A 72,089-nucleotide genomic window follows, 5' to 3' on the forward strand; every position below is an offset into this window, starting at 1 on the left:
AAGTTGAATTCATGTGTGCATATTGGTAGTAACTAAAAGGAGAGTAACTTGTAGTATTTGAAGTCTATCTTTGGCTTCCCTGGTGGCTTAGGTGGTAAAGCGTCTACCTACAATGCGGGAGACCTGGGTTCGATCCCTGGGTCAGGAAGATCCCCTGGAGAAGGAAAGGGCAACCCACTCTAGTATTCTTGCCTGGAAAATCCCGTGGATGGAGGAGCCTGGTAGGCTACAGTCCATGGGGTCACAAAGAGTCAGACATGACTGAGCGACTTCACTTTCACATAGACAAGGACATGGAGAGGCAAGTACGGGGGGACAAACTGAGAGACTGGGACTGACATATGCACACTACTATGTGTAAAACAGATAGCTAGTGAGAACCTGGGCTTCCCTTGTGGTTCAGCTGGTCAAGAATCCGCCTGCAATGGGGGAGATCTGGGTTCGATCCCTGGATTGTGAAGATGCCCCAGAGAAGGGAACAGCTACCCACTCCAGTATCCTGGCCTGAAGAATTCCATGGCCTGTATGGTCCGTGGGGTCGCAAAGTGTCGGACACGACTGAGTGACTTTCACTTCCACTTTCACTCTCAGTGAGAGCCTGCTGTATAGCACAGGGTGCTCAGTTCGATTCTCTGTGAAGACCTAGAAGAGTGGGATGGGGGGAAGGAGGTCCTGAAGAGAGGGCATATATGTATACATACAGCTGATTCATGTTGTTGTACAGCAGAAACTACCACAATATGGTAAAACAGCTATACTCCAATTAAAAAAAAGAAAGAAAGAAAAAGCAAGCTGAGAATACAGAGTGACAGCCATGCTACTTTAAATTAGGGAAAGTTTCTTCTTTTTCCTGTAGATAAAGCCCTTCCATAAACTCACTAACCTTAACAGCAGAATGTTAGCTTAGATATTATTTCCACTTTTAGCAATGAGAAGACCTAGAGAAGTTAACAGGGTCACCCAGCATGGGGGTGGGCATTGGTAAGAAGGGGCTGCCAGGACACCCCAGAAGAAACACTGGTTGTACACCTGGATATCAAACACCCCTCTCAAGGTGCTTCACAAATGCATAGAGCCCTCATCTGACGTTTTTATCTATTTCTTCTTTCCTTAAAAAATCTCATCCTAAGGTTTGAAGTCATTGTACAAGGTGAAATATTAGTAAGTGGCTGCTGCTGCTGCTAAATCGCTTCAGTCGTGTCCGACTCTGTGACCCCATAGACAGCAGCCCACCAGGCTCCCGTCCCTGGGATTCTCCAGGCAAGAACACTGGAATGGGTTGCCATTTCATTCTCCAATGCGTGAAAGTGAAAAGTGAAAGTGAAGTTGCTCAGTCGTGTCCGACTCCTAGTGACCGCATGGACTGCAGCCCACCAGGCTCCTCCGTCCATGGGATTTTCCAGGCAAGAGTACTGGAGTCGGGTGCCATTGCCTTCTCCGACTAGTAAGTGGCAGACATACTCAAACATATTGTGGTGATTTCAAATCCTGTTTCCATCCTACTACACAGGGACTTCATCATGGGTCAGGATCTTTCTTTAAAAATGCAGACTGCTTATTCTTTCTCAGGGAAGGAAGAGATATGTTTATATGTACATTTATATATGAAGACTCATATTCTGAAAATTAAAAGTTATAATAAAACATTTTTTTAAAAAGACAGCTTTACAGGACAATAAAAAGGGCAACAGAATTTAACCAGCACTTCACAAAAAAGGATATCCAGGTGGCCTAAGCTGGTGATGGACAGGGAAGCCTGGTGGGCTGCAGTCCATGGGGTCTCAAACAGTCAGACACGACAGAGCAACTGAAATGAACTGAACTAAACTGAAATGGCCAATAAATATACAGAAAGGGCTCATATTTGTTTATTTTCTTTCTGTTTTTACAGCAGGTCCTTCAATTCAGTTCAATTTGGTCGCTCAGTCATATCTGACTTTTTGTGACCCCTTGGACTGCAGCACGCCAGGCCTCCCTGTCCATCACCAACTCCAGAAGTTTATTCAAACTCATGTCCATTGAGTCGGTGATGCCATCCAACCATCTCATCCTCCGTTGTCCCCTTCTCCTCCTGTCTACAATCATTCCCAGCATCAGGGTCTTTTCCAATGAGTCAGTTCTTTGCATCAAGTGGCCAAAGTATTGGAGTTTCAGCTTCAGCATCAGTCCTTCCAGTGAATATTCAGGATTGATTTCCTTTAGGATGGACTGGTTGGATCTCCTTGCAGACCAAGGGACTCTCAAGAGTCTTCTTCAACACCACAGTTCAAAAGTATCAATTCTTTGGCCCTCAGCTTTCTTTATAGTCCAACTCTCACATCCATATATGACTACTGGAAAAACCATAGATTTGACTAGACAGATCTTTGTTGGCAAAGTAATGTAATGACATTACATTAAAAGTAATGACATTACACTAAAAGTGAAGTAAGGACAGCAAGTCCTTATTAACTATATATTTTATGTATCAGTGTGTACATGTCAATCCCAAACTCCCACTGCCCCTCCCTCCCACTCTTACCCTTAGTAACCATAAGTTCATTCTCGAAATCTGTGAGTCTGTTTTTGTTTTTTAAATAAGTTCATTTGCATATTTTTTAGATTCCTCATATAAGCGATATCATATGGTATTTGTTTTTCTCTGTCCGACTTACTTCACTTAGTATGATAATTTCCAGGTGCATCCATTATTTCAAATGGCGTTATTTCATTTCTTAGAGCTGAGTAGTAATATGATTCTGTTTATATGTAGCATATCTTCTCTATCCATTTCTCTGTTGATGGACATTTAGGTTACTTCCATATCTTGGCTATTGTGAACAGTTCTGCTATAAACATTGGAGTGCTTGTATCCTTTCAAACCATGTTTTGCTCCAAGTGTATTGCCAGGAATGGGAATCCTGGATCATATAGTAGCTCTCTGTTTAGTTTTTTAAGGAACCTACATACTGTTCTCCACAGTGGCTGCACCAATTTATATTCCCACCAATAGTGTAGGAGGGTTCCCTTTTCTCCACACTGTCTCCAGCATTTATTGTTTAGAATTCTTGAAGATGGCCAGTCTGACTGGTGTGAAGTGATATCTCATTGTAGTTTTGATTTGCATTTCTCTGATAATTAGCAATATTGAGCATCTTTTCTTGTGCCTTTTGGCCCTCTCAATGTCTTATTTGGAGACATGTCTATTTAGGTCTTCTGAGCATTTTTGATTGGACTTTTTTTTAGATATTGAGTTGCATGAGCTGTTTGTAAATCTTGGAGATGAATCCCTTGTCAATTCCATCATTTGTGAATATTTTCTCCCATTCTGTAAACTGTCTTTTCATTTTGTTTGTGGCTTCAAAAAGGGCTCCTTTATTAAACATCAGTTCAGTTCAGTCACTCAGTCATGTCTGACTCTTTGTGTCCCCATGAATCACAGCATGCCAGGTCTCCCTGTCCATCACCAACTCTCAGAGTTCACTCAAACTCATGTCCATCGAGTCGGTGATGCCATCAGAGGACAGCCATCTCATCCTCTGTTGTTCCCTTTTCCTCCTGCCCCCAATCCCTCCCAGCATCAGGGTCTTTTCCAATGAGTCAACTCTTCACATAAGGTGGCCAAAGTACTGGAGTTTCAGCTTTAGTATCATTCCTTCCAAAGAACACTCAGGGCTGATCTCCTTTAGAATGGACTGGTTGGATCTCCTTGCAGTCCAAGGGACTCTCAAGAGTCTTCTCCAACACCACAGTTCAAAAGCATCAATTCTCCGGTGCTCAGCTTTCTTCACAGTCCAACTCTCGCATTCATACATGATCACTGGAAAAACCATAGCCTTGACTAGACGAACCTTTGTTGGCAAAGTAATGTCTCTGCTTTTCAATATGCTATCTAGGTTGGTCATAACTTTCCATCCAAGGAGTAAGCGTCTTTTAATTTCATGGCTGCAGTCACCATCTGCAGTGATTTTGGAGCCCCCTAAAATAAAGTCTGACACTGTTTCCACTGTTTCCCCATCTATTTCCTATGAAGTGATCAGGGAACACTAATTAAAACCACAAGGGGATGCTGTTTCATACATACCCAAATGACTAAAATGAAATAGAGACTGTACCAAGTGCTAACAATTATGTGAAGCACCAGGAACTTTCATATTCTGCTAATGGGATGACAAACAAAGCAATTAACTTTGGAAAATCTTTAGCAAGATATATTCAAGTCAGATACTCTAGAACCTAGAAATTCTGCTCCTTGGTATATACCCAACAGAAACGCATAGATAAATTCACTTACAGACACATACAAGAATGTTCATGCTTCTTTATTCATGACAGCAAAAAGCTGGAAACAACCAAAATGTGCATCAACAGTTGATGCATGGCAAAACCAATACAATATTGTAAAGTGAAAAAATAAAAATAAAATAAAAAACAGTAGAATGTTAAATAAACCAGGACATATTAATGCAATGGCATTCCATATGGCAATGAAAATGAACTACACACAACACTCAATTACACACTACCGCCCAGATGACATCCACAAACATGCCAAAGAGGAAACGAGAAGAAACAGACTCAGAGACATAGAAAACAAGCTCATGGTCACCAAAGTGGGAGGGGAAGGAATAAATTAGGAATTTGAGATTAACAGGTACACGCTACTGTCTATCTGTCTGTCTATCTAAATGTATGTCTTGTGTTAGTCACTCAGTCATGTCTGACTCTTCGTAACCCCATGGACTGTAGCTTGCCAGGCCCCTCTGTCCATGGAATTTCCCAGGCAAGAATATTGGAGTGGGTAGCCATTCCTTTCTCCAGGGGATGTTCCCAGTCCTGGGATTGAACCTGGGTCTCCCACTTTGCAGATAGATTCTTTACCATCTGAGCCACCAGGCCACACACCTACTGAACAGCACAGAGAACCACATGCAATATCTTATATGAGACCTTAATATCTCATAGATATCAGACTTGTGGTTGCCAAGGGAGGGGGCAGAGAGTGATGTATGGGGTTGGTAGATGCAAACTGTTACACTTAAAATAGATAAATAAGGTCCCACTGTATTGCAGAGGGAACTATATCCAATCTCCTGAGATAAACCATAATGGAAGAATATTTTTAAAAGGAATGTGTATATGTGTGTAACTGAGTCACTTTGCTGTAGAGCAGAGATTGACAGGCACAACACCGTAAATCAACTATACTTCAATAAAAAATCTTATAATAACCTATAATGGAAAAGAATCTGAAAAATTATATCTATGTTGATGTATGGCAAAACCAATACAATATTGTAAAGTAATTAGCCTCCAATTAAAATAAATAAATTTAAATTTAAAAAAGAAAATGCAAAAAAAATTATATCTATATATGTATATATAAAACTGAATCACTTTGTTATATACCCAAAACTTACACAGCATTGTAAATCAACTGTACTTCAATTAAAAACAAGGAAACCAGGCATAAAATAGTACTTACTGTGTGATTTCAATTATGCAAAGTTCAACAGAAAGCAAAACTAATCTTTTGTGCTAGAAGTCAGCCCAGTACATTTTGGGGTAGCAGCCAGCACAATTCTGGTCCCAGTAAACACTCTGCCTTGGTCTGGCTGTGGATTACTGGTGAGTTTATTAAAATGCATCATTTATTATATGTCAGTAAGAATTTAAAAAATCTTCAGGAAAACAAAAAAGAAATAAAAGTTGTAGAAAGAAAGGAAGGGGCACAGGCTGGATTCCACAAGAAGTGAAGCAAAGAGAAAGGGCCCACAGCATCGGGAAGACACGCAGGGACCTTGTGTGTTTCTCCTGCAGACTTCTGATCCACAGCCTCTCATGGTGGCTCTAACCCTGGGAGCTCCCAGCAGACAGCAGGGCAGGCTTTAAGCTCTTCATTAGAACTAAAGGATTTTAAGATCCATGTGTTTTCAAAGTAACACCTAATATTTTTATTTGATGCAGACAGAGTCTGTATGTTAAAAGCTACTTCCATGTTCTGTGCAGACTGAGATCTGTGACTCTATTGATACTGAAATGTGGTCTTTGCTTTGTCTGGCTCTTTTTTTTTTTTAATTTTTTTTTATTTTTTATTTTTTTTTTTTTTAATTTCAGGTATACACGTGCTCCCCATCCTGAACCCTCCTCCCTCCCCCTCCCCATACCATCCCCCTGGGCCGTCCCAGCGCACCAGCCCCAAGCATCCAGCATCGTGCACTGAACCTGGACTGGCATCTCGTTTCATACATGACATTTCACATGTTTCAATGCCATTCTCCCAAATCTTCCCACCCTCTCCCTCTCCCACAGAGTCCATAAGACTGTTCTATACATCAGTGTCTCTTTTGCTGTCTCGTATACAGGGTTATCGTTACCATCTTTCTAAATTCCATATATATGCGTTAGTATACTGTATTTATGTTTTTCCTTCTGGCTTACTTCACTCTGTATAATAGGCTCCAGTTTCATCCACCTCATTAGAACTGATTCAAATGTATTCTTTTTAATGGCTGAGTAATACTCCATTGTGTATATGTACCACTGCTTTCTTATCCATTCATCTGCTGATGGACATCTAGGTTGCTTCCATGTCCTGGCTATTATAAACAGTGCTGCGATGAACATTGGGGTACACGTGTCTCTTTCTCTTCTGGTTTCCTCAGTGTGTATGCCCAGCAGTGGGATTGCTGGATCATAAGGCAGTTCTATTTCCAGTTTTTTAAGGAATCTCCACACTGTTCTCCATAGTGGCTGTACTAGTTTGCATTCCCACCAACAGTGTAAGAGGGTTCCCTTTTCTCCACACCCTCTCCAGCATTTATTATTTGTAGACTTTTGGATCGCAGCCATTCTGACTGGTGTGAAATGGTACCTCATAGTGGTTTTGATTTGCATTTCTCTGATAATGAGTGATGTTGAGCATCTTTTCATGTGTTTGTTAGCCATCTGTATGTCTTCTTTGGAGAAATGTCTATTTAGATCTTGTCTGGCTCTTAAAGGAGATGTTTTGAATCACTCAGATACCAAATGGAAAACTTGATAGATTGAGTGGTTAAAGCTCTATTTGGAGTGAACCAAACAGACTGATTTTCTATTGCACATAGTTCTTCTCCAAAGCTGATTCTCCACCACATCGTTTTGTCTGTGTGTTGTTTTAGGCAAAACATTATATTGAAAGTTCTCACCGCAACTCTTTTGCTCCTTACAAAGGATCCTGACACAATCTGCTGGACTTTAGGTTCACCCCAAAACCACCACTAGCATAGATGAACTGCAGTATTTTACAGTTTTATGTGCTTATTCGGTGGACTTTTCTGGTGGCTCAGCAGTAAAGAATCCACCTGCAGTGCTGGAGCTGCAGGAGACTCAGGTTTGATCCCTCAGTTAGGAAGATCCCCTGGAGGAGGGCATGGCAACCCACTCCAGTATTCTTGCCTGGAGAATCCCATGGACAGAGGAGCCTGGCGGGCTATAGTCCACATGGTCACAAAGAGTTGGGCACAACTGAAGTGACTTAGCACGCACACACGTGCTTATTCACTACCTAAGCAAACATCAACTGAATGCCACATGCACTGGGTTATCTACCAGGAGCAAGGCCGAGGAAAGAATGGGTAGGTAACTCAAGGTCAGACAGTAGCAAGGCTACAGCACAGACATTGAAACCCACGGCTCTTGCCCCTCTCTGCCCTGCTATTTCCAGTCCCGTGAGCCTATCTCTTCCCCAACCTCTGAACTCTCAGGTAGCCTCTCGAGCTGCTTATAACTGTTAAAAACAAAGGAAAATATTCAGGGAAAGGTTTCTCACCTTGTTGCCAAATTGGTAAAGATTTAGACAAGATATACCCCCAGATGCTGGCATGAGGGTTTTTTTGTTTTTTGTTTTTTTTTCTTCTTTCACAATGGGAAGGTGAAAAAAAAAAAAAAAAAGCATGCTCACCATGCTTTACCTCCAAATTGGAGATCAGACTCAGATCATTGGTAGCAGAAGAAAATCAAACTGTGTAGCCCTTTCAAAGGCCAAACAAATAGGGAAGCTATTTGTGATAGTAAGTGTTTACTCTTTTAGACTGGAAATTTGTCCAAACAAGACAAGTTTATTTGCCAATCAAGAGTCAAGTTTCAGGAAGGCCTCCTCATCTATTACACTAGATCATTACAATGCAAAGGATGAACTTGACAGAAAAGACATGTGGACCTCTTGGAGGACACAAAACTCTAAAATACACTTCACAGGTGATCATGCCATTGTTGAGCAAAATTTCTGTTATAAAAATTCTCTGCTAAGTTAAGCCAAATTGTTACCTACCTGCAATTTTTGTCCTTATTCTGAATTTTGCCTTTGGAAGAAGCATATTACAAGCTTAATCCCTCTTCAGTATGACAGTTCTTTAAAGATTTAGAAACCACAGCATATTACTGACCCCAGGCTTTTTTTTTTTTTGGCCAAACCTAGAACCCATATCTTCTTTGATGACATTTAATTTTCCAGTCAGTATAATTTTTTTTCAAAGACCAGTCTAATGATAAGAGTTAATCTTTATTTTTGGATTACAAACTTAGTATATATTCACTATAAAAGTAATTTTAAATCCAGACAAAAAAGAAGACATAATAACTATCACCATTATTTCCATGACCCAGATAAAAGCTAATATTTTGCTATATATTTTATCAAACTCTTTTCTGCATATATTTATAAGCATAACTTGAATATTGTAAAATGAGTCCATACTTTACATACTGTTTCAAACTGTTAGAGTTTACTTAATACACAATTAACACTTTTTCCTTATCAAAAAGTACAAGTGGTTCGATAAAAAAATGACACGCTCACTTTTTTCTGTTCTAAGTTCAACTAAGTAGCCTGGAAATTACTTAGAAGACAAGGGTAATGGACTCTGAAAGCTGGAAAGGAGGTGAACAGGCTAGAAGAGGTAAGACTTGAGTAGCAACAATGTGGTGAATTTCCTGGGTTCAAGTCTAATCGCCCATGTATCCCAGACTGGGCTCTGGAGAGTCCTAGAAACCAGTAGACAACACCACCAAAGACAAAGGCATCATGGACAACGACAAAACACACAAAAAACAAATAAAGCCCTGTGGATAAAGGGCTGGAAAAGGGATGCTTGTCTCTCTCCACAACCAGGAAATGGTTCTATCCACCTACAGAAGAGCAAGTAATCCCAGGACAGCTCAATCCACAGTCTACAGCCAGGGCTGTGGTGACTTCTGACCCCTTGTACACACAGTAGGTGGACAGTAGAAACAGGGAACCTGAGGAAGTGCCTCTCACCCTGGCAGATGTCACCAATAAGGGCTGAATTAGGAGTCCCACCAACACCAGGAGAAAAAGTCAGACAGCATTGCAAAGGCTCTGAACACTAAAATGTCGTGGACATAAAGCTAAAAAGTAGGTTAGAATTTACACAATAAACCTAAGCAAAGCTACTGCTTGCTAAGATAGATTTAAGGATCAAGGTTACTAACATAGTAACCAAAGTGTTCAGGAGAACATTAAACATCATATATGCTAAGGAACCAAGAAAATCACAATTTGAATTAGAAAAGACAACCAATTTATGTCAACATTGAGATGTGTGAGATGTTAAAATTATCTGCTAAGGATTTTAGAACAGTCATCATGGAAAATGTTTCCACGATCAATTAAAAATCCTCCTGAAATTTTTGAAAGAAAAAAGCCAATCTCAGCAAAGAAATAGAAATTATAAAAAGGGACAAAATGAAAATAATAGACCTAAAAAGGTAACCAAAATTTAAAAGTGGCAGGATGATCTCAATAGTATAAAAATAACAGAGAATAGAATCAGTGAGCTTGAAACAGATCAATAGAATTTATTCAGTCTGCACAACAGAGAAAAAATAGACCGAAAAACATTCAGAGCTTCAGGGATCTGTAGAGCAATAGCAAAAGATCTAAAGCTTTTCTCATTGGAGTTTCAGACTGAGGAAGAGTGAGGGATTGAAAAAATACAAAGCAAATTCCTGAAAATGTTTCAAAATAGACAAAAATCATAAATCTACAGATTCATGAATCCAGATGAACTTCAGATAGGATAAAGCTAAAGAAATTCACGGACTTTCCTTGGTGGCAGTGAAGAGTCTGCCTGCCAGTGCAGAAGATGCAAGAGACTTGGATTTGATCCCTGGGTCAAAAGATTTCCCGGAAATGGGAACCTGCTCTGGTATTCTTGCCTGGGAAATCCCATGAACAGAGGAGCCTGGTGGGCTGCAGTCCTTGGAGTCCCCTTTGCATACACATGCATGCAAAGAAATTCACATGAAGATAGAACATAATGAAAGTTACATATTGTTCTTGAGAAACCTGTATTTTTTAAAACACCGCCAACATGGACTAAATGCTTTTTAAATTAATTTTTTTAATTGGAGTATAGTTGATTTACAATGTCGCGTTAGTTTCTGGTGTATAGAAAATGAGTCAGTTATGCATATACACGTACCACTCTTTTAAAAATTCTATTCCCATTGGGTCATTACAGAGTTCAGAGCTCCCTGTGCTGTACAGTACATTCATATTAAGTTCTCTGTTTTATATATAGTGGTGTGTATTTCAATCTCAATTGGCCGATTTAGCCCTCTCCCTGTCACTTTCGCTTTTAGTAACCATAAATTCGTTTTCTACATCTGTGACTCAATTTTTGTTTTGTTAATATGTTCATTAAACCTAAAGACAAAAGAAATCTTTAAAACAGTCATGAAAAAGATATATCACATATGGAGGAAAACCAATTCAAATGGCAACGGATTTCTCACCCAAAACTATGGAGGCCAGAGAATGTGGCACAAAATTCTTTCAGAAGGAACCGTAGACCCTGAATTCTGTATCTGGTGATACTATCTTTCAGGACTGGAAAGAGAATAAAAAAGTTCTCAGATGAAAGAAAACAAAGAGCATGTGTCATTGGCACACCTACCCTTAGAGAATGGCTAAATAGAAGTTCTCCAACAGAAAGATCATGATAACATAAGCAGACTGGGACCTTTCTAAATAAAAGAACAACAGAGTGGATAAGAATACAAATAAGCATAATAAACTATCCCGCACCTCAAGTGAAAGTGAAAGTCACTCAGTTGTGTCTGACTCTGCAATCCCTTCCTATAGAGTCCAAGGAATTCTCCAGGCCAGAGAGTGGGTAGCCTTTCCCTTTTCCAGGGGATCTATACTTCATATTTAAATTATTTATAACAACATGGGATGTTGTAACAACATGGAATGTGTGTTCAACATATGCAGAGAAAATAATACCTATGATAATTTTACTTGAAAAGTGGGGAAGTAAAGAAATATAACTGTGTGTACGTTTTTTAAATAGTTGAAATAGTAAAAAGATCACTATCAATAGGCTGTAATAAATAAATTATATTTTTGTTGGTTTAGTCGCTAAGTCGTGTCTGACTCCTATGTATGTGTTTGCATATATATAATACAAGTATACATATACATATACACATACATAAGGACTTCCCTGGTGGCTCAGGTGGTAAAGAATCTATCTGCAATGTGGAAGACCAGGTTCAATCCTTGGGTCTGGAAGATCCCTGGAGAAGGGAGTGGCTACCCACTCTAGTATTCTTGCCTGGAGAATTCCATGGACAATGAGGCTGCTGGGCTACAGTCCATGGGATCTCAGAGACTTGGACATGACTTAGCAGCTAGACTACCACCACATATGATAATACCTACAGCAATCACAAGATAAGCAATCGGACACGACTGAGTGACTTCACTTTCCCTTTTCACTTTCATGCATTGGAGAAGGAAATGGCAACCCACTCCAGTGTTCTTGCCTGGAGAACCCCAGGGACGGTGGAGCCTGGTGGGCTGCCGTCTATGGGGTCGCACAGAGTCGGACACGACTGACTCGACTTAGCAACAGCATGAAAAACAATGTGTTCAGAAATAGTATAAATAAATCAAAATAGGATTCTAAATCTTTTTTTTATTAATGTCAGAAAACAAAAGGAACAAACAGAATGCTAATAACAGAATGGCAGACTTGTCTTAACATACAATTACTTTTAATGAAAAGAAGTTCCAATTCCCAGAAGGAAGAAAGAGTATTCCAACCAGCTTTAGGATAATCCTGGGCAAATAAGTACATGTCAACTCAATGGGGACAGAGAATGAGGAATTACATGGGGTGTGGTAGACTTAATACATTTTATGAAATCCTATGGACAGGTATCAAAAGTTAGTAATTATGATAGTTGCTCAGCCGTGTCTGACTCTTTGTAACCTGCCAGGCTTTTATGGAACTGAAGGCAGGAGGAGAAGGGGACGACAGAGGATGAGATGGTTGGATGGCATCACTCACTCAAAGGACACCAGTTTGAGTAAACTCCAGGAGTTCATGATGGACAGGGAGGCCTGGCGTGCTGCAGTCCATGGGTTCACAAAGAGTCAGACACAACTGAGCAACTGAACTGAACTTTACTGATGAGCCTCAAAGAAAGAAAATGTATGGAAAGTTTATATGTTTTAAATTTTAATAAATATTAGTTATTCGTTTACCTGTATAGATCTCAAGTACGTAAAGCACTTTGCAGTGAGTGAGTTGTATAACTAATCTATTACTACTATATCTCAGTTGGTAAAGAATCCGCCTGCAATGCAGGAGACCCCAGTTCGATTCCTGGGTTGGGAAGTTCCCCTGGAGAAGGGATAGGCTACCCACTCCAGTATTCTTGGGATTTCCTGGTGGCTCAGAAGGTAAAGACTCTGCCTGCAATGCAGAAGACATGGGTTCGATCCCTAGGTTGGGAAGATCCCCTGGAGGAGAGCATGCCAACCCACTCAGTAAAGAATCAGGCAAGTATACTGGAGTAGGTAGCCATTCCCTTCTCCAGGCGATCTTCCAGACCCAGGGATCAAACCCAAGTCTCCCACATTGCAGGCAGATTCTTTACCAGCTGAGACATAGTAGTAATAGACTAGTTATACAACTCACTCACTGCAAAGTGCTTTATGTACATAATCTCAATATAGGTAAATGAGTAACTAATATTTGTAAACATTTATAATATATAAACTTTCCATACATTTTCTTTCTTTGAGGTTCATCAGTTAAGTTCAGTTGGTCAGTCATGCCCGACTCTTTGTGACCCCATGGACTGCAGCATGCCAGGCCTCCCTGTCCATCACCAACTCCCAGAGCTTACTCAAACTCATGCCCACTGAGTTGGTGATGCCATCCAGCTATCTCATCCTCTGTCATCCCCTTCTCCTCCCACCTTCAATCTTTCCCAGCATCAGGGTCTTTTCCAATGAGTCAGCTCTTCACATCAGGTGGCCAAAGTATTGGAGTTTTAGCTTCAACATCAGTCCTTCCAATAAATAGTCAGTACTGATTTCCTTTCAGATGGACTGGTTGGATCTCTTTGCTATCCAAGGGGCTCTCAAGAGTCTTCTCCAACACAACAGTTCAAAAGCATCAATTTTTCAGTGCTCAGCTTTATTTATAGTCCAACTCTGACATCCATACATGACTACTGGAAAAACCATAGCCTAGACTAGACGGACCTTTGTTGGCAAAGTAATGTCTCTTCTTTTTAATATGCTGTCTAAGTTGGGCATAATTTTCCTTCCAAGGAGTAAGTAATTTTAAAAAGTAAAACTGACTTTAATTTTATTAAAAAGTAAAATTCTTTTAATTTCATGGCTTCAGTTACCATCTGCAGTGATTTTGCAGCACAAACAAATAAAGTCTGTCACTGTTTCCACTGTTTCCCCATCTATTTCCCATGAACTGATGGGACCAGATGCCATGATCTTCATTTTCTGAATGCTGAGTTTTAAGCCGACTTTTTCACTCTCCTCTTTGACTTTCATCAAAGGCTCATTAGTTCTTCTTCACTTCTGCCATAAGGCTGGTGTCATCTGCGTATCTGAAGTTATTGATATTTTTCCCAGCAATCTTGATCCCAGCTTGTGCTTCATCCAGCCCAGCGTTTCTCATGATGTACTCTGCATAGAAGTTAAATAAGCAGAGGGACAATATACAGCCTTGATGTACTCCTTTCCAGATTTGGGAACAGTCTGTTGTTCCATGTCCAGTTCTAACAGTTGCTTCTTGACTTGCATACAGATTTCTCAGGAGGCAGGTCAGGTGATCTGGTATTTCCATCTCTTTCAGAATTTTCCACAGTTTATTGTGATCCACACAAAGGTTTTGGCATAGCCAATAAAGCAGAAATAGATGCTTTTCTGGAACTCTCCTGCTTTTTCGATGATCCAGCGGATGTTGGCAATTTGATCTCTGGTTCCTCTGCCTTTTCTAAAACCAGCTTGAACATCAGGAATTTCATGGTTCACATACTGCTGAAGCCTGGCTTGGAGAATTTTGAGCATTACTTTGCTAACATGTAAAATGAGTGCAATTGTGCAGTAGTTTGAGCATTCTTTGGCATTGCCTTTCTTTGGGATTGGAATGAAAACCGACCTTTTCCAGTCCTGTGGCCACTGCTGAGTTTTCCAAATTTGCTGGCATTTCAGTGCAGCCCTTTCACAGCATCATCTTTGAAATAGCTCAACTGGAATTCAATCACTTCTACTAGTTTTGTTCATAGTAATGCTTCCTAAGGCCCACTTGACTTTGCATTCCAAGGTGTCTGGCTCTAGGTGAGTGATCACACTATCGTGATTATCTGGATCATGAAGATTTTTTTTTTTTTTGTATAGTTCTGTGTATCGTTGCCACCTCTTCTTAATATCTTCTGCTTCTGTTAGGTCCATACCATTTCTGTCCTTTATTGAACCCATCTTTGAATGAAATATTCCCTTGGTATCTCTAATTTTCTTGAGGAGATCTCTAGTCTTTCCCATTTTATTGCTTTCCTCTATTTCTTTGCACTGATCACTGAGGAAAGCTCTCTTATCTCATCTTGCTATTGTTTGGAATTCTGCATTCAAATGGGTATATTTTTCCTTTTCTCCTCTGCTTTCTGCTTCTCTTCTTTTCATAGCTATTTGTAAGGCCTCCTCAGACAGCCATATAGATTTTTTGCATTTCTTTTTCTTGGGGATGGTCTTGATCCCTGTCTCCTGTACAATGTCACAAACCTCCAGCCATAGTTCATCAGGCACTCTGTCTATCAGATCTAGTCCCTTAAATCTATTTCTCACTTCTACTGTATAATTGTAAGGGATTTGATTCAGGTCATACCTGAATGGTCTACTGGTTTTCCCTACTTTCTTCAATTTAAGTCTGAATTTGGCAATAAGGAGTTCATGATCTGAGCCACAGTCAGCTCCCAGTCTTGTTTTGGTTGACTGTGTAGAGCTCTCTATCTTTGGCTGCAAAGAATATAATCAATCTGATTTCGGTGTTGACCATCTGGTGACGTTCATGTGTAGAGTCTTCTCTTGTGTTGTCGGAAGAGGGTGTTTGCTATGACCAGTGCATTCTCTTGGAAAAACTCTTTGCCCTACTTCATTCTGTACTCCAAGGCCAAATTTTCCTGTTACTCCAGGTGTTTCTTGACTTCGTACTTTTGCATTCCAGTCCCCTATAATGACAATGACATCTTTTGGGGGTGTTAGTTCTAAAAGGTCTTGTAGGTTTTCATAGAACCATTCCACTTCAGCTTCTTCAGCATTGCTGGTCAGGGCATAGACTTGGATTACTGTGATATTAAATGGTTTGCCTTGGAAATGAACAGGGATCATTCTGTTGTTTTTGAGATTGTGCCCTCGAACTGCATTTAGGGTTCTTTTTTTGACTATGATGGCTACTCCATTTCTTCTAAGGGATTCTTGCCCACAGTATTAGATATAATGGTCATCTGAGTTCAATTCACCCAGTCCAGTCCATTTTAGTTCATTGATTCCTAAAATGTTGACATTCACTCTTGCCATCTCCTGTTTAACCACTTCCAATTTGCCTTGATTCATGGATAACATGCCAGGTTCCTAAATGCAAAAAAGCAAAATGGCTGTCTGGGGAGGCCTTACAAATAGCTGTGAAAAGAACAGAAGCAAAAAGCAAAGGAGAAAAGGAAAGATATAAACATCTGAATGCAGAGTTCCAAAGAATAGCAAGAAGAGATAAGAAAGCCTTCCTCAGCGATCAATGCAAAAAAATACAGGAAAACAACAGAATGGGAAAAACTAGGAATCTCTTCAAGAAAATCAGAGATACCAAAGGAACATTTCATGCAAAGATGGGCTCAATAAAGGACAGAAATGGTATGGACCTAACAGAAGCAGAAGACATTAAGAAAAGATGGCAAGAATACACAGAAGAACTGTACAAAAAAGATCTTCATGACCCAGATAATCACGATGGTGTGATCACTGACCTAGAGCCAGACATCCTGGAATGTGAAGTCAAGTGGGCCTTAGAAAGCATCACTACGAACAAAGCTAGTGGAGGGGATGGAATTCCAGTTGAGCTATTTCAAAGATGATGCTGTGAAAGTGCTGCACTCAAATGCCAGCAAATTTGGAAAACTCAGCAGTGGCCAGAGGACTGGGAAAGGTCAGTTTTCATTCCAATCCCAAAGAAAGGCAATGCCAAAGAATGCTCAAACTACTGCACAATTGCACTCATCTCACACACTAGTAAAGTAATGCTCAAAATTCTCCAAGCCAGGCTTCAGCAATATGTGAACTGTGAACTTCCTGATGTTCAAGCTGGTTTTAGAAAAGGCAGAGGAACCAGAGATCAAATTGCCAACATCTGCTGGATCATGGAAAAAGCAAGACAGTTTCAGAAAAGCATCTATTTCTGCTTTATTGGCTGTGCCAAAGGCTTTGACTGTGTGGATCACAATAAACTGTGGAAAATTCTTCAAGAGATGGGAATACCAGACCACCTGATCTGCCTCTTGAGAAATTTGTATGCAGGTCAGGAAGCAACAGTTAGAACTGGACATGGAACAACAGACTGGTTCCAAATAGGAAAAGGAGTTCATCGAGGTTGCGTATTGTCACCCTGTTTATTTAACTTCTATGCAGAGTACATCATGAGAAACACTGGGCTGGAAGAAACACAAACTGGGAGATTTGTGTTTCTTCAAGAAATCAAGATTGCCGGGAGAAATATCAATAACCTCAGATATGCAGATGACATCACCCTTATGGCAGAAAGTGAAGAGGAACTAAAAGGCCTCTTGATGAAAGTGAAAATGGAGAAGGAAAAAGTTGGCTTAAAGCTCAACATTCAGAAAACGAAGATCATGGCATCTGGTCCCACCACTTCATGGGAAATGGGGAAACAGTGGAAACAGTGTCAGACTTTATTTTTCTGGGCTCCAAAATCACTGCAGATGGTGACTGAAGCCATGAAATGAAAAGACGCTTACTCCTTGGAAGGAAAGTTATGACCAACCTAGATAGCATATTCAAAAGCAGAGAGATTATTTTGCCAACAAAGGTTCGTCTAGTCAAGGCTATGGTTTTTCCTGTGGTCATGTATGGATGTGAGAGTTGGACTGTGAAGAAGGCTGAGTGCCGAAGAATTGATGCTTTTGAACTGTGGTGTTGGAGAAGACTCTTGAGAGTCCCTTGGACTGCAAGGAGATCCAACCAGTCTATCGTGAAGGAGATCAGCCCTGGGATTTCTTTGGAAGGAATGATGCTAAAGCTGAAACTCCAATACTTTGGCCACCTCATGCGAAGAGTTGACTCATTGGAAAAGACCCTGATGCTGGGAGGGATTGGGGGCAGGAGGAGAAGGGGACAACAGAGGATGAGATGGCTGGATGGCATCACTGACTCGATGCACGTGAGTCTGGGTGAACTCCGGGAGTTGGTGATGGACAGGGAGGCCTGGCGTGCTGCGATTCATGGGGTCACAAAGAGTCGGACATGACGGAGCGACTGATCTGATCTGGTGCAATATTGCTCTTTAAAGCATTGGACCTTGCTTCCACCACCAGTCATATCCATAACTGGGTGTTGTTTTTGCTTTGGCTCCGTCTCTTCATTCTTTCTGGAGTTATTTCTCCACTGATCCCCAGTAGCATGTTGGGCACCTACCGACCTGGAGAGTTCATCTTTCATTGTCTTATCTTTTTGTCTTTTCACACTATTCATGGGGTTCTCAAGGCAAGAATACTAAAGTGGTCCGCCGTTCCCTTTTCCAGTGAACCACATTTTTTGTCAGCCACATTGAGCTTCATATCAAGACTGTCAGCTAGGTATTGTATGACACAAATGAAATTTGAAGAAATCAGGTGTGAGACTGACTTGCATAAGGTCATGTGCCAGTATGTGATGGAGCTGAGAGCTCAGCCCAAGTAGTCTGTCCCCAAATGCCATCAGTTTTCTACCTTATCATTCAAGTTTTCCAGGAGTCCCAGGGAACACTAACTCTCAGCATTCTTCACAAGTCTCACAAGACATGATAATTTGAGGGATGTCAAGTTTATGGTATTTTAAACAACAACCTCACAGGTATGACTAGGTTACAGCCGAATAAAATCTTTCAAACTTGGAAAGGAATTTTTGTAACATCCTAAGTTTAGTGGAGGGCTCACTAGTTCTTAAAAGGAAATGTTTTGAAAATTTAATAGATGTTTATTGAGCATCCATTATATGTAAGCAACTATGCCGAACATTGTGTGGAATGGTAGAATTTCCACAAGGAACTGGAAGAGACAAACAAAGGCTTGAAAGTGAAAGTGCTCATCAATCGTGTCTGACTCTTTGAGACCCCTATGGACTGTAGCCCACCAGGTTCCTCTGTCCATGGGATTCTCCAGGCAAGACACTGGAGTGGGTTGCCACGCCCTCCTCCAGGGGATCTTCCCAACCCAGAAATTGAACCTGTGTCTCCTGCATTGCAGGAGGATTCTTTACAGTCTGAGCCACTAGGGAAGCCCTAAACAAAGGCTTGGGTGACTGTAATAGTATTAGTCAGAATTCAGTCAGGGAAGTAGAATTCCTATGGGTGCCATGGGATGGACAACTTGTGACAGGGCGCAGACCTTCCGAGCTGTTGACAGAAATGAAAGTGTGGAAGAGGAAGTTGGAGGACCATAGAAAAAGGAAAAGGGCACATCTCTTCATAGGAAAAGGCACTAAAAAGTCTGCCCGGAGCACTGATGTGGGTCGCAAGGCAGAGTAGGAAGGAGCAAGAGGGGGCCAGTGAAGAAAGAGCTTGTGGAGAGTCTTCAGGAACCTCCTGGACAGACAGCCACAACCTCCATAGACCCACCACCGAGTGTCTGGTGGTGAGGCTGGGATCCCTGTCGGTCAGCAGGGTGAGCAGTCAGGAGGAAGAGATGGTGCAGAGCTGTGGAGAGCAGGGATGAACCAGGATCTTCGCATCAGTCTCGTGACCTCATTCCAGTTCCGGTCTTTAACCAGGTGAAGATGTTCAGAGAATCATCGCAGCTGTCTCCTTTGACCTTCCAAATATAAGTTCCTCTTTCGGCCAACTCAAACTTGAAACGAAATGAGGAAGGAGATTCTGGGAAAGGTAGGTCCCAGTGTAACTATGTTGACAGTAAAAATCCAGTACAAGCTGTTAGACCAAAAGAGTATCAGAGCAGTGATGTGAATAACTTATAACAGGGAGAGAGAGGCACAAATGAGTCATGGGCTCAGGAAGCGGGTTTGGGAAACCTCTCTGCTCCTCCATGGTTCTTGCTTCTCCTCATTACTCGAATGCTTTGCTCTAGTGGGAATGATGCCACTGCGTTGTCACAGCACTTACTGTGTGCTCTTGGGGAAGTTACTTAACCTCTATGAGGCTCCATATTCTCAGCTGTAAATGGAGAATAATGAAACATACCACAGTAAACCATGAAAATCACATGAGAAATTACAAGCCAAAGCTCCCAGTACACAGCAAATGCTTGACACATCGGGTCCACCTCGCTCTTCTCCTCTGGCTTCTTCTGCTTCAGAGGTTCATATTCAATCTCTGACCACATGTTCACTCTGGTCTCCACCAGTGACCCTGCTGGATACATAGACTCTTGTTAAATGCTCTAATAATCCTTAAATACGTCATGCATTCTGAATTTCCTTTTTGAATCATGGAAACTAGGTTTTAAAGTAGTTCAACCCTCCCTTTCTGTGGTGGTACCTAAAAGGTATTAAGCCTTTAGGTGGTGCCAAGATTGTGAAATATATGTGATTATAAAAGGTAAGAACCTAAATGTTCCATTCCAGGTGTCTGTCAAGCGGTGATTTCCCCCATTTCTTTTCACACCATCCCTTTGTTCTTCATGGAGGCTTGCATTCTTTACACTGAGTTCTTGGGAACTCTCCTCCATCAAGTCCTGAGCTATTCAAGATGTCTGGCAGAAAGATTTCCAAGTGTAGGTGTATGTAATTAGTATCAGGTGGGTTGTCCTCTTTATACACCCTTCTTTCCATCTGTTTAGTTCCTTGCTGACAAGCGATTCATCTATCATGCTGAATAATTGATTCCAGATTGAAGCAATTTTCTCTTGCATCTCCCAACCATAAGCAAAAATTCCCTCTCTCCATATATATATATATGTATATATATATACACATACACACATATCTATGTATATATAAATATATACATACTCCACTTTCCATTTTGTCTACTGTGCCCCTTTGGGATACATCAACCATAATCAAAAATAGAATTTTTTAGAAATGGGAATGAGAAACATGGGTAGAGGTGAACACATTATGGGAAATATTAGCACATATGCAACAGCCCATTTGTAGAATACTGCCCAGCACCGCTCAGCCAAGTTGAAGGGAATTGATGAAGGGATTCCAACTGGCCAGATTTCTCCTGGAATCCATAAAACTCAAAATGACACTTGGTACATGAGCAGAAAAACCCACAAATCAGAGCAAAAGATGGATTTGCCAGTGCAGCCTTTTGTGGCTGCAGTGTTAATGCTCTCAGAGTGCATGCTGTCAGAGTGATCGTGCAACATGGGCTGGTGGTGGTGGAAGAAGCAAAATGCACAAAGTGCTCAGAAGAAGTATTTGAGCCAGGAGAGCTTCCCGAAGGCCTTACCCACATTTCTTCACATTAAATATGGGGCTCAAACCTACTCTACTAATGTAACAGATGTTTCAGAGAATTACATAAAAAACAAATGTAAGAATGGCTTAAAACAACGTTGCTATATAACTGTAAGACATTTTTATTACACAGCAAGATAGAAATTATTTAATTCATTATTTAAATTATTGTTCAGTCAGTAGTCCCAACTAAACTTGAAAATGTCAACAGCAAGTAGCATTTATTTAAACATTCTCTTTCTGTATCTACTTGTTGTTAACCTAAAGTCTAGTTGAATAGATCCTTCTAAGATAATACAGTCTAAACTGAACCCAATAGTGTATACAAACACAGAATTAGGACCAAAGATATACCAATAACTATGACTGAAATAATGAAATATTTGCAGATTATTTTCAATTTTAACACTATATTCTAAACTAAAACAACTTTCCAGGTTCTCAGCTTTCCCCACAAACAGTCCTCCACCTTATTTACATCAGTCCCTCACTTCAAACTTTAAATGAGAGAATATCACAAAGATGCGTTGGTGAAAAGCAACTTAGCTCCTGGGCCCTGCCATCTTCTGCTGACATTTGCTAAAGTACCTCTAATTAATGCAGCAAGTACAGGATGAAGATTACAAAGTAGGGAAAATTTAGGTTTCCATCAATGTTTTATTGCCCACACATGTGTGCATGCTCGGTCACTTCAATTGACTCTTTGTGACCCTATGAACTGTAACCCATCAGGCTCCTCCATCCATGGGATTCTCCAGGAAAGAATCCTGGAGTGTGTTGCCATGCCCTCCTCCAGGGTATGTTCCCAACCCAGGGATTGAACCTGAGTCTCCTAAGTCTCCTGCCTTGCAGGCAGATTCTTCATTGCTGAGCCACTGGTGAAGTCTTTATTGGCCATAATCAGTCAATTATTTCCCATGATTGTATCTCTCATAGCCCTGTACTTTTTATATTTCATTACCACATAATCAAACAGGTGTGCAAGCACCGTATTGATTCCAAAACGTTGGCCAGTTGCCCATTTTTCTGCTTTGACATCATTCAAAATTAAGTATCGCTGGTCTCACAATCGAAGCCCCTCAAAAGTCCTTGCTGATGAACAAGAGGGGTTTCACATAGAGTCCACTAGTTCAGTTGAATAATAACACATCTCTTACTCTGCACAAATCACCAGTGCTATCTTCAAAAAAATCATATCATGACACCTTTTACTTTGATATTCTTTGCTAGCTTTAAGAAAGGATTTAAGGTATTCAGCACAGCACACGAAGCCCTATTGACCTGTATCTTCCTATGACACCTGTCTTAGTCCAACTTATTCTCTCCTGCACACCCTAAAATGGGACCCTATTCAATTAAAAAGGCTTACTTGGTAAAGAAACTGCCTGCCAATGCAAGAGACAAGAGTTCAATCCTGGATTGGAAAGATCCCCTGGAGAAGGAAAGGGCAACCCACTCCAGTATTCTTGCCTGGAGAATCCCCATGAACAGAGGATCCTGGTGGCTACAGTCCAGGGGTCACAAAGAGTCAGACACGACTGAGAGACTAAACAACAACAACAACAACAAATTCAGTTAAAGTTGTTATTATCTGAATCCTCATCTACTTACTTGTATCGGGAACACTTTCCCTCTAGTTTATCTTTTGGGGGATACCTACCCATCTTTTAGGTCTCTGGATCTAGACAGCATGCCTTGGGCATCACAGGGACTGGAATGTGCATGCTTAGTTTCTTCAGTCATGCTGACCCTTCGCAACTCTATGGACTGTAGCCCACCAGGCTCCACTGTCCATGAGATTCTCCAGGCAAGAATCCTGAAGTGGGTTGCCATGTCCTCCTCCAGGGGATCTTCCCAGCCCAGGGATCGAACCTGTGTCTCTTAAGTCCCCTGCACTGGCAGGCAGGTTCTTTATGACTAGTGCTGCCTGGGAAGCCCAGGGTTGAGATAAGTGCCCCCATATTCAGTATCATCTTCATTCATATGTCTATACTTTAGAATTATCTGTTGTTTGCTTGTTGTTTCTTTCTTTTTTGCATATCGTTCTGCCTCGCTGCCTGAGAGCTTCAAAAGACCAAGACCTTTGTCACTGAAGTTAGTCTTACAGTGCATGCCCTGTGCCTGGTACACAGCAAATACTCAAGACATATTGATGAAACATCTGAGTTAATGGGTATATTAACTCATGGGATGGATGGATGGGTAGATAATAGAAAAGTTACAATCTGTTCCCAAGCCAGATACCATTTGTCTCTCATAGTAAAGTTGCCGTTGTTTGCAATGTGATGTAATGAAACTAAGGTCTGTCCACCCCCGACCCCATTCCCCTCTGTCTATCATGGAGCTTTAGACTTAGTGAAGAGGCATGGAAAATTTGAGACCCCAAAATAAAAATAAAAGCAGCAATCTCCTCAATAGTAAAACCACTGCTTCTGTTGGTGATATTCTTGTGAGAAGCAACAACCATTCATGATTTAAACTTCAGAGTATGTTGTGTACATTTTAAAATATTTTTCAAAGGTTTTTTCTTTTTATAACTAAATTTATTGATTTTTAATTGAAGGATAATTGCTCTACAATATTGTGTTGGTTTCTTTCAATGTTGTTTTTATTTCCTACTTCTGCCCATCGGTGTTTACGTGATGAAACACCACGATCACAAACAACATTTGTGATCATTGAGCATCCTCCTTGAAAAAGAACACCAGGCATCTCTACTTACACCTTTCCTTTCACAAAGGACTTACTCCATGGGAAAATATAAAAAAGCCACATTAACTTTTAGAAGAAATAAAGTACTGGTTTGTCATCCAAAGAACAATTTCATTTCTGTTAATATTTCAGCAGTTAAGTCAATGAGAATCTGTAAAGTTGAGTCAAAGAGTGCTAAGGCTGGAAGCTATAAAGTGTTCGATGTTCAGTCACTAAGTCGTGTCCAGTTCTTTGCGACCCCATGGACTGCAGCACGCCAGGCTCCCCTGTCCTTCTCTGTCTTCTGGAGTTTGCTCAAACTCATGTCCATTGAGTCAGTGATGTTATCTAATCATCTCGTCCTATGCCACACCCTTCTCCTCTTGCCCTCAGTCAGTCAAAAGACCTCAGTCAGGGTCTTTTCCAATGAGTTGGCTCTTTGCATCAGGTCGTCAAAGTATTGGAGCTTCAGTGTTTAGTCTGGTGCTTAAGGGCTGGATTCACTTTCCATCCCTTCCAAGTTATTTAACATCTCTAAGCCTTAGCGCCCCCTTCTAAGGAACTGGAAATAAGAGAAATACTGGCTCATAGGATGAAACTCAATGAGACAATATGTATGAATGTACAGTATTTTGATCATTCCTTCACATAGCAAGCATTTACTAAATTCTAACAGTTCTAGGCAATGGCAACCCACTCCAGTACTCTTGCCTGGAAAATCCCATGGATGAAGGAGCCTGGTGGGCTCCAGTCCATGGGGTCACTAAGAGTCCGACACGACTGAGCGACTTCACTTTCACTTTTCACTTTCATGCATTGGAGAAGGAAATGGCAACCCACTCCAGTGTTCTTGCCTGGAGAATCCCAGGGACGGGGGAGCCTGGTGGGCCGCCGTCTATGGGGTCGCACAGAGTTGGACACGACTGAAGCGACTTAGCAGCAGCAGCAGCAGCAACTGTTTTAAAGGGGAGTGGATTATATTTTCGTAACACAGGCAAGAAACTCTGAGGTCTGGAGATCTGATGTGAATTACTCAAGTTTACAATGGAGTTTATCTTTAGTTTCTCATAGTTATCTCTAGCATCAGTTTGGTTCAGTTCAGTCTCTCAGTTGTGACCTTTGCAACCCCATGAATCACAGCACACCAGGTCTCCTTGCCCATCACCATCTCCCGGAGTTCACTCAAATTCATGTCGATCAAGTCGGTGATGCCATCCAGCCATCTCATCCTCAGTCGTCCCCTTTTCCTCCTGCCCCCAATCCCTCCCAGCATCAGAGTCTTTTCCAATGAGTCAGCTCTTCACATGAGGTGGCCAAAGTACCAAAATTTTAGCTTTAGCATCATTCCTTCCAAAGAACACCCAGGGCTGATATCCTTTAGAATGGACTGGTTGGATCTCCTTGCAGTGCAACGGACTCTCAAGAGTCTTCTCCAACACCACAGTCCAACTGTCACATCCATACATGACCACTGGAAAAACCATAGCCTTGACTAGACCAACCTTTGTTGGCAAAGTAATGTCTCTGCTTTTGAATATGCTATCTAGGTTGGTCATAACTTTCCTTCCAAGGAGTAAGCGTCTTTTCATTTCATGGCTGCAGTCACCATCTGCAGTGAATTAGGAGCCCCCAAAAATAAAGTCTGACACTGTTTCCACTGTTTCCCCATCTATTTCACATGAAGTGATGGGACCAGATGCCATGATCTTTGTTTTCTGAATGTTGAGCTTTAAGCCAACTTTTTCACTCTCCTCTTTCACTTTCATCAAGAGGCTTTTTAGTTCCTCTTCACTTTCTGCCATAAGGGTGATGTCATCTGCATATCTGAGGTTATTGATACTTCTCTCGGCAATCTTGATTCCAGCTTGTGCTTCATCCAGCCCAGCATTTCTCATGATATACTCTGCATATAAGTTAAATAAGCAGGGTGACAATATATAGCCTTGACATACTCCTTTTTCTATTTGGAACCAGTCTGTTGTTCCATGTCCAGTTCTAACTGTTGCTTCCTGACCTGCATATAGGTTTCTCAAGAGGCAGGTCAGCTGGTCTGGTATTCCCATCTCTTTCAGAATAGAGGGTATTTATTTATGAGCCTACAGATTTTTGAAGTAAAAACAAACAACAAGAAACTATGGTAATGGTCCTAGTTTAAAACAGGGGACTGGGTGACAATTTTAGGCTATCAGGAACATTTTGGCTTCAAAGCCCTATCAAACACATTACAAATACCACACAGAAAAAGCAGTATTAGAAACCACTTTCCAAACTCTCTATCAGTTCACAGTTAATATCACTTCTATCCAATTAGAGATGGAAAGAATAAAATAAGAGCAAATCTGAAATTTCACAGGACAGGTCTGTAAATACAAACTTAATGGGGAGATTGTTAGGTTCTGATCCCCTTTCTTCCTCTGACATCAGCTCAGCCAGTAATACCCTCTCGGGCTTCTTCACAAGTACTTATTACAAGAATCTATACTTGTTCAGTCCAGAGTCCTCACAGGTCAGCAAAACTGGAGCCTTAATGGCTTTCTTATAAGCTTTCCCACACTCTTTGCCTTGGCTCAAACCTCAATATAGTATCATTTATCATAAGTTAACTATTTGACCTTCAAATTTAAACCAGGACCTGGCAATGCAGCCAACTACAATGGTGAGGAGAGCTGAGTACCTAGATTTTCTCTTAAAAAGGCTCATTTCCAATGGTGCTGAAGTTTCTTTCTGAGCAAAGACAGAAATTGGTTTTAATTTTATTGGCATTAGATATCTTCTCCAGAACAATAAATCAATTGGCTTAATTCCTGTAGTTAAGGAACTGAATGTTGTATCCACTTAACATTTAAAAAAAAAGAGGCTTACCCGTTTTCCAGATGCCTGATCAGATTATAGTGATCTGATCCCAGAATTAACACAACCTTTATAATGGGTTCTTCCCTGGAAGAAGAAGTGAGGAATGAATGAGGTGGCCTGAAAGTCCTGGAGCAGGATCCACATCTGTCACTCCATCAGCAGGAGGGACAGGGTGGCAAGAATAGGGCCCCGTTGAGGATGGAGCCAGCAGTGATAGCCCAGGCGCCAGGGAGGAACAGAGCAACTTTTTACTAAACAGCATGAACTGCTCTGGCAGAACAACCGAATCCCAGGCTGGAGACTCTGATGCTTGGGTACATACGTTTAAAATAGTGGTAGTGTTTCAAATAGCAGAAAGTTCAAGATCTTGTACTGGCAGCTCGAAGTAGAGAAGACCTTTGCTAAGTAATCCTTCCCACTGACTGACTCAGTCCCTCCTGTGAGCATCCTGATTGGCTGAGAAGGTCTCTGAAAGAGCAGAAATAGTCAGAGTATAATTGCTTCTGCAAGAGTTATTGAGGAGATCAACCAGGTGTTGAGTATCAGAGAACCTGGCCCAGGGTAACTAAGCGACTCTTAGTTCTCTTCCTTGCAAAGAGATCATTATACCTCTTCTGCTGTTTTAACATAAGATAAAGTCCTAAAATTATATTTTTGGAGATTCCTAAAGGCTATGGTTTTTCCTGTGGTCATGTATGGATGTGAGAGTTGGACTGTGAAGAAGGCTGAGCGCCGAAGATGCTTTTGAACTGTGATGTTGGAGAAGACTCTTGAGAGTCCCTTGGACTGCAAGGAGATCCAACCATCCATTCTGAAGGAGATCAGCCCTGGGATTTCTTTGGAAGGAATGATGCTACAGCTGAAACTCCAGTACTTTGGCCACCTCATGTGAAGAGTTGACTCATTGGAAAATACTCTGATGCTGGGAGGGATTGGGGGCAGGAGGAGAAGGGGACGACTGAGGATGAGATGGCTGGATGGCATCACTGACTCGATGAACGTGAGTCTGAGTGAACTCCAGGAGTTGGTGATGGACAGGGAGGCCTGGCGTGCTGTGATTCATGGGGTCGCAAAGAGTCAGACACGACTGAGCAACTGAACTGAACTGAACTGAAAGGTAAAATTAATACATTACAAATTCCAAAACCATATGGCCTTTTGGACATTTTTAACTCAGACTCTACCTGCTTTCAAAGAAATAGTTTTTATGTATCCACCTACAATGGTACTAAATGTGCACAACCTGGATGTCAGTGAGTATCGTTATTCCTTTCCTTCCCATCATTTTGTTAAATGTACCAGATCATTCATATACCCCTCAAAATAAGCTGAAATATAGAAGTCACAATTAAACTGAATGCAGATAAAAGAAACATTGTGTTAATGAAAATGTAATTTACGTACTGTTCTATATGGCCTTCAGATTAATAGGAGAACAATGGATATAATAGGAAAATTATACAAGGATTGAATTTCACAAGGGTCATTTGATATTCTACCTGTGCTGTGAGCAAGTCATGTTGCATCAGATCAAATCCTGATTTTATTCTGTTGCCAAATAGCCCATTGTCTCATCCTCGCCTTTTGCCTCTTCATTACAGGGATGTAATCGTAGGATGAACCCCTGAGAGCTTGTTGTTCAACTGCCCGTGTGTGCCTATTTCACAGCCTGCCATTGTTACGAGACCCTCTGGTTAATAAGCAGATAATGGGATATGCAAATTGCATGTACCTGATGAGGAAGGAAAAGTATGCCTTCTCACCTTTGCGTAAATACTAGCTGACTTCTTTGTGATGGTGAAAGCATCCCTGTTGGGGTGATTGATGGAGTGTCCTGTCCAGGCGGAAAGAACTATATCTTTCCTTTGAGGAAATATTTGAGGTAATGAAATTGTTTCCTTGCAATTTACAGAAACCTGGAGCATGGGCAAGGCAGGGGGATCTGAGGACAGAGAATCTTTTTTAAATGTGCTCATTAAACCATAAAATAAAATGAGCCTCACACTGCAAAATGTTTTAATCAGCCCCAGAAGAGTCATAAAATATGATGCCAAAGTCTGAACAACCTCAAGAATGCTCACAAGAGGTCATATTGATAAGGAAACTCACCAGAGGCAGAACCATGATGAGCTGGCCCTGGTATCAAAGAGAACAAGAAGGTGATTTAGTAATTTTTAAACATCAGGAGTTATTTGAGGTTCTGTATTAGCCTTCTCTGGGACAAGGTTCCATTGGATATAGCATCACAAATAACCAGCCCATCAACTCACTGCTCTGAAACAGAAGAAAGAACATGGGGTTTGTAGAGAAAAGACATGGCTTTGATGGGTGACTTAAGACATGGCTTCATTTTCTCATCTATAAATGGAAATAATTATAAAGGCTTTTCATAGGATCATTTATGATACCCTTTCTTTCTGGACCATATCATGAGACTTGTGAGGATCTTAGTTCCCCAACCAGGGATTGAATTCAGGCCCTCTGCAGTCAAAGCACAGAGTCCTAACTGCTGGACCCCCAGGGAATTGCTTGTAAGTTTCTTTTTTTTATTGAAGTATAGTTGATTTACAGTGTTGTATTTATTACGTCTGCACAGCAAAGTAACTCAGTTATACATACATTCTTTTTCATCTTCTTTTCCATTATGGTTTTCAATAGGATATTGAATAAAAGTGCCTGTGCTATATAGTATGACTTTGCTGTTAATTCATTCTATCTGTCTATACCGGTTTATACATGCTAACCCCAAACTCCCAGTTCATCTCTCTCCCACCTCCTTCCCCCTTTGCAACCACCAGTCTATTCTCTGTGTCCCTGATTCTATTTCTATTTCATAGATAGGTTCATTTGCTTCATATTTTAGACTCTACATAAAAGTGATATCATATGGCATTTGGCTTTCTTTCTGACTTATTTCATTTAGTATGATAATCTCCAGTTGTATCCATGTTGCTGCAAATGGTATTTTCATTCTTTGTAGGGCCAAGTAGTATTCCATTGTATATATGTACCATTGATGGTTGGATGGCATCAGTGACTCGACGGACATAAGTGTGAGCAAGCTCTGGGCATTGGTGACGGACAGGGTAGCCTGGCGTGCCTCAGTCCTTGGGGTCACAGAGTCGGACATGACTGATCAACTGAACTGAACTGAACCATTGTAAATATGTATAAAAGGATGTGGTACATATATACAATGGAATACTACTCAGCCATTGTAAGTTTCAAAAGTTGGGATAATTATGGGGACTGTGTTCTGAGTAGCTTCCCTCTGCTGGTACTAAATCCCCTTGTCCCCTTCTCCAGCCTCTTCTATGCCCTGGGAGAACTGCCTGGATGAATTTTCCTGATCCTCACACCCTCTGACTTTAGGCTGGTTTTGACAATGGTGAGCAGGACCAGGAACATAGAAAGAAAAAGAAGAGTGGGTTTGGGATTATATTCCTTTGAGTCTTTCCTGGCAAGGTCAACCCAGGCTAGGTATGTCCTTTGAACTAAGGTGGTACTTACCTTCTGTTTGTGAATTCCAATAACTGCTCCTCTCATCATTCCTTTGTATGTAAATGCCCCTCAACTTTGTTACTAGTTCAAGATCCTGTTTTATCCTTTGTGATTTTGCTATATACAGCTCATACCATCTGAAGAGGTCTTTTATTAAACCTTACTCAAATTATCCTAATTTGAATGTCCTGTCTGAGTCCTGCTGGGTGCCTCAAACATGTACACTCTAAAAATGTTTTATGGGCTAATACACGTAAGGTTCTAAAGTAATAAAAAGAAGTCCAAAGCCAACAGTCAAATTCTCTATTTTTCAACTGCTCGTTTATAATTCTTCTATTACAGAAGTCTTGACAATGAAAAAGTTCTGCAGGCCCACAACAATTTGTATGTAGAACATGAAATCAGGTGAATCATTTCCACTTTCATCTGGGTTTCTCATCAGCAATCTGGATGCTGAAACCTATGTTACTAAACAAACAAAGCACACTCATCTGTTTATAGTTTATAGTTTGTTATTGTTATTGCTGTTTAGTCTCTGTGTCAGACTCTTTTGCGACCCCATGGACTGTAGCCCGCCAGGCTCCTCTGCCTATGGAATTTTCCCAGCAAGAATACTGAAGTGGGTTGCCATTTCCTCTTCCCAGGACATCTTCTCAACCCAGGGATCGAACCCATGTCTCACACCTCTTGCATTAGCAGGCGGGTTCTGTACCATTAGTGCCACCTGGGAAGTCCTAGTAGTTGTTGATGGATTAAGTTGGAATGACTTTCACATACAGATAATTTGAGAATGGAGATAACACCACTACAGAGTTAAAGACAGAACTTTAAAAAAAAACATCATTTATTTTGCTTGCTGTGTCTTAGTTGTGCCATGCTGTATCTTCATTGCACCACGCAGGATCTTTCACTGTGTCACACGGACTCTAGCTGTAGCTTGGGATCGGTAGATATAGCGAGTGGGCTTAGTTGCTTCATGGCATGTGGGGTATTAATCCATGATCAGGGATCAAACCCATGTCCCCTGCATTGCAAGGCAGCTTCTTAACCACTGGACCACCAGGGAAGTCCCAAGACAGAACATTTTAAGTAAGGCCATAGAAATGCCTTGCATTTGGAGAGTCCTGAATCTGAGGTCCCAACTTTCCCTCTGATCATCTGTCACTTTCAGCCACCTGCGCATCTTTTAGACCCTATGGTCTTTCAAGCACAATTTGGAGATATCAGCACCTTTCCCATCAGAATCTCCTAATGGAGGGGCTGTGATTATCAGTAAAAGTTATAAAATATGATTACATTTTTCAAAATTAGACTCTAAGCAAATGTGTCACTTTGTTGTTAATAAAAACATGAAAATAGGTATGTACGAATGCATCAAGACTGGAAGAGTCCCTGGGGCTCATAATTAAATGTTCCTGGGAGGCAGAACCCTTGAATGTTTCCAGAATTAAACACTTAGGATGGACTAGGGAGAAGAGCATCAAAGGGAACCCCCTTTTTTGATAATGGGAAAGCAAGAGAGGATCACTGGAGGGAAAAATGCAGTTGAAAATTTTTGACAAGAAAGAGACAACTGAACTGCTTCAAAACTTTCCTGAGGTGATGTTTCTAAGATCACCCTGACCTAAGGTGACTAAGCGTCCTCATTTGCCCAGGCCTGCAGTATTTTATGGGACGTGGGACTTTCAGGATGGCAACCAAGGCAGCCAAGAAGATATGTGTGCTCAGTCACTCAGTTGTGTCTGACTCTTTCATGACCCCACAGACTGTAGGCCACCAGGCTCCTCTGTCCATGAGATTTTCCAGGCAGGAATACTGGAGTGGGTCACAATTTCCTACCCCCAGGGGATCTTCCCAACTCAGAGAGCAAACCCACATCTCCTGTGTCTTCTGTATTGGCAGGGATATTCTTTACCACTAGCGCCACTCAGGAAACCCATGAAGATATGGTCACCCTACTTATATCTCCCCAACTCCAGCGGGCAGATTATGGTAGTTTTGCTTCTCTGGGTATGGTGGTATTTCTCCACTGAAATTCACTTTATCTACTCTTTTAAAAAGTGCATTTCACCCTTTCACTTGTCTAGTCCTTCTGCTAAACATATGGAAGAAAAAGAGGCACCCAAGGACCTCTGTCCCTTGGAAGGGTAGTCTGTTGGTACCCGTACGACTACTATTTTTATGTGTCTTGTTACTTTTTTAATACTCTCTCCAATTACTTCCAAAAAGAGCAATTGAATAAGCCAGCCCACCCTCCAACAGGAATTTTACCATTTTATTCTGCATGCTCCCAATAGAGACAGTTTGGCGGGGGGGAAATACTCTTTTCTCTTGATTCCACAAATATTATGCAAAATGTGTTCTCTCTTCACAGTTGCTATGGCTTGGATCCTCTGCATGAGGTCACCTGCTTATACAATTGCTTTTGCCTGAAGAGGAGTTTGGATGCATGAAATACTGCAGATGAGCTTTTGATTTTTTGATGACTGGTGACCACGGTCCTCTCGTTAACCAGCTGAGGACCCTGGGCTCCTCTCTCCAGAGCTACCACTGCTGCAGCAGAAAAGAGACAGCAGAGCCAAACTGTAGCAATTATCCTCAATTTTACTAAAATTTAATTTAGCTCCATTCACTTTCACCAGCTTCTTGGCACATACACTAAACCCGAGGAGCTAGGCATGAATGTAAGAGAGGAAAGAATCACAGCTCTTAATCCACTGGGAGATCAGAGTCTGATAGGAAGGCTAACACACAATTACCCCAGAAGGCAGGTGATGGTGAGTGCTGAGCCACTAAAGTGGAGTCCCAGAGACACTATCCAAGCATCACATGGAAGCTAGTGAGACATGCAGAATCTCCAAAGCATGACAGACCTAGTGAATCAGATGTGGTATTTTAGCAAGCTCCCTGGTGAGCTTGTTATGCACTTGAAAGCCTGAGAAGCATAAGAAATGTAAAGCATCTCTTTACATCTCAAATAAGAAATGTAAAAGCAAAATGCTTATATCTGGAGGGAGGGATGCCAGCAGTTGAGAGCCTCCCTGAAAAAGGAATGAGGGAGAAAATCCTCAAAGCATTGACATGACTCTAGGGGAACACTAGTTGGTTACAGAGAGCAGCAAAGTGGAGTGTAGGATTGAGACTGAGATGAGCTGAGATCAGGATCATCAAAGGGCTTGAATGTCAAGCTGGGAATCTGGTCTTAGTCTGGAGAAATGAAAAGTCAATGATGATTTTGATGAAGATAAAACTTTGATCAGGACTGTGCTTTAGAAACACACCAAGGATTGCTGTGTGAAGGACAGAAGTGAGGGAGGAAATGAAAATCAGTTTTAAAACAGCATCAGATATTAACCACCGCCTCCCTTCCCAGGGAACTTGTCAACAGTACAGTGTCCCAGAGCCCCACTGCACCTTCCCTTCAAATGATGCTGCTGCCCCCTGACATCTGAGAACAGCTGTGGATAGAATGATTCATGCTTTCCTTTGGGGAAAAAAAAAACTATAATTTATTTCCCCTGGGGCAGTTCTGATTTGGAGGAATATACTGGGTTAAATGAAATTTTCCCCAAAAGATACATCCGTGTGCTAATACCCAGAACCTGTGCATGTAATCTTACTTGGATGAAGATTCTTTGCAGATGTAATTAGTCTGGATTAAATGAGTAAACTGTGGATCTAGTGACAACTGTCCTTATAAAAGACAGAAGACCCAGTTAAAGGGGAAGAGCAAGAAAGAGATCCTGTGAAGACAGACAGAGACGGAGAATGGAGAGACACCGCCTCAAGCCAAGGAATGCCTAGATCCACCCGAAACAGGAAGTGGCAGGGGAGCATTCACCCTAGAGCTTCAGAGGCAGCACAACCTGCCAACACCTTGGTTTTGAACTTCTGGCCTCCAGCACTAGGAGGGAATTGATTTCTCTTTTAAGCCACCTCATTTGTGATAACTTATTACAATAATTTTAAGAAATAATTCACGGAGTGATTGGGACTTTTGGATTTACATATGCAAATGAAGGACCACTTAAAAAGTCATATAAAAACATAAAATCAAAACTATGATGGTGAAAGAAAGAAAGAAAGATAGCGCTAAGTAGTGTCCGACTCTTGCAATTCCATGAATTGTAGCCCGCCAGGCTCCTCTGTCCATGGGATTCTCCAGGAAAGAATACTGCAGTGGGTTGCCATTTCCTACTCCAGGGGAGCTTCCTGACGCAGGAATTGAACCCAGGTCTTCCGCATTGCGCGTAGATGCTTTACCGACTGAGCTACACGGGAATACATGAGGGTGAACCACGATGCAAATGATAGCGTTGGTGTCCGGGCTTGAGCAAAACATGTCCCTTTATCCCCATTAGCTGGCCGTCGGTCCTGAGTCATTTCCCATCATTATGGTTGCATAGAATCATATAAGTTCTTTCACTGTTCCTCCTCCCCTGCTGCTGCTGGTGCTAAGTCGCTTCAGTCGTGTCCGACTCTGTGCGACCCCATACACAGCAGCCCACCAGGCTCCCCCATCCCTGGGGTTCTCCAGGCAAGAACACTGGAGTGGGTTGCCATTTCCTTCTCCAATGCATGAAAGTGAAAAGTGAAAGTGAAGTCGCTCAGTCGTGCCCGACTCTTAGCGACCCCATGGACTGCAGCCTACCAGGCTCCTCGGTCCATGGGATTTTCCAGGCAAGAGTACTGGAGTGGGGTGCCATTGCCTTCTCCTTCCTCCTCCCCTAACACAGAACTAATAACACATGCATTTCTTTCATCTAGGTCAGTGTTTCCCAAGTGATTGGCAGAGTAATGTGCCCTCCCCAAATATGTCCAGTCCCAGAGCTTGTGAATAAATTACCTTGCCTGGCCAAGGGATGATGCCAGTGTGTTTAATGAAGGATTTTGAAGTGGCAAGATTGTCCTGGACTATCCAAGTGGAACCAATATAATCATAAGGACCTGCTAAAGAATCCGCCTGCAATGCGGGAGACCTGGGCTCGATCCCTGGGTTGGGAAGATCCCCTGGAGAGGGGAAAGGCTACCCACTCCAGGATTCTGGCCTAGAGAATTCCATGGACTATATAGTCCATGGGGTCACAAAGAGTTGGACGCGACTGAGCGACTTTCACTACACTATATGGGAAAACGGAGCAAGGAGATGTGATTATAGAAGCGGGGTCAGAGGATGCAGCCATGAGTCAGGGAATGTGGTGGACTTTAGAAGTTGGAAAAGGCAAGGAAACAGATTGTCCCGTAGAATCTCAAGGGGGGGCTGACCCTCTGCTGACCTGTTTTAGACTTCTGACCTCCAGGACTATAAGATAATAAATATGTGGTTTTTAAAGCAACTAAGTTTGTGATAATTTGTCACAGCAATGATAGAAAACTAATACCCGAGTTTTTTTTTTTTAAATCATAGCTTCTCTAAGAAACCTTTTAAGACATTTTCCCCCTAATTGCCTCACTTTCAGCATGAAATATCAATATCACAGATATACTGTACCTGTTTTTACAGTGGGCTTCCCTGGTGGCTCAGATAGTAAAGAATCTGCCTGCCATACGGGAGACCTGGGCTTGATTCCTGGGTCCTGAAGATCCCCTGGAGAAAGGAATGGCAACCCACTCCAGTATTCTTGCCTGGAGAATCCCATGGTCAGAGGAGCCTGGTGAGCTATAGTCCAGGGGGTTGCAGAGTCGGACATGACTGAACAACTGTGTTCTTTAGGAAAGCCACAGGCTATTGTAATATTTAAGCTTTTTTCACCCTCTAAGAACTAATGTCATTGTCTTGCGGCAATATTGTTCCTGTTAAGATCCATGCTCCAATTTATATCCATCTTTCTTGGTACAACTCAAGTGTTATCTGTTCCATAAAGCTTTCCCAAATAATCCAAGCCGTTTTGGATTATAGGTGCATTTTAGTGATCACCTCACCGCTGCCCAATTTTAATCCATATGACTTCGAGTACTCACATATTTATTCCTGAGCATCTTTTTCAGTCAACCTCTTTGCAAAGATGAAATATCCAATAGCTAAACTCTGCTGAAAAACTTTTTCACAGGTTGAGCTAAAACCCATCTTCCTGAAGCTTCTATCCATTGGTCTTAACCCTATCCTTTCAGGAGGGTGTAAAATGCAGTTGATTACTTTGTTCATACAACAACTGTACTTTTTGCCAAGGACCCTCTTCAAGGTTGCTGTTCTGAACTTGATATTCTCAGAACTTAATTAAGTTGTTTCAGGTATAGTTTGACCAGAATAAAGAAGAGCAGGATCTTACCTGCCTTATTCCGCATAATATATTCCTACAGAAGCAGCTTTTGGTGACAATATTTTGTCAGCCAGATTACACTGTTGATTCACATTATGCTTACTGTTAGCTAAAATGTTCAGCATTTGCTGATGCTAATCCTGTTGGGTTTTGGAAAAATTTCAGGACCTCATGCTTATTCCTATTAACTTCTATTGCATTCATCTCTCTAAGCCTTTTGATGTTTATTTAGAGCCAGATTCTGGTAACAGCACAAGCATAATCTCCTAACATTTGAACATCTGCAACATGAATATGCCTTTCTGTTTTTCCATGTTATTAATACCATAAATATTAAACTATCAAGGTAGATCTAAGGCCAAACCCCTGAAGTACACTGCTAGAAAACTCTCTTGAGGTAGACATTTATCATTAACCAGCTTAACTGGGCTCAATCCACAGCCATCTAATAATACAACTCTTTAATCTTTCATGTGTGTCTGTATTAGTTCATAAGGCTCTAGGAAGATAGCGTACCTTGTTGATATCTCCTGGGGCTACCTCTTCTTCCTAAGCTTCAGCACATGCTTGTGTGTGCTCAGCCATGTCTGACTCTATTCGACTCCATGGACTAGCCCACCAGGCTCCTCTGTCCATGGGATTTTCCAGGTAAGGATACTGGAGCAAGTTGCCCTTCCCTTCTCCAGGGGATCTTCCCAACCCAGGGAACGAACTCAAGTCTCTGGAATCTCCAGCATTGACAGGCAGATTCTTTACCACTGAGCCACCTGGGAAGCCCAATCTTTAGCATAATAATTTTCAAAAAAAAAAGGAGATGATATGACTTGTTTTCAAGGTTCTCAGTCTCTCCTTGTCAGCATCACTGCCTCCTCTCAGGGCTCACAACCAGGAGCTGGTATTTCATTTCAGAATCTTACCCAGTGACTAGGCAGAAGGATGCTATAGACAGGAAGCTGGCTGGTAGAGGGCTTCCTGGGCCATCCCACTCTCTACGTCCTATGATCCTGGGTAAAGCTCTGCCTTCTCTGAATGTTGAGATCAGTAAAACAGACACCCCCACCAAAGGCCACAGGAGGCATCAGGACAGCTCTGGAGTCTGAATGAATGGAAACCAAAACATAGTAAAGTCAGCCTGGCCAGCTCATGAGATTTCCCTCCATATTTTCAACCACAGAAATAAAGAATCACAAGCTTTCACAAGCATTACCAGAGACAGAGATATCAGGAGCTTCCCAGGGAAGCAAGAATGAAAAGAAATAGATTGGTGGAGAGACAGAGGGTTTTGGATTCCAAAGAGTAAAGAGAAAAACTCAAGATCTTCATTCATGACTTCTAAATCTCCAACCCCTAAACTTCCAAGCATTCAAGTTTTTTCTCCTTCTCAGTGTGGGCATTTCAGTTAAGAAATCACCAGAAAATAACAATAACCTCTTAGGGAAAAATTATAAAACATTTAAAGAACTAAGAGCTATAAGAAAAAATAAGAGCAACCCAGCAGAGCAGAAGCAGGGCTAACAAAACAGAAAAAGTAGTGATTCACAATCAGATTAATAAATATGCTTGAAGTGTTAAAGAAGTATTCTTAGAAATATGAAGCAGGAACCAGCATTATAAAGAAACAACCAATTATATTTGTTATTAAAAGTATAGTTGCTAAAATGAAGAGCTCAGAAGGTCGTTTGAGAAATACAATAGATTCAACCAAAAGCCTTAAGAGCTAGGAGATTTGCAGGAATCTACCCAAAAGGCATTAGAATGGAATTAAGTGGGGTAAAAGGGCTTACCTTTTGTCTCAGCTGGTAAAGAATCTGCCTGCAATGTGGGAGACCTTGGTTCAATCTCTGGGTTGGGAAGATTCCCTGGAGAAGGGAAAGGCTACCCATTCCAGTATTCTGGCCTGGAGAATTCCGTGGACTACAGTCCATGGGGTCACAAATAGGTGGACATGACTGAGGGATTTTCAGTTAAGGGGGGGTCAGAAGAAAAGAGAATAAAATGATAAGAGTAGAAACTTCAGCATCCAACTAATTAGAATTTCAAGACAAGAAGAGAAGGTAAAACGAGGGTAGAATACATTTGACTAAATGATAATTGAGAGAGTCCTAGACCTAAAAAGATTTAAGACTTTGGATTGAAAAAGGCAAAAAGGGAGTCAATCCATATCAACAAGAAAGCTTACCTTTCCAGAAGCCACCTTATAGGCTACTGACCAGAACTGCCCCATGTGACATGGGTAGATGAGGCCCTGATTAACTTAGATCAATCATATTTCATCTATGAAGTTATATGTGACTTCATTGAAAATTGAGAAGTCAGTGTATTAAAACTCATGTTACTTTATGTCTAAATATTTCAGTTCAGTTGCTCAGTCATGTCCAACTCTTTGTGACCCCATGGACTGCAGCGTGCCAGGCTTCCCTGTCCATCACTAACTTCAGAAGCTTGCTCAAACTCATGTCCATCGAGTTGGTGATGCTATCCAATCATCTCATCCTCTGTCATCCCCTTCTTCTCCTGCCTTCAATCTTTCCCAGAATCAGGGTCTTTTCTATTGAGTCAGTTCTTCACATCAGGGGGCCAAAGTATTGGAGTTTCAGCTTCACCATCAGTCCTTTCGATCAATATTCAGGCTGACTTCCTTTAGGATGAACTGGTTGGATCTCCTTGTTGTCCAAGGGACTCTCAAGAGTCCACAGTTCAACACCACAGTTCAACACCACAGTTCAAAAGCATGAATTCTTCTGCACTCAGCTTTCTTTATAGTTCAACTCTCATATCCATAAATGACTACTGGAAAAACCATAGCTTTGACTAGATGGACCTTTGTTGGCAAAGTAATGTCTCCACTTTTTAATATGGTGTCTAGGTTGGTCATAGCTTTTCTTCCAAGGAGCAAGCATCTTTTAATTTCATGGCTGCAGTCACCATCTGCAGAGATTTTGGAGCCCAAGAAAAGAAAGTCTGTCCCTATTTCCATTGTTTCATCATCTATTTGCCCTGAAGTGATGGGACAGGATGCCATGATATTAGTTTTCTGAATGCTGAGTTTTAAGCCAACATTTTCACTCTCCTCTTTCACTTTCATCAAGAAGCTCTTTAGTTCCTCTTTGCTTTTTGCCATAAGGGTGATGTCATCTGCATATTTGAGGTTATTGATAGTTCTCCCTGCAATCTTGATATCAGCTTGTGCTTTATCCAGTCAAGCATTTTGCATGTTGTGCTCTGCATGTAAGTTAAATAAGCAAGGTGACAATATACATCCTTGATGTACTCCTTTCCCAATTTGGAACCAGTCCTTTGTTCCAAGTCTAAAACAGGCTTGATTGTAATTTTACTTTCTTGACTTCAATAGAAGTAAACTCAACAATATTATTTTCAACTTAAGGCAAGATAATCCAAGAAGTCAGTTTTGGCCACCTGCTACAAGCGCTGACTCATTGGAAAAGTCCCTAAAGCTGAGAAAGATTGAGGGCAGAAGAAGAAACAGGAGACAGAGGATGAGATGGTTATATTGCATCACTGACTCAATGGACATGAGTTTGAGTGAACTCCAGGAGACAGTGAAGGACAGAGAAGCCTGCCATGCTGCAGTCCATGGGATCACAAAGAGCTGAACATGACTTAGTGACTGAACAAGAGCAACAACAGTTTTGGAAATTTATGACTGGCTCTGAAATGATTCAGGATGCCCTGAAGAGAAAGGACTGCCTGCACATTTGGTTCTAATCTGCACATGACATGGATCATGTTTGAAATGGGCCACACCTCCTCCTAGTGCTTCCGGGGCCCATCAACTAATACTGATCGCTCCTCAGTTGCTCCTTAAATGGCTTTTCAGGCTTTAAAACTCCATCACAGGCCTGCCGTGAATGCCACAGTCCCTGCCCACCCACCAATCAATGTTTGCTTGCAAAACTCTTCTGTTTGTTTGTTTGATTGGGAGTGCTATCAGATTGCTCAGGTTGAAGCCACACCTACCTTTGTGAAACATACTTTGTGGATCTGTTAAGTCATTTAGTTAGAAAATCACACGAGAGTGGATAATCGATTCTACACAGGTTCTTCTCACCTGGTTGTAGTGAAGCTGCCTTTATGGCAATCTCCTTGGCCACCACCAAAGTCTATCTTTCCAAGCAATGGTGATATCCCAATTAAAAGTGAAAATCTAGGTGCTGGTGAAATGTTTTGGAGAAGGACTAAAAAAATTATTGAAAAATTGATAAATTATTGAAACCACAGGGTTTTTTTATTATTTTTAAGGTAAAAATGGAATTGATTCTTTCTTCTGTTCTCCCTGATTCATTCCACTTCTACCCTCTTTGGAGGTTCGTGAGCTATTCATAGAAGCAGATTTGTCTGCTCATTGGAGAAGTTAAGTCCTATGGTGTGTGAGTACGCATTCTCAGTCTCTTGGGGGTGTCTGACTCTTTGTGACTCCGTGAACAGTAGCCCACCAGGCTCCTCTGTCCATGGGATTTTCCAGGCAAGAATACAGGAGTGGGTTGCCATTTTCTACTTCAAGGGATCTTCCTGACCCAGGCACTGGGCCCTCATCTCTGCATCTTCACATTGGCAGGTGGATTCTTTACCACTGAGTCACCTGGGAAGCCCAGGTCCTATGGTATTGGACCTCAAACTTTTAGAAGCCATCAGAATTATTTAGAAGGCTTGTTAAAACACAGTTGTCTGGCTGGGTTCCAGCCCCAGAATTTCTGATTCAGCAGGTCTGGGATATAGTAGAATATTTGCTTTTCTAATGGATTCCCAGGGCCTGTTGATGCTACAGGCCCAAGAACTACATTTTCAGACACATTGTACTGGAGTGATGTGTGTAAAAAGAGAAGTCTTGCTAAACAGTAAGATTTCGCTTACAAGTGACAAGTGTTATCTATTCTATAACACAACTAAGTGGACACTTGTATTGAAGTAAACCAAAACTGCACACACAGACCGCATACTGGTCTGGTTGTTTGGAATAGTCCTTCTCAATCCTTAAATGCACTCAACATCACCCAAGAAGCTTGCTAAAACACAGATTTCCAGGCAGTATGAAGGAAAACACTGGATTTCCATTTCTCACTTGTGATGCTCCACAGCTCACACTTGAAGTAGCAAGAGGGTAAAAATAAGCCCTATTTGACACAGCTTTTCATTAAATCCCTTACTGTTGGTTCAGAATAGAAGGCTTTTGTTCCTGTGAACAACTGGTGAAAAATACATTAAATTCAGAAATGTTTTGGGTTTTTTTTTCCACTAACGTTTACTAAAAAACAAATTTTTATTGTATGACTTCTGTATCGAGCGACTTCCTTAGTATTTCACTTCCCTTCAGTGAGGGAGATGCCGGGAAACATACAGAATGTGAGATGGTCTGAGATGCAGTCTCATCCAGAGCTTTTGGGCCTCAGGGACTCCTAGATCTTTATTTTAGCCTCCCCCTGAGCACCAGCAGTTCTCCAGAACTTCAATCCAACTTTATACTTATAAGAAGGGGGGCTTTGATTGGGCAGGATTCCCACCTTGGGTGCAAAGCAACTTTAATGCAAGGATTGACCTCAAGTAATAGAAGAGACACCATTCACTGGTTCACCACCTGTGATCAGTGATATGAAATCAGGTTCAGTTGCCAGGGCAACCTCCTTGCAGCATCAGCAGCAAGCATTTTACAGCTTCCTCTGTCCAGCACAGTCCCAAATATACATACATTAGAGCTAAGATGACCACCCCTTCCGGTTTACCCAGGGCTGTCTGCATTTTGGCACTGAATGCTTTGCATCCTAGGAAAACGCTCAGTCCCAAACAAACAGGGACAGTTGGTGTGCGCGACAAGGCAGTGATCTTTGCTGATATTCTTTCTGCTCGATTCCCGGCACGCTGGAATTCCATTTACACCTCCATATCCTCATCTGTGGTGGGGTGTTCTTTTTTAAGTTAAGTAAATCGGAAAGAGAAAAACCAATATCGTGTATTAACACATATGTGTGGAATCTATAAAAAAATGGTATAGATGATCTTTTTTTGCAAGGCAGAAAAAGAGACACAGACATAGGATCAAATGCATGGATACCAAGGGGATTGGGGGAGGGGAGTTTAGGATGAACTGGGAGATTGAGATTGACACATATACATTATTGATACTATGTATAAAATAGATGACAAATGAGGACCTACTGTACAGCACAGGGAACTCTACTCAGTGCTCTGTGGTGACTTGAATGGGAAGGAAATCCAAAAATGGGGGGATATATGTATTTGTATAGCAGGCTCGTTTTGCTGTACTGTAGAAACTAACACATTGTAAAGCAACTATACTCCAATAAAAACTAATTTTTAAAAGAATAAAATGATTTTATCATTTTATTTTTACATTTTTGTTTATTGCACTAATTTCCGTGCTGTACTTATTCGCTCAGGTGTGTCCCACTCTTTGCAACCCCATGGAATGTAACCTGCCAGCCTCATCTGTTCATGGGATTCTCCAGACAAGAATACTGGAGTGGGTTGCCATGCCCTCCTCCAGGGGATCTGGAGGATTGGGAAGATCCCCAATCCACAGATTGAGCCCAGGTCTTCTACATTGCAGGCAGATTCTTTACCATCTGAGCCACCATGGAAGCCCAATTCCATGCAAGAAAGTACAGATATGTGTACAACTTAATGGTTTTCCACAAGTCATACTCTATTGTGTAGCCATTTTTGTATTAAGAAGCAGAATGTTACCAGCACCACTCTCCCAATCACAGTTCTCTCCCAAGGGTAGCAATTATCTGACTATTTTTTAATAGCTTAGAAAATTATGGTAACACAAACACCCTTATTTTTATTGTGAAAGTCGCTCAGTTGTGTCCAGCTCTTTGAGACCCCATGAACTATACAGTTCATGGAATTCTCCAGGCCAGAATACTGGAGTGGGTAACCTTTCACTTCTCAAGGGGATCTTCCCAACCCAGGGATAGAAACCAGGTCTCCTGCATTTCAGGTAGATTCTTTTCCGGATGAACCACAAAGGAAGCCCAAGAATATTGGAGTGGATAGCCAATCCCTTCTCCAGCGGATCTTCCTGCCCCAGGAATTGAACCAGGGTCTCCTGTATTGCAGGTGGATTCTTTACCAACTGAGCTATCAGGGAAGCCTGATTTTTTTTTTTTATCATAATCCTTGTTATTTATTATTATAAGACAAGTACCATAAGTGTGCTTACCATATGTAGTTTAATTTTTTAATTTCTCAAAAGTTTTCCCCTCATTTTATCCTCATTCCCTGCTCTGCTAATACATTAGACAAAATTCTTCCTCATCTAATCTGCCCCAAGGGCTTCCCAGGTGGCTGAGCAGTAAAGAATCCATCTGCAACGCAGGAGCCACAGGAGACCCGGTTTCGATCCCTGGGTCAGGAAGATCCCCTGGAGGAGGTCGTGGCAACCCACTCTAGTATTCTTGCCTGAGAATCCCATGGACAAAGGAGCCTGGTGGGCTACAGTCCATGGGATCATAAAGAGCCGGCCACTACTGAAGTGACTTAGCACGCAGGCATGCAATCCATCCCAAATACCCCTGACTTCATGCTCAGGAGGTGGGAATAAGAGGATTTCTACTAAACACCAAGAAGTTGAGGAGCAGTTTCCATTTGTTGAGAAAAGCTTACTGTAAAGACAAAGGAATACAAGACTTAACTCATGACTACACTTGGAGACTTTTAGCTTTCTTAAAGCTAACATTGTAATATTCTGCAAGTGAACTGCTTCAATCAAATGCCAACATTAGTTATCAATGGAAAGCTAAGTAATCGGATCTCAGCAAAAAAGCTAGGTGGCCCCATATTGAACACTTACAGAAGATCACAAGAAATGTGGATATTAGCCTGGGATTTCCAGATAAATTGAAAGTGTGATACCAGATCTTTGTGAAGCAAGGAGGCATTATTTATCTATTCCCTCCAACATCCTAGGAAGCTTAATGAATATAGATGATTCACCTGGAGTCTGAAATGGCAAACAGCAATCTCCCTCCAACAAGATGAATGAACACACTGCATAGCTAGACTACTTCATTCGTCAAACAGGCGGTCAGCGTTCATTGAAGACATCCAGAGGTTTCATCATCTCCCCGTATTTTCTAAGGTGAATCTGACTCTTCCTTGATGTTTCAGTTCTCTCCATTCAACAATTCAAGAATTCCCTAGCAATTCTCTGATTTCAGGCTTCTTACTTGGATTCCTTGACAAATTAGTCAGGTTGGAGAGGAGAGAAATTATTATGGTATTTGTCAGAGGACATATCTCCGAACTGTCTGTTGCCCAACTCTTATCAAAAACTTCGCCAAGATAATTGATACACTTGATGGTCTGAAAATCAATGAACGATACATTTCTCAATATACTCCATGCTTCATCTGTAGATTAAGTCAGACAATCGAAAGCAGATGTGTTTGTAGGAACCTGCCCAGGATTTCAAATACTCCTTTTACTAAGTCACACACTTATATCCAGAAAAGGCTACAGAATCAAGGTTATTAAAAAGAAGATCACTTTTATTATAAAGCCATTGCCTTATACACTGCATGATGCCTGGCTCCTATACTACATAGAGCCACATATGTAGCTTTCAGAACAAATGCCAAGAATACTATTACTTTTCTAGAGAAACCGATATGTGTTCTTTGTGTGGTCCAGGGAACCAATACAACAGAAGGTACTTCTCTTTTGCTCTAACCACAAGAAAGTGCGAAGCCAAATTTTCAGTTCAACTTTAACAATATAAGAGTCTGTGAGACTTGCCTGCACTGGCTTACATATAGGTCTTCTGATGTGTCTTTTTTCTTTTTAAAATTTTTTGACAATTTTTTCAATGTCTTTGCAATTTTTAAATTTTTTAGTGTTTGTCTAAGGGAAGGAGGAAGAGAGAGATGGAAGGACGCAGGGAGGGTGGAAGGGAGAAGGAAGGAAGAGTAAAGCAGGTAACAAAATAAATTGGTTCAAATGGGATTAGAGTGCTCCAGAGATCAAGAATGATCGATGTATCCTTTTCCCCTGCTGAATGTCACTGGCAAACAAACAGATTTGACAAGTTTTACTAGCATCACATCCTTCTTAGAGAAATAGAAAGGATTCTTTAACACAAGCTACATGGCTTGTTTCAGCCAAATATCAATAGCAGACTTTTCAGACGCAGAAGAGAAAACTGAAAGCTAGACAACCAGGAGAGGAGAGTTTGGCCAAAGGAACAGGAGCGTCAATCAGTTCTATCCAGAAATAACTGTAAGGCTATCCATTCTGCATACTTGAGAGATGAGTCACTGAATTGAATAAGTCTTTAACTTTCTTCCAGTTTCTTAAAGTGTATTTTTATTGAAGTAGCTTTGGTTTATAACATCCTATAAATTTCATGTGTACAATATTATATGCAGCTCAGGAGAGTGAGACAGCAGAAGACAATGCTTCATGTAGGGTGTGGCTCCATGAGACTACCTACGTCACCACTCAGATAGAAGCAGAAATAGCCCCAAGTGCCTCAGACTCCATCATGCTGGGTCTTGTCCTTCTGGGGCAATTCATGAGATGTCCTCAGGAATTTAAATGACAGCTACAGAATCCCAGTTGTTGTTGCAGCCGCTCAGTCATGTCTGACTCTTTGCAACCCTGTGAATGGCAGCACACCAGGCTGCCCTGTCCTTCACTATCTCCCAGAGTTGCTCAAATTCATGTCCATTGAGTCAGTGATGCCTTCCAACCATCTCATCCTCTGTCACCCCCTTCTCCCTCTACCCACAATCTTTCCCAAGAGCAGGGTCTTTTCCCAGTAGAGTATAATAAGACATAGATTTAGAAATATATTGGGGAAAACGAAACATTAGTAGACTCCTGAGAGACATAAAGAGAATAAACTGTATGGTTTCTTTGGTTTTTTTTTTTTTTTTTTTTTTTGCAAAGCCAGTTTTGACATGGGCATGAAAATCCCCATAGAATTGGAGTAAAATCCCTTTGCATGTAGGATTTCATGGGAACATTTCCACAGTTGTTAGGGTTCCATTCAGATTATGAACTAGCTAATGAATTAAATTTTTAAAAAAGAGAAGACCCATAGTGCCTGGGTACAGCTGATTGCTACCCTTTTGCAAAAGTGGCCACAGCTGCATGATGAAAAAGCCAAGAAGAGAGTCAGACCAAAAACAATGCTATTCCCAGAGGTCTGCACGTGTTTGTTCCTTCAGCTGGTGTGTTATCTCCCTCAGACAGGAACATAAATAAATGTTGCCTCAGACAGCATCAAATACAAAAGCTGTGTATTTGAAATTAATTGTTTTCTGGCATAATTCCGTAAAAAAAAAAAAATGATATGCTTTCAGTTGAAGCACTTCCATGTAAAGCCAATTAAGCAAGAGAAGCAACAACTGGACTGAGGTCAATAAAAGATGTTGGTTATTGTTCTGCGATGAGACAAGCTGTGCTGGTCACCATCTGTGGAAGCAAGTTAGGATGCTGTTTTCAACAAAGGTTGTCAAGGCCTGCTGGAAGTAAGATGACAAGTGGAAGGAAATTAGACCTCTGGATTAAAAAAAAAATACACCTTCCCTTTCTTCTAGTTATGTCCTCTTTATTTATCAGTTATCTCCATTCTTTTCAAATCCAATTCTTGGGGAAAACTTGACCATTTGATGAATACCTTGGTGTGAGGGTACCTCTGGGCATCTCCTGCCCTGGGATGTCTACCACTGAGCCATACTTGATTTTAACATCTTAATTGAAATGGAATTTGCAAAGCATACAATCCATCATTTTATTTGTTAAATTTTTTGGCTATACCATATAGTTCAGTTCCCCAACCAGGAATTGAATCTGGGTTCCAGCAGTGAATCAAGATTCACAAGCCGGAATAAAGATTGCCGGGAGAAATATCAATAACCTCAGATATGCAGATGACACCACCCTTATGGCAGAAAGTGAAGAGGAACTAAAAAGCCTCTTGATGAAAGTGAAAGTGGAGAGTGAAAAAGTTGGCTTAAAGCTCAACATTCAGAAAATGAAGATCATGGCATCCGGTCCCATCACTTCATGGGAAATAGATGGGGAAACAGTGGGAACAGTGTCAGACTTTATTTTTCTGGGCCCCAAAATCACTGCAGATGGTGACTGCAGCCATGAAATTAAAAGACGCTTACTCCTTGGAAGGAAAGTTATGACCAACCTAGATAGCATTTTGAAAAGCAGAGACATTACTTTGCCAACAAAAGTCTGCCTAGTCAAGGCTATGGTTTTTCCTGTGGTCATGTATGGATGTGAGAGTTGGACTGTGAAGAAGGATGAGCACCGAAGAATGGATGCTTTTGAACTGTGGTGTTGGAGAAGACTCTTGAGAGTCCCTGGAACTGCAAGGAGATCCAACCAGTCCATTGTGAAGGAGATCAGCCCTGGGATTTCTTTGGAAGGAATGATGCTGAAGCTGAAACTCCAGTACTTTGGCCACCTCATGAAAAGAGTTGACTCATTGGAAAAGACTCTGATGCTGGGAGGGATTGGGGGCAGGAGGAGAAGGGGACGACAGAGGATGAGATGGCTGGATGGCATCACTGACTCGATGGACGTGAGTCTGAGTGAACTCCGGGAGTTGGTGATGGACAGGGAGGCCTGGCATGCTGTGATTCATGGGGTCGCAAAGAGTTGGACACGACTGAGTGACTGATCTGATCTGATCTGATCTGATCCAGCAGTGAAAGCACCAAGTCCTAATCATTTGACCACCTTGGAATTCCCTAAAATTCCTCATTTTATTGTTTTATTTATTGGACAATAGTTGACTTACAATTGTGTTGTGTTAGTTTCTGATGTACATCAAAATGAAGCGGATGTGCATATACATATATCCACTCTTTTGGCTATACCATATAGTTCAGTTCCCCAACCAGGAATTGAATCTGGGTTCCAGCAGTGAATCAAGATTCACAAGCCGGAATAAAGATTGCCGGGAGAAATATCAATAACCTCAGATATGCAGATGACACCACCCTTATGGCAGAAAGTGAAGAGGAACTCAAAAGCCTCTTGATGAAAGTTGGCTTCCTTCATATTTAGATCACAACAGACCATTGACCAGAGTTCCCTGTGCTATACAGTAGGTCCTTATTAGTATTTATATATCAGTCCCAGAGCTTCCCAGGTGTTGCACTGGTAAAGAATCTGCCCGCCAATGCAGGAGACATAGGAGACAAAGTTTCAGTCCCTGGGTTGGCAACATCCCCTAGAGGAGGAAATGACAACTCACTCCAGTATTCTTGCCTGGGAAATCCCATGGACAGAGGAGCCTGGTGGGCTGCAGTCCAAAGAGTTGCAAACAGTCAGACATGCCTGAGCACGCACACCCATGTCACGTCATGTCATGTCATGTCATGTATGGATCTCAGTCTTCCAATTTATCCCTCCTCCCCTCCCTTACCTTTTATATCCTTATATATACTTTTATATATAAGGATATAAAAGGATCCTTATATATACTTTTATATCCTTAACTCTATTCCTGTTTTGTAGATAAGATCATTTGTACCTCTTTTTTAGAGTCCACATCTAAGTTGTATCATATGATATTTTTCTTTTTCGTCTGACTTGCTTCATTCGATATGACAATCTCTGGGTCCATTCATGTTGCAAAATTCATCATTTTAAATGTACAATTCTGTCATTTTAATATATTTCTGCTCTAGTTTTAGAATGTTTCCATCACCCCCAAACTATCCTTCATGCCCAACTGTAGTTGATCAACACCTGTTCCCACCTCCAGCACCAGGTAACCACTAGAGCATTTCGTGCATCTATATACTTTATAAAGTTTGGACATTTCATATAAACGGAATCATGTTAGGGAGGAAGGCAACTAACGTGTATACAGTATGGCAGGTGAAGAAAAATCAAACTTATGAAAGAATTATCCTCTCTTTTCTCCTAGAATTGCAACTGATTCTATTTTTTCATTTTTAATGAAATTTTTAAATATTTACCCATTAAAATTTTATCTAAATTTTCCACTCTTTTTTTTTTTTTTGATTGTGACTTGACAGCTTCAATACTTCCATTTTTTACACAGCTTGTATTTTTTTTTTCCTGTGGTTTGAGATGCTACTGGAGTTGGACAGTAGATTCCTATGAGTCTTTTGCTTTCTGGTTTGCATTCTATTCTATTTTATTCTAATCCATCTATCACTTCATGTGCCATCATGCAGTGCTCAGTTGCTCAGTCATGTCTGATTCTTTGTGAGTCCATGGACCTGCCAGGTTCCTCTATCCATGGGGATTCTCCTGGCAAGAATACTGAAGCAGGTTGCCATTTCCTACTCCAGGGGGTCTTCCCGACCCAGGGATCAAGCCCTCGTCTCTTGGGTCTACTGCATTGGCAGGCAGATTCTTTACCACTGTACTACTTGGGAAGCCTTCATATACCATTGCCATTTCTTTAAAGTGTTTTTCACATCTGACAGTGCTCATCTCCACTGTTGACTCTTCTTCAAAAAAAGAAGACATTTTTATTTGCCTATTTTTCCCAACAAACTTTATGTTTCTCTTTCATGGGAAAGAAATTTGTCTTTCCAACTTAAAATGCAGTAACTATTAAAAGATTGATATGTATATCTATATGATAGTACAGTCTTTTGAAAGACAAACTAAAAGAAACAAAAGTCTATAAAATGAGTCAAAATACAAATGATAAACTGGGCAATAATATTTGTAACTCATTATAGATAATGGATTAATTTTCCCTAAAGTATAAAAGTTTCTAGAAATAAGAAGACCAACAGCTCAAGGGAAATGGGGAAGATATATGACCAATTCACAGAAAAGGATGCCTAATAACCCACTGTTCAATAGCCTCACACTCAGTCTTGCTCTGTTTTTTCTTTCTTATCTGAAAATGGACATAACAGTGAGAATAATAAACAAAGTTGACTCACTTTGGGGGAACACTTCTTTTCCTGAAGTTGAAACTGAACTTGGAAGAATGATACTACAAAAGGGAGGAAAAGAGGGCAATTTCTGCACTGGAGGGGCTCTTGGCAGTTATTGCAGCCCACAGACAAAGACCACTAAAGAAACCCACTAATCATATAAAGCATCGTAGTGTCTCAAAATAGGGAATTAAGGAAAAGGAGTTATATACTGATTTGGGGACAGCTATTAATCAAGACCTTGGCAATGACTGATCAAAATATATAAATAGGTGAATTGCTGAAACAGTCCAGTGGTCTTCTCTTTGGGACACGTGGGTCCAGGCAGAGTTACTAGTAAAGCGGTATTTTTATGGTCTAATCTCAGAACATGTTCATCTGGGGGAGCCAGGATTTGAACAAGTTGAGTTTTGATAGTTTTGTTGCATTTCATTGTACATTTTACAAGTTGTAGAACAGGATTGCAAGTTGCGATTTTTCTGTTTTCATTTCTCATGGTTGATATAGCATTTCAATATCCACCATAACTAATCCATTAGATGTGTACTATAATATTCATTTTATAGATGGGAACATCGATGCACTATGACTTCAAGTATTTTGTCTAAATTCCCACAGTTATTAAGTGGCAGACTGAGTTTCAAAATCATGTCTGTCTAGCTCCCAAGCCTGGGCTTTGAACATCCACTCCATATATCTCTGAAGAAGGGATTCTTTACTTGGTGCACGTGAACTATCAGGAGGATTCACAACCCCTGCATACTGCTAAGTCGATTCAGTCGTGTCCGAGTCTGTGCGACCCCATAGACGGCAGCCCACCAGGCTCCCCCGTCCCTGGGATTCTCCAGGCAAGAACACTGGAGTGGGTTGCCATTTCCTTCTCCAATGCATGAAAGTGAAAAGTGAAAGTGAAAGTTGCTCAGTCATGTCTGACTCCCAGCAACCCCATGGACTGCAGCCCACCAGGCTCCTTCATCCATGGGATTTTCCAGGCAAGAGTACTGGACTGGGGTGCCATTGCCTTCTCCACATCATTTGCTAAATATGTATTTTGGAGGCAGAAGGATGAGAATGCATACACTGATTCTCATTGGGTAGGTAAACCAACAAAAGAAGCTAAAAGTCTTTGCCCTGCAGAAATTCTTTCCCTAAACCTAGGACAACTTAATCCCGCCGTAGAATGGGGAAAGGACATCTATTTATTTTAAAAGCAAAATGGCCATGGTGACCGTTTTCAGAGCCATTGCAAGGATTGGGTTTCTCATTTGTAGTTCCTCTGGAGTTAAAGAGCTAAAAGAGCTTAAAGAACTAAAAGCAAACAAGCAATGATTTTGGGCTTGGAACCCATAAAAGAAGGAATCCATGGGTTCTATCTAGCCAATGCAATTGTCTTGGGAAAGTCATGCAGTGCATCTGAAAGTCATCCAGTGTTCTTGGCTCTCTATATCAAGTCCATTTATCCCAGACAGATCCAAGTGGAAAGTGATTTCAAAAGGAAATTCAAAAAAGGGGGGGATATACGTATATGTATGGGCTTCCTGGGTGGCGCTGGTGATAAAAAATCTGCCTGCCAAAGCAGGATATATAAGAGATGCGGGTTCAATCCCTGGATTGAGAAGATCCCCTGGAAGAGGCCATGGCAACCCACTCCAGTATTTTTGCCTGGAGAATCCCATGAACAGAGGAGGCTGGTGGGATACAGTCCATAGGGTCACAAAGAGTTGGACACAACTGAAGCGACTTAGCATATACATGCACATGTATGTATATAGTTGATTCACCTTGCTATACAGCAGAAACTAACACAAATTGTAAAACAACTATATTCCAGTTACAAAAAGAGGATAACTCTATTCTCTATGTGGTTCATGTAAATTTGGAATAAGAATTACAACGGCAACTTCTTCCCAACAAGGTCTCAACTCAGAAGCTTACCTTTAGAAATTGAAAAGATATAGATATATATAGATATATATAGATATATCTATATATATAATGCATACCATAATAGGTAAGTTTGTTTTTCCAAGAACAAGAAAACATGCTTTAACTCATCTGCTCGTATGACTGGTTTTTCAAGTACAAATAGTGAAGGAGTTTGGAAATTAACAAAAGAAAAGATTATAGCTCATGGAGAAAAAAGTGTGTTTCCCCCTTACAGCTTGTTGCAAACTATATTCTCCAAAACAGAGTGAATCCAGTGTCCTGAGGAGGAAGATTATTGTAAGCTAATGGTAACAGGAAAAATCTCCCTATAGACACAAGGATTTAGCAACAGATTCTGAAAAGGCAAGGAGACAAAACAACCAGGCAGCTGACAAGACACAGCCAAAGTGAACTGTCTCCAGTTCACGGAGTCCGACAACTCCCTCTGCTTTGAATGCCTCACATTAGGCTGGGTTTTTATTTTTATTTTTTTGGTATGCTTATCACTATTGCAGCCAACCCACAGCTGTTATGCACATTTCAGAATAAACGTTAATTTATAATAAGGTATTGTTTATCACAGAAGACAAGGGGGTAATTGAACTCTTTCCATCCATCTGGATTTGGTGAGCAGCTGGTTAAAATCAGGATTTTGACATATTTTGCTTTCTAAATATCTCACCACCCTAACCCACCAGCCCAGCCATAGCTGTTTCCCCAGAATGCATGTTGGTGTCTATCATCTAACGTCCTCTGTTATTACTCTTCAGCCATCTGGCTGGAGGTTTGTCCTTACTCTCGGAAGTTTTGTGAAACAAGTGTCTGAGAATTCATGAGAAGAAACTCTATGCAACAAAAGGGCAGAGGGTCTTCACTAATCAGACTCTGAAATTAACCATAACCAGACTGCATGCATGCCTGGAGTCAAATTATTCATATTACAGGAGAAACACAACAGCAATTTCATGGCTCAAAAAGATTATCTAGATCAGGCCTGTGGCAAACCATTAAAACTTATAGGAAACAAACAAAACGGTAAATACAAGTATACTTTATATCCCTCTGGATATCCGGCTGGTAAAGGATAACATCGAGATTATACGCCCCTGAGAAATACTGAATAGGACCTTCATTAGAAGCTCTCTCTGAGAATCAAAAATGACCCAGTAACTTCAGAAAAGTGTTGCTGTGAATCAAATGAGAACCTCCTAAATTTGTCAGAGGAAAATTCAATCAGACATCCATGTTGCCCCAAAACTTTGTCATATTCAATTATTTATTTCATTGTAATGTCACACTCAGCTACTTAATGAACATTTCCACTAGCCAAAAAGGAAAAAAAATAGTGAATCTGAGTATAAGAAGTAATGGTCAGGTTGGTTCCTTACCATCAAAATTATTACACTGTTAATGCATATTCATGGTCATTATGGACCTCCAATGTTGTCTTGTTTGTTTGTTTGTATATGGCCCACAAAGTTACAGAAATCTATAAATAATTATGAACCATAGACTCAGAGACCACAATCAACCCAAGTAAAATCAGATTTTGTATTTCTAAGGAGAATTAGTAAACTATCATTCTAATACTAGCTTATCAACTTCCACCAAGTCTGAAACAAAGTAAAAATGAAATCTCAGTGCATCACCCAAGACTTAGGGTCAAACCCAAAATAGACCAGGTCAAACGAGGCCTGAAGCTCAGCTTCAATTAGTTTATAATGGTCTAGTACTCTGACTGCCCAAAAGAAAGATATTAAATCCTCTATATAGAAAGATAACCTCACCCAAGGCCTCTAAAATAGTTCATAAGCATTGGCCAACATTCAATGAAAAATTACTAAGCATGAACATGAGCAAATGACCATAACTAGACAAGAGAAATAAACTCGCAAGTGATGTAGCTATTATAATATCAGACAAGCATATTTTTTAAAAATTTAATGAACAAAATAGAGAAACAGATGCACCTCTTACCAGAATACTGGAATCTATTAAAAAGAATCAAAAGAAACTTCAGAATTGAGAAAATAATTTACTGAAATTAAGAGCTCAGAAGAAGGATTTAGCAGCAGAATAGAGAAATAATGAATTGGAAGATTTGCCAGTAGATAAATTATATTGGGACACAGAGAGAGAAAAGATGGAAAATTCATAAAAGAATATTTTAAAATATATGGGACTCAGTGAAAAGTTCTAATGTGCATGGAAGTAAAGAATCAGAAGGCTGAAAGATAATGAAATAGTATTTGAATAGGTAACAGGCGTGCTGCGATTCATGGGGTTGCAAAGAGTCGGACACAACTGAGCAACTGAACTGAACTGAACTGAAGAGATTTCTAAAACAGACATGAGATATCAAACCATAGGTTCATGAAATTGTAAAAAGCAAAGCAAGATGAATTCAAAGACAATCAAAGCTAAGAATCTATAGTAAAACCTCTTAAAACAGAGAAAAAAATAAAATTTCAAAAGCAGTTCAATTATGCATTCCTATCAAAAAACCTACAGATATCATCAAACTCAAAGAGCAAGCTTGAGAATTATCTTTAATTCTGAGGAGCAAGAGTAGGATATCCTCTTTTTTTTCAAGTGTTCAATAATTTCTAGAGGCCTATTAAGGCCTTTAATTTGAGGTATTTTGTCTTTTCACATTTGGTACAAGATCCAGGAAATGAAAATATCTGAGTCTAAACTCAGAATCCATCATGAATACAAATACTAGCAGATATTTGTACTAGTTAATATAGTAAAATAAAACTTTACAAAGACTGATATTTACTCTCCTTATTTAGAGCTTTTTGATTATTTATATATCTAATGGCAAAATAATAGAACCAATTCCAGTGAATAAAATTAATATAGAAAACTTGATAACCTTATTAAACACCACTAATCAAATAGCAAGAAAACTGCTATGAACTTGACAAGGTGACCCTAAAATTGACATGAAACAGCAAAGGCTAAATATAACTAAGATAATTTTATAGGAGAGATACAAAGTATTGGAATCAGATAAACTGATATTAATTCTTACCACAAAGTATGATGGTTAAATATAAGGGATGGATAAATTAAATCAGGAAAAAATAGATATTATTAAAGTGAATGCATATATATATTAAAATTTGACATATGACTCAAAGTAAGACATGGTCTTCCTGACAGAATGATAGCTTAGATAGTCTTAAAAAAAAAAAAAAAAAAAAAACTCATGATGGAAAAATAACCAAAAATGTGGAGACATACAGGTATATGTATATATTGTTGCTGTTGTTCAATCACTAAGTCATATCTGACTCCTTAGACCCCTTGGACTGTAGCCTGCCAGGTTCCTCTGTCCATGGAGTTTCCCAGGTAAGAGTACTGGAATCGGTTGCCATTTCCTTCTTCAGGGGATCTTCCCGACACAGGGACTGAATCCATTTCCTTCATTGGCAGGCAGATTTTTTTACTGCAGAACCACCAGGGAAGCCATATATATATATGCCTAGTTTATGCTTTTGAACTGTAATGTTGGAGAACACTCTTGAGAGTCCCTTGGACTGCAAGGAGATCCAACCAGTCCATCCTAAAGGAGATCAGTCCTGGGTGTTCATTGGAAGGACTGATGTTGAGGCTGAAACTCCAACACTTTGGCCACCTGATGCGAAGAGCTGACTCATTTGAAAAGACTCTGATGTTGGGAAAGATTGAGGGCAGGAGGAGAAGGGGATGACAGAAGATGAGATGGTTGGATGGCATCACCAATTCAATGGACATGGGTTTGGGTGGACTCCGGGAGTTGGTGAAGGACAGGGCGGCCTGGCATGCTGCGGTTCATGGGGTAGCGAAGAGTCGGATGTGACTGAGCGACTGAACTGAACTGAACTGAACTGAAGTGGCAGGCAGATTCTACCATCTAAGCCACCAGGAAAGTCCAGTTAGTGAAAGCAGAAATCTGAGAAGACTCTTGAGAGTCCCTTGGACTGCGAAGAGATCCAACCAGTCCATTCTGAAGGAGATCAGCCCTGGGACTTCTTTGGAAGGAATGATGCTAAAGCTGAAACTCCAGTACTTTGGCCACCTCATGCGAAGAGTTGACTCATTGGAAAAGACTCTGATGCTGGGAGGGATTGGGGGCAGGAGGAGAAGGGGGCGACAGAGGATGAGATGGCTGGATGGCATCACTGACTCAATGGACGTGAGTCTGGGTGAACTCTGGGAGTTGGTGATGGACAGGGAGGCCTGGCGTGCTGCGATTCATGGGGTCGCAAAGAGTCGGACATGACTGAGCGACTGATCTGATCTGATCTGAAAAAGGCAAGGAATCTCTGAATTTAGTTTTTATCCTGCATTCATTCATCTTGATGAACCATAGTTTTTACTTCCATATTTATATGCAATATGGAGAACAGGGAAAGAAACCCAAGTTTATCCAAAAATTAACAATCAACTAAAAAGTGTCTACCTAAAATTAGAACCCCAAAGGCCTGTTCTTTCAGTGTTTAGGTGAAGGAGAGAAAAAATTCGTAATGCAAAAAGGCAGAGCAAGAAATTTGCCAAACTCTGTTGGGCAGAGAGGGGATGAGTTCCCCTGTAAGCTGGGCTTTATGAGAATTTGAGAGCAGAGTCACATCATATGTGTCCAGAACACCTCCAGCCAAGACTATATATTAAAACTGTCTTGGCAGTTATTGTTTCACATATCTGCAAGAAAGAAAACACACTTCTCTTAAAAAAAAAAAAAAAAGAATGCCTTCTGAAAAATAAATAAGAGTACATAAAGAATAAAAATAACAGCATAAAGAATGACCTAAGGTATTATAATTATCATACACAGAAGATAAAATTTGTATACTTAATGTGTTTCAAGAAATAAAGAATTGAAAATATTTTTAGAAAATAAAAATAAACATGAGACTATAAAATATGACCCAGATGGTTTCCAAAATGTTTAAACAAATCCTCTAAGAAAGACAACATTAACTTAGCCTCAAATATAGAAAACCAAAATCAATGGATCTGCACAGAGAACTGATACATCCGTCAGCATACTAGAAAAATATAATCAAAACCACCATAAGGGACTGCCCTTGTGACCCAGTGGTTAAAACTCTGCTCTTTCACTGTAGGAGGTGTGGATTCAATCCCTGGTTGACAAATTAAGATCCTGGATGCTGTCCAGAGAGGCCAAATAAATAAATAGTCTTTTAAAAAAAAAACCCACAATGACATAACCTAATACTTGTCATGATGGCTATTATCAAAAAAAACCCAAAAAAAAACAAAAAACACAATAATTACTGATAAGGATGTGGAGAAACTGGAACATTTGTATACTGTTGTTGAGAATGAAAAATGGTGTAGCCACTATAGAAAACGGTCTGGAGATACCTCAAAAGTTGAAAATAAAGCTACCATATGATTCAGCAATCCTACTTCTGAGTATCTATCCAAAAGAAATCAGCTCTCCCAGGATCATTGCAGCACTATCCACAATACATGCAGAAGGAAATGGCAACCCACTCCAGAATTCTTGCCTGGAAATCCCATGGACAGAGGAGTCCATCACGGGAGTCAGACACAACTTAGCAACTTAAACCACCACCGCCCCACAGGTGAGGACACAACCCAGCTATCCATGGACAGATGAGTGGATCACACACACACACACAGTGCGATACTGTTTATCTTTACAAAAGAAGGAAATTATGTATTATGTATAAACATAGACAATCTCTGAGGATTCTTTGTTAAATGAAATAAACCGATCACAGAAGCATTCCATTGATATGACGTTTCTAAAATGGTGAAGCTCATACAGATTGGAATGGGGTTTGTCCAGGCCTGGGAGTGAAAGGGGAGGAGAATGGGGAGATACTTATCAATGGGCACAAAGTTTCAGTTAAGCAAAAAGAATAAGCTGTAAAGACCAAAATACAAAATTGTAACTTTAGTTAATATTGCTGTATTGTACACTTAAAAATTTGTTAAAAGTGTATATTTCAAGTTAAGAATCCTCATTACACTATCACATATAAAATAGATAGCTAGTGGAAAGCTGCTATAAAGCTCCCTATAGCACAGGGAGCTCAGTTTGGTGCTCTGTGATGACCTAGTGGGGTGGGATGGGGGGAGGGTGGGATGAGGGGAGGGTGGGAGGGAGGGGATATATGTATACATACAGTTGATTCACTGTTGTATCACAGAAACTAACACAACATTGTAAAGCAATTATACTCCAATTAAAAATAAATAAAAGTGTATAAACAGTAAACTATTTGACTATTAAAAAAGTATTCTCTTTACAATAAAATAAAATTTTAAAAAGAAGAATAGCATACATACATAAATAATCACTTGATTTATCAGACCCCAAAAATCAGTGAAGATGAAAGCAACACAACTGATAGAAATATAAAGCACAAGGCGCCCAGCCGTTGAAGAATAAATATTGTATTAAGTATAAATTGATGGTTAATAAGAAATGACCATGTTTCAAACTATACCTCTCAAAAGATTTTCCTAAGATGCCATATAGACAAAATTCTCTAACTACAATTCAAGTAAGTTAAAATCAACAAAAAGAAGGTAACTAGACAAATACATCCATAAAAAATAAAGAATACAATTTCAAATAATTCATGGGTTAAGGAAGAAATGACAATGCAATGGGGAATATTTGATTAAATAGTAACAGAAATACTACATTTCAAAATGTAACATATAACTCAGGCAGTATAAAATAAGGAATCTATAGTCATTACTTCTTGAACAAGAGTGAAAAGCAGGTTGGAAATTAATGAACTAAGCATCCAACATAATAAATTCATCATTACAAAACCAATGCAAAGAACTCATGTTTCATGTCTTTTGCCCAGTTATCAGAAAAATGCATGTTTTAAGCATATAACTCGATGAATTTTCACAAACTGAATGCACACACAGCATTATCTAGATCTAGAAGTAGAGTATTACCAGCATCCCATAATTCATTTTAATTAAAAAAAATTTACAGATCAGGGAAACATTTTGTTTATGATTTTGGTGCCATTCAAATGTTTTATGTAACCAGATTTATCAGTGATTACTTTATTGCTTTTGAATTTTGAGATCTGTTTAAAAAGGCTCTCCTCACATCTCTGTTATAATATTTTTGTATGCAGTTCTCAGGTTCACTTGGGGTTTGGGGTCAAATTTTATCTTTTTCCTTAGCTTCTAGGTTGCCGCAATGCCATTTATTGAACAGTCAATGCTCTCCAGAGACCTGAGGTGCCACATTTACCAAATGCCAACGTTTCATATGAACTTGGACTATTTCTGGACTTCCTATAACATCTTATTCGTCTATCCATTTTGATGTCAAACCCACACAACATAATTCAAGAAGCTTTTTACTAAATGACACTATTTTATCAGGCTAACATCTCCCCAGCATTAGGCTGCTCTCTTAGTTTTTTTTTTTTTTTTCTGGCTATTTTTTCTTAATTATTTTCCCCTGTGAACTTTGTTATCATATTTACCAACAACAACAGCAAAAAAGACATCTTGGCATTTTTATTAATTTTATATTAAATTTGCATATTAACATCGGGAGAATTGTCATCTGTATGACATCTTTCTGTTTGTTCAAGTCAAATGTTATTACAAAATATTACCTGATGCCAATATTTTTCTTTTTCCTTCATAGGAAGCAGTTTTTATTTTGGTGCTCAGTCACTTCAGTCATGTCCGACTCTTTGTGATCCATGGACTGTGGCCTGTCAGGCTCCTCTGTGCATGGGATTCTCTAGGCAAGAATACTGGAGTGGGTTGCCATGCCCTCCTCCAGGGGATATTCCCAGCCCAGGGATCAAACCCACATATCTTATGTCTCCTTTACTGGCAGATGGGCTCTTTACCACTAGTGCTATCTGGGAGGCCATAGAAATGATGTTATTGTGCCTCAAAACAGTAACATTTTTTTACTAGACTATGTCCTAGAATTGATCATTCTTGGCCAATTTCCCATATATGATAAATCCTTTTCGTATGTTGATCCACAGTTTTTCTTTTATTTTTTAACAAGAAGATTCTATGGCAAAAAAATCTGGAATCAAACTCAGCTACAAGAATTAAAGTGAATTTACAAATGTCTGCAATCTTGCCTACCTTCATTTTGCTTTTCATTTTTCTATTTTAATGGAGATAAAACTTACCTTATATGAAATGTACAGACCAGAAGTGTGTAGCCTGAAAAATACATACATCACAGTAACCTACAGACATATTAAGAAATAGGATATTTCTTTCACCCCAGAAAGTTTCCTTGTGCTTGTCTCAAACTCCCACAAGCAATTTCTGCTCTGATTTCTATGACAACAGACTACTATTGGTATTTCTAGTATTTATAAATGGAATCATACAGTATACATTCTTTTGTATCTTTCTTCTCTCATTCAGCATTATAGTTTCAGATTCATCCATGCTGTTCTATCCTTAACTTGTTAAAGTGCTAAGCACTACTCCAGGGAATATCTGACAATTATTTATCCATTACACTGTTGAAAATGATTTGATTTTTTTCCCATGTAAGAATATTATGAATAAAACTTCTATAATTACTCTAGCACATAGTCTTTGGAAATTATATATGGTTTTATTTCCCTTAGATAAGTACCTAGTGATGGAATTATTAGCTCATAAGGTTTAACTTTGTGGGAAACTGTATTTCCCATAAAATTATATTAATATTAATATGAGATCAAAAATATTCCAAGTAATAGTACAAGTTTTTATGCTCTCCAGCACTATGTGAAAGTTATCTCTAAAACCTCATCAATAGTTCATATTTGAGTCATTACTCATTCTAGTGGTTCTATAAGAGTATGTTATTGTGGTTTAATTTGCATCTCCCTGATTAGACGTTAAGCGCTTTTTCACAAGCTTTTCAGTCTTTCATCATGTCCTCTTTTCAAGCCTTTTATCCGTTTTAAATTAGGTTATTTATATTTATTATTGAGTTGTAAGTTTATTTGCAAATAAGAGACAAACCCTTTGTCAATTATGCACTATGAAGAAGCTCTTCTGAACTGTGGCTCGCCAGTTCACTTTCTTGTGATGTCTTTTGATAAGCAAAAGGTTTTAATGTGGATAAATTCCAATTTGTCAATTAAAATGATTACTGTTGGTGCTCTCGGTTTTGGACTTCCCTGGTGGCTCAGACGATAAAGTGTCTGCCTACAACAAGGGAGACCCGGGTTCAATCCCTGGGTCGGGAAGATCTCCTGGAGACGGAAATGGTGATCCACTCCAGTTTCCTTGCCTGGAAAATCCCATGACAGAAGAGCCTGGTGGGCTGCAGTCCATGGGGTTGCAAAGAGTTGGACACAACTGAGCGACTTCACTTTCACTTTCTTTGGTTTCTCAGAAGATTTTGCTCGCTTGGAGGTGGTAAAGATATTGTACTATGTTTTCTCCCAGAAACTTTGTAGCATTAAATTTTAATCTTTCAGTCTATGATCCATCCCATATTAATATTTATCTATGCTATAAGAAAGGCTTCGCAGGTGGTTCAGTGGTAAAGAATCCATCTGCCAAGCAAGAGGCACAGGTTCAATCTCTGGGTGGGGAAGATGCCCTGGAGGAGGGCTTGGCAACCCACTCCAGTATGCGTGCTTGGAGAATCCCATGGACAGAGGGGCCTGGTGGGCTACAGTCCATGGGGTTGCAAAGAGTCAGACACGACCAAAGCAACTTAGTGTACCCTCATGTATCTAGTTGTTACAGCACCATTTGTTGAAAGGGTTTTCTTTTGCTGATTTTCATTAGCCACATTGCCATTATTGTCAAAAAAATTTTTGATTGTATGAATATATCTCTATTTCTGTTCCATTGATCTATTTGTCTATCCTTTTGTCAATACTACATAGCTTGATTAATATAAATTTTTAAAGTTTTAAAAATTGATAGTGTAAACCCTCAACTTTCTTCTTTTGGAGATTATTTTGACTATTCGAGCCTCTTTTTATGTTCATAAATTTTTAAATTAACTTATCAATTCTACATAAAACTGGCTGAGATTTTGATTTGGATTGTGTGGAATCCATAGACACACGACTGGGGAAAGATGATTAAAATAGGCATGCAAAATGATGGGTTTGTCTGTTCCTCCCTTCAACGCTGTCACATTGCTTCTGGTATGTGAGGCTCTGTGACTGAATGTATGAATCAATTCCACTTCTTCTATTTGCTTTCAGCTTTGTTTTCATTTGCTTGTTTGGTGGTCACTCAGCAATTACACTTGCATCTTTAACCTATCATGTTTTACCTTGGATTCATATTCTCTCACTTCATGTAAAATCAAGACTCTTACACTTTATTTATTGCCTCTTGTTCTCTGTGCTGTTTTTGTCCTCAGTGTTTCTTGTCCATATGTTGTAAACACCATAACATATGGTGATTATTCTTATTTAAAATGGGAAATGCCTTAAGATAGTAAGAAACCAACAAAAATATTTTGAACATTTACCTACGTATTAGCTATCACATGGTTTTAGAAAGGGTGAGGGAGAGGGTATGTAGTTTGATAGTTGAGAAGTCACCACTACAGTATTCTATTGTTACAGTTTCGTCTCAGTTAACCACCCTATAGACAGGGTCCCCATGTAATAACTGTATTACGTCTATAAGAACTGCAAGCATACACAGAAAAACCCCAAATCAAGGGGCTAACCAAAGCAAAAACACAAGAGAAATTTGAATGTAAGGTACCTAAACCAAGGAGCAACATGAAACTCAACCCAACTCTAGTTAGATTAATATTAATATAAATTAATAGTATAGTATATAGTACAGTATAAATTATAGTAGATTAATATAAACAAAGGCTTATACATATTTATATATATATAAAGGCTTATATATATTTATATATATATTTACAGGCTTATATATATTTACAAAGGCTTATATATATTTACATATATATGTATATATTTACATATATGTGTGTATATATACATATATATTTACATATATAGTAGATTAATATAAACAAAGTCTTATACATATTTATATATGTATATAAAGGATTATATTGGAGAAGGCAATGGCACCCCACTCCAGTACTCTTGCCTGGAAAATCCCATGGACAGAGGAGCCTGGTGGGCTGCAGACCATGGGGTCGCAAAGAGTCGGACACGACTGAGCAACTTCACTTTCACTTTTCCCTTTCATGCATTGGAGAAGGAAATGGCAACCCACTCCAGTGTTCTTGCCTGGAGAATCCCAGGGACAGGGGAGCCTGGTGGGCCGCCGTCTATGGGGTCGCACAGAGTCGGACACGACTGAAGCGACTTAGCAGCAGCAGCAGCAAAGGATTATATATATTTTTATATATATATATATATATTTACAGGCTTATATATATTTACAAAGGCTTGTATATATTTACATATATATGTATATATTCACATATATGTATATATATTCATATATGTAAATATATTTACATATATAGTAGATTAAACAAAGGCTTATACATATTTATATATATAAAGGCTTATATATTTATATATATTTACAAAGACATATATATTTACACACACATATATATATATATATATGTTTATATTTACATATATACATATATGTAAATATATTTACATATATAGTAGATTAATATAAACAAAGGCTTATACATATTTATATATATATAAAGGCTTATATATATTGATATAAGGCTTATATATATTATGACAAAGGCTTATATACCTCTTTTTTACTACCTGATACAAGAAAGAAAAAAAAAAGAGACGCCAGAGAAAGAAAAGAGACAATCTGAAGAGACAAAGCAAGCATCAGAACAAGATACATATATAATGGATACTGGAATTATCAGATAATTTAAAATAGCTATTATTAACATGTTAAGGGCACTAATGAAAAAAGTTATCTAAGCAGAGAAATTGAAACTTGGAAGAAAGTTAAATGAAATGCTATAAATGGTTGTCATTATCAACTGCCTATGGACGCATCATGGACAAAAATATGTGTGAAATTGAATCATTCCAGCACGAGAAGATAGATTATAGACATATCCCAAGAGGAAAAAAAGGAGACAGTTAGTTACTGCTGGCTGCTAGGTAAGGAGCCATCAGTACCACCCTCCCTGAAATCTGGTCAATTGCTTAAATTATTATTAAATAATAATAGATAGATAAATTAGATAGAAATTAGAAAATAATTTTTTTTATTTACATTTTCTCTTACTCTGAGCATGATCAGTTCTGTAATTGATGAAATGACAATCTTGATTTAAGTGTAATTACATAAAGAAAGTCTTCCCAGGTGGTGCTAGTGGTGGAGAACCCGCCTGCCAATGCAGAAGACATAAGAGACGAAGGTTCGATCCCTGGATTGGGAAGATTCCCTGGAGAAGGGAATGGCAACTCACTCCAGTATTCTTGCCTGGAGACCATGGACAGAGGAGCCTGGTGGGCAACAGTCCATAGGGTTACAAAGGGTTGGACATGACTGAAGCAACTTACCATGCATTCACGCACTATAAATAAAAATGCCAGTTAGAGGGGTTCTTTTATTTTTGAAAAATTATACAAATATAGTACGGCTTCATTTTCAGCTTCTATTGCCATTTTTGACATTTGAAGATATAAATGTTAAGTAAAGCATGATGTATCATGATTCTCTCAGGTCTCCTTAATAACTGGGATCACACTAATAACAAGGGCTGGTGGCCACTGAAATGAGGCTCACCAGAACAGGAAAAGGGATCCCTGATTTGATTCCTCTGGAAACATTAGGCAGTACATCTTTGGTACCAATTAGATGTGCCTTTACTGTTTGGGCTTGGACTGGGGCTATTCTCAGAGTGACGTAACTCATATTGGAGGCCTTGTTTTAACAACCAGCAGGCAATGTTAATGTGAAAGGCAGTTAACCTCTGTGCACCTATAGTAATTAAACTGCAAAATCAGAATAATAAATCAGACTTCACAAAGTTGTCATGAATGTTAAATGAGTATTTACACCAAAATGCTTGGTTGGATAACCATCAATCAGCTTATGAAATTAAAGCAACACTACTATTTTGCATAGGTTAATTTTATTACTTGGCATAAAGAGAATAGTTTGCAAAGAAGCCCAATGCCCTACCTTCATTTCAAATTCCAGTTCAGAGGCTCATTTTATTGTTGATTGCAGAGACGGCTACACATATCTTATTAGAACTTTCTGGAAGTGAGTTCAGTGAATTTCACTTGAGTTTCAAATCTAGGTGGGTGATATTGAGGAGGTCACTTAAGTCATTTAATTTATTCAAATGAAAAGGTGAGAACTGGGCCAGGTAAACTTGGAAGTCCTTCCCAGGATTGATTCTTACAGTCGCATGATCCCATAAAGCACCTTGACTGTAAAATGTCATCTCTCCATTTGCTTTATTTCAGTTCTGACTTTAGATCGCCCCATGCCAGCTGTTTCTATAAGCTCAAGGAAGGGAAGGAGAGGATCATGGGAAGAACAAGCCTGTCAGAGGCGGGGAATCCCACTGCTTCCAAGAGCTTTATTCCTTGTTGCTACCCTCAATCAGCTAAACTGGTCTCTCCATTGTCCTGAACCTGAGAGTAAAGAATTTTAGTAACAATGTAAAAAGACAGTAGTGAGTTGGCAGGATTGTTCAGAAAGGGGCATCTGTTGAAAAGCAAGGAAGATATATGTCAAGGTATATTAATAGAAATAGAATAGAAATAGAATTAATAGAAATAGATGTGCAGGGCAAAGAAACAGACATAGCTGCGGAAGTATGAGATGATTTGCAGAATTGCAACTCCTGGCAAAGGTGGGGTGCCTGCAACACAGTGGTACTTTGATCAAGAAGCCTTAAGGTTTCTCTGTGCCTCAGACATCATTACCTTCACCTTTGGACAAAATAATACAAAAGGGAGACCTGCATGAGAATAAGAGAACCGGCCCTGAAGAGCAGAGCCTCTTGTTATATGTCTGATCCTACATCGGAGGAGTCTGAAAATCATGTCAAGGATGAGGTCACAAAGCAAAAAAAAAAAAACCAATGTTTTTTATAGACTTTTATTTTCAATAATATAAAATTATTAACTTGAGCTTACACATGGCCAGGGCTTCCCAGGTGGCGCAAGTAGTAAGGAACTCGTCTGCCAATGCAGGAGACTCAGCAGACTCTGGTTCGATCCCTGGGTATGGAAAATCCCCTGGAGAAAGAAATGGCAAACCACTCCAGTATTCTTGTCTGGGAAATCCCCTGGACAGAGGAGCCTGGAGGGCTACAGTCCATGGCGTCGCAAAGAGTCAGGCAAAACTGAGCAACTTCACACGTACACACGTGGCCGAGAGGAGACTTGCTCTTTCCTGCTCTAGCTTCACGGCCACATGTGTGCAGCGAATCACGTCTCTGCATTACCCGTGATCCTGTCTACTGTGACCAGCAGCCTCCACCCGGAGGAACCCTGGGCTGAGAATGTGAGAAGGCTCAGCGTCATGGTGAGCCAGTGTACTGTCTGAAAGGACCCAAGTGGTCCTGACATAGATTTCTTCCTAGCATCACAGTCAGCCCTGGACAGGAGATGCTGAGCATGCCGAAATATAACTTTATTTTTCTAAAACTAAGCTCAACTAGCCCTAGACCCCAAGTTTTGCAAAGGGCCAAACCCAAACCAAAATAAAATTCTCCTTACTTGACAATTAATGTTAACTCAGCCCCTTTCCAATTCAAAACAATCTCTTTTCATCCTTAACAATTAGTTCTAATGACTAAGTCAAATTTAAGGCTGTAACTTGATTGGTTACAGATTTTCTCAGTTCCCTCTTCTTAAGTTGGACTCTTGGTATGGAAAATATATTATTATTATATATTACATATATTATATATTATTATATATATTATAATATATATGAGTGAAGTCACTCAGTCGTGTCCGATCTTTGCGACCCCATGGGCTGTAGCCTACCAGGCTCCTCTGTCTATGGGATTTTCCAGGCAATAGTCCTGGAGTGGATTGCCATTTCCTTCTCCAATAATATATATATATATATTATTCTTGGGGAACTCAATCACTGCACCTGTATAATTACCCTGCCTTGGCTTATACTAATGATGGCCATTCCCTTAACCTGGTTCCCAGCTTAAAGCCTTTACATGCATAAATTAAAAATAAATTCGATTATATTTTTTAAATTGTTGATATTTATATACACAATGCTTATTGACCTATACTAGAATAAAGTCATACTTTTTCATGAGTATCCCAGGGATTAAGAGAGGAAGCATAAGGTAGAAAGAAATGAGAGAGAGCCTCAAGTGAAAAGAGGCAGAAAACCTCTTTCTGTCATTTCTATATGCACCTTAATTTATTACACCGTCGTCCTACTCATAACATTTTTCTTGGTACAAATTTTCCACCTCAGTGAGTAACCTTATACATATATCTGTTCATACATGCAAGTATTTCTGTAGGATAAATTACTAGCAGGGAATCACTGGGGAAAAGGGCAAATACATTTAGAATCTTAATAGATAAAGCCGACTTTCCATCCAAATAGGTTATACCAATTCAGATTCCCACAGCAGCACAAGAACACCCATCCTTCCCAGTGCTATACATCGTTTTAAAATATTATGCAAGTAAAATGAGCTTTTATGCTCAGTTCCATTTGTTTCTTATCAAGGTTGAACATTTTTTCAGCCATTTATTGGCACTTTGTAGTCCACCAGCTGTGAATTGTCTGCCCATGGTGTTCACATTTTTTATTCAGCTATTTGTCTTTTTCTTATTAATCTATAAGAATTCTTTGCTCTGAGTATTAATATTTTGTCTATGCTTTTTGTTGCTAGTAAAAAAAAATCCCAGTAATTTGCCTTTTATTTATGATGTTTTTGTCATCTAAAAGTTTTGAGTTTCTGTGTGGTAAAATCTTTCTGTCTTTTCTTTATGAAATTTGGTTTTTAAATTTTTTTTTTTTTTTTTTTTTATTGCCGGGCTCCCGGGCGCAGAACTCCAGGTAGTCCATCAGCAGCCGGGCGGTGCGCTCCCTAAACGGGTCCACCATGGCTCCGCCTCTCGGTTTTTAAATTTTTATTAAGAAGGCCTTCTTAGTATTTAAAGTACTTAAAGCAAAAATAGTCCTTCTAGAATTTTTAAAGCAAAACTATTCCTTCTAAAAGAATATTAGTTTCTAGAATTGTTATTGTTGTCTGCTTACTTATTTTTCTTTTTTTAATTTTTATTATTATTTTTTTTCACTTTACAATATTGTATTGTATACATGTGTACATCAACATGCATCTGCCACAGATGTACACATGTTCCCAATCCTGAACCCCCCTCCTACTTCCCTCCCCATACCATCCCTCTGGGTCATCCCAGTGCACCAGCCCCAAGCTTCCTGTAGGAATATCATGAAATCAATCTAGATTATTTTTGCCTGTGGTATGGGTAATTTTTTCAGATAGATAACCAATTGTTCCCAAAATATTTATATCAATCCATTATTTTTCTTCTAAGACAAAATGCTATTCTTGACAACAAAATGCTATTCTTGGCAACAAAATCCCAGAGACATATAGGTTTGTTTCAGGGCATCATTCAAGGAATTTTAGCAGTTTGAGAGGGTCCAGAAATTCAGTGGAATAAAACTAAAGACATATATCAATTACATTATTTTATTTTTTACTGAAGTACAGTAGACCCTGATGTTGGGAAAGATTGAGGGCAAGAGCAGAAGGAGATGGTTGAATGGCATCACCAACTCAACAGACGAGAGTTTGAACAAATTGCAGGAGATAGTGAAGGACGGGGAAACCTGGAGTGCGAAAGTTCATAGGGTCTCAAAGAGTCAGACACGACTTAGCAACAGAAAAACAGCAAGTTAATTTGCAATATTATATTGGTTTCAAGTGTACAACGTCGTGAGTCATCTTTTTTTTTAGAATCTCTTTTATTTAAAGTTATTACGAAATAATGGTGATATTTCCCTGTGCTATACAGTATATCCTTATCGCTTATTTAAGCAATTACTTTATTCCACAACAGTACTAAAAACCAAACATAAGTGCTTCATCTCCTGGAATTGTTGTTTTTTTTTTTTCCCCTCTGACTAAATAAATTAAACATCTCTTGGATAACTTAGACCAGCCATAAAAGAGGCAGATTTCCTACAGACAATTCAGCTGAGGTGTCCCAGTGACATAAGATTCCCAGATTGAACCCGCAACAGAGGAACATGTAGACAGATACTTGAAAGGCTGTTGAAATATTTGCATTGAGTTTAGTAGGATCAGAAAGCCTCTTCTCACTCAGGCAGGCTGGAGACCACATTTCATTGGCTGAACAGGCATGCATGCATGCTCAGTCACTCAGGTGTCTGACTCTTTGCGACCCCACGGGCTGTAGCCCACCAGGTTCCTTTGTCCATGAGATAGTCCAGATAATCCAAGAATACTGGAGCACGTTGCCATTCCCTTCTCCAAGGGATCTTTCCAACCCCAGAATCAAACCCATGTCTCTTATTTTCCTGCATTGGAAGGCAGGTTATCACTAGTGCCACCTGGGAAGCCCCAAAGAAGCATATTTGAGAGTTTAATTTTCACCTCCTAGGTCTGCAGGTATGTGCTGAGACTGTCCTGCTGACACCACTTTTCAAAATGGAAACTTTCTAAGCCAATGTTTTCAGATACAGCTCCTCTAAACAGAGAACTATGTTGACTGGGCTGTGACCTCCTGTGTCATCCAAGGCAAGGGGTTCTTTGACAAACACAAATCAACATACCATTGGAAATATACCCTTTGGAAAAGCAAAAGCCAACCTCCAGTCAAGACATGTGCAGTCAGCATGCGTTACTGGAAAAGAGAGAGTAAATTCATTTCTTTATTTACCACCTACTGAGTCAGGCTTAAAGAGAGTCCTGGATTAACAAGCACTCAATGGCCAACAGAGGGTTTTTATGTTGCAAGATAAACATGCTCTTTTTCAGGTTATAGCATGTTCAGGATATCCGCTCAGTTCAAGGAACTTGCCCAGGGAGGATTTGCGGCTTCCTGGTGACTCAGGGGACCACGCCAATATGCTTGGACTGGTGATGGCCTCCTTGCACCCGGAGGAAGGCAGGGCCAAGTGCAAGGGTGAATCGGGGATGAGCCGGGATGAGTAAGCCCTGCTCAACTGCAGTAGGATTTCACTGCATGCCAGGGAGACATATGAGCCAATCTGGGAGCCTTCAAACCTCCTCTTCCTGCATCGGGCCAGTCCATCCAGTGGAGCACACAGGTGTGTGTGTGTGGGTGAGTGTGTATGTTGAGTGTGAAAAATGCAAAAACCTTACCTGTGATGACTTTGACTCACTCTCCTTTACTCCCACATGCTTTGTTTTGATGTTGGTCTATCACACACCCAACTGCCTAGTTCACAGTCAGTGGTGTCTGATGTGGAAGCCACACAGGGTTCTCTAAACTTAAATGCAAGTGAATTCGAATTAAATGAAAATTTTTTCAATTTTTTTTTTATTTTGGAGCATAGTTGATTTATACCGTTGTGTTACTTTCAAGTGTGCAGCCAAGTTATTTAGTTATACATATTCTTATCCCCGGTGGCTCAGATGGTAAAGAATCGGCGTGCAATGGAAGAGACCTGGGTTTGATCCCTGTGTCAGGAAGATCCCCTGGAGAAGGGAATGGCTACCCATTCCAGTATTCCTGCCTGGAGAATCTCATGGACGGAGGAGCCTGGTGATCTACAGTCCATGGGGTCACAAAGAGTCGGACATGACTGAGCCACTAACACTTCACGTCTTTCTTATACCTATTCTTTTACAGATTCTTTTACCATTTAGGTAATTACAGAGCATTGAGGATAGTTCCTTGGGCTATACAGTAGGTCCTTGTTGATTATCTATTTTATTTATAGTCATGTGTATATGCTAATCCCATAAAACTCTGTTCTTCGGTCACACTGGCCACATTCTCATTACACAATAGATGGCTGGTGGCTACCATAGTGAACAAGGCAGATACAGAACATTTTTATCATCGCATAAGGCTCTCTGGGAGAGAGCCTTAAGATTGCTGGGAGAAATATCAAGATTGCCTGGAGAAATATCGATAACCTCAGATATGCGGATGACACCACCCTTATGGCAGAAAGTGAAGAGGAACTAAAAAGCCTCTTGATGAAAGTGAAAGAGGAGAGTGAAGAAGTTGGCTTAAAGATCAACATTCAGAAAATGAAGATCATGGCATCCGGTCCCATCACTTCATGGGAAATAGATGTGGAAACAGTGTCAGACTATTTTTGGGGACTCCAAAATCACTACAGATGGTGACTGCAGCCATGAAATTAAAAGACGCTTACTCCTTGGAAGGAAAGTTATGACCAACCTAGATAACATATTCAAAAGCAGACATTACTTTGCCAACAAAGGTTCGTCTAGTCAAGGCTATGGTTTATCCTGTGGTCTTGTATCGACATGAGAGTTGGACTGTGAAGAAAGCTGAGCACCGAAGAATTGATGCTTTTGAACTGTGGTGTAGGAGAAGACTCTTGAGAGTCCCTTGAACTGCAAGGAGATCCAACCAGTCCATTCTGAAGGAGATCAGCCCTGGGATTTCTTTGGAAGGAATGATGCTAAAGCTGAAACTCCAATACTTTGGCCACCTCACGTGAAGAGTTGACTCATTGGAAAAGACTCTGATGCTGGGAGGGATTGGGGACAGGAGGAGAAGGGGACAACAGAGGATGAGATGGCTGGATGACATCACTGACTCGATGGACATGAGTCTGAGTGAACTCCGGGAGTTGGTGATGGACAGGGAGGCCTGGCATGCTGCAATTCATGGGGTCGCAGAGTCAGACACAACTGAGCAACTGAACTGAACTGAAGGCTCTCTGGTTCAGCACTGTCCTTACATGAGTCCTTATATGTTTTGTCCTGCTTGG

This window comes from Bos javanicus, chromosome 21 (assembly GCF_032452875.1).
Source record: "Bos javanicus breed banteng chromosome 21, ARS-OSU_banteng_1.0, whole genome shotgun sequence".
NCBI lineage: Eukaryota > Metazoa > Chordata > Mammalia > Artiodactyla > Bovidae > Bos > Bos javanicus.